Here is a 72089-nt window from a genome sequence, read left to right as displayed (position 1 = left end):
TATTTCTGTGGCTTTCCTTTGAGGCTTCATTTTCTCCCTGGGAGTCACAGTGTATGGAGGGGGACCAGGCTCATCCTCCTGGAGGCCCCCTGGGTGATGGGCTCATGGTTGCCCAGGCAGCCAACAGGGAACTGGAACAGCAGCTGAAGGGCTGACTCAGCTGTCTTCTGGCATCCTGAGCACAGGGCTCTGCCCTCCATCTCTGCTCCAGGCCTAAATGAGTATAGGCTTTGAAGTTAACCAAATTTGGGTCAAAATCTCAATTTAACATTCAGCTGAAGTGGGTAATTTTCTGGAGAAAAATAATTATTAAATTTAATGCAAAAAGTAATAAAAATGTGTATGAACCACTATTTTAGCCTATTCTGTATACTTTCCTGTATATTTGAAATATTTCATCATTAAATATATTTTAAAATGCTAATAATGATAAACAAATACACAGTCTTCATCCCATTCCTTTAGGGAAGATACTAGTCACTCTCATCCATAGTTCACACCACTACATAAATTGATGCAATCTTGTGAAAGGGTAATTTGAGAGTATCATCAAAATTTAAAATGTGCTAATTTGATCAAGCAATCGTTTTTTTTTTTTTTTTTTCCTTAAAGCCACCACCATTTAATCTCACAATTTTATGGACCATGAATTCAGACAGGGCTTGCCTAGGCAAATTATTTGTTCCACATCAACTGTGGTCATTTGCTAGTATTTAGATGGCAGAGGGGCTTATTAGGATGGTTTAAGATAACTTTCGGAGAAGGCAATGGCACCCCACTCCGGTACTCTTGCCTGGAAAATCCATGGACGGAGGAGCCTGGTACGCTGCAGTCCATGGGGTTGCTAAGAGTTGAACACGACTGAGCGACTTCACTTTCACTTTTTACTTTCATGCACTGGAGAAGGAAATGGCAACCCACTCCAGTGTTCTTGCCTGGAGAATCCCAGGGATGGGGGAGCCTGTTGGGCTGCCGACTGAAGTGACTTAGCAGCAGCAGCAGCAGCAGCAAGATAACTTTACGGAGTAGGAAAGGCTTGGCTCCACCGGCGTCATCAACCAGAAGGTCTATACAGGGTCTCTTCGGCATATGGATAGATCTTAGATTAGCTGGACTTTTATTTGATGGACTATTTACATGACCTGGCTGCTCAAACTACAGTCCATAGACCAGCACTACAGGTATCACCCGAAAGCTCCTTAGAGATGCAGAATCTGACTAGAATTTCCATTTTTAATAATCTGTAGGAAATATTACGTACTAATGAGTGTACAGATATCTCTACAAAGGTATTACCTGAAGCACTGTCTTTAACAGAAAAATTATGAAACAGAAATCTCCATAAACAGAAAAATAGTTAAATCTTAGAACATCCATAACCATGGAATATCACAGAGCCATTATAAAGGAGATAAATCTATGCATACTGGTCTGGAAAGATATCTATGATATACTCTTTGGTTAAGCTCCCTCCTCTCAAAGACTCAAACAAATAGCAGGGTAATTAATACATCTATGTATCAGTACTCCATTTTTGTTAAGAAAAAAAGTCAGGAAATATCTCTAGCACCCATCCATCCAAAAGTTCAGAAGGATGGACATCAAATGAACAATATTTACCTTTGGGGGTAGTGGAGAGATTTTTGCATTTTTATATGTTGTATGTTGATGCACAAAAAAAGTGAGTGTATAAAATAATTGTTTATTTTGTTTTGCTTTCTGTATATTTAAATGAAAAAAAAAAAAAAGCCTTAAAATAAAACCAAATCACTGTATTCTGGGAACATCTGTGCTGAACAATCAGGCTTAAAGGTCATGAAGATAAGGTTTCCTGGTCTCAGAAGTCCCGTCAGCACAAACTGGCTCACCCTTGCAATTTCCTCCATCGCCTCTGCCAAGTCCGTCACCTTGCTTTCCCATCTTTTTGTTGTGAGGAGTCACTTCATTGCTCCTCTTTAACTTTAGGTCCAATTATATTCCTTGAAGTGCTCGAGGAGTTGAATTTTGAAGTGAATCAGTTAAAGTGTTCCACTTTCCAGGTGGGTTCACAAGCTCAGATGACAAGTGCTTCCGGGTATGAAGGGCTGTGAAACTTCCTGGGTGAGACTGCTCTGCTGCTTGGTGCCTGGCCTTTTCTCCTAAGAACAAGGCAGGTGGTTTAGACTAGGGAGGGTTTCTATTCTCAGCCAGAGAAAAAACATTTAGCTCCACCACTACAAGGTATCTTTAAACACAGAAGGTGGATTTTGATCAAAAACTGAAATGCCTGATATTTAGGAATGCTCTTCTGGGTGCTTTTCCAGAGACCAAAGTCCAAGAAAAAAAATGAGATCCAGTCCTCAGTGCAGGTCTGCCCCCTATGGGCTAGATTCTCAATTTATTAGGGTCACTAAGTCAGCCTAAGAATTTTCCACAGCTTGTTGTGATCCACACAGTCAAAGGCTTTAGTCAATGAAGCAGATGCTTGTCTGGAATTCTCTTGCTTTTTCTATGATCCAACCGATGTTGGCAATTTGATTTCCAGTTCCTCTGCCTTTTCTAAATTCAGCTTGTACTGGTTCAATTTTTGGTTTCCCAAAATTGGGAAAGGAGTTCGTCAAGGTTGTATATTGTCTCCCTGTTTATTTAACTAATATACAGAGTACATCATATGAAATGTCGGGCTGGAATCAAGATTTACGGGAGAAATATCAATAACCTCAGACCTGCAGATGATACCACAGTAATGGCAGAAAGTGAAGACGAACTAAAGAGATTCTTGATGAAAGTGAAAGAGGAGAGTGAAAAGCTGGCTTAAAACTCAACATTCAAAAAACAAATATCATGACATCCGGTCCTATCACTTCATGGCAAATAGATGGGGAAACAATGGGAATAGTGACAGACTTTATCTTCTCTCCAAAATCACTGTGGATGGTGACTGCAGCCATGAAATTAAGATGCTTGTTCTTTGGAAGAAAAACTATGACAAACCTAGACAGCATATTAAAAAGCAGAGACATCACTTTGCAGGCAAAGGTGTATATAGTTAAAGTTATGGTTTTTCCAGTAGTCATGTACAGATGTGAGAGTTGGATCATAAAGAAGGCGGAATGCTAAAGAATTGACACTTTCAAACTATGGTGCTGGAGAAGACTCTTGAGAGTCCCTTGGACAGCAAGGATATCAAACCAGTCAATCCTAAAGGAAGTCAATCCTGAATATTCACTGGAAGGACTGATGCTAAAGCTGAAGGTGCAATACTTTGGCCACCTGATGCAAAGAGCTGACTCACTGTAAGAGACCCTGATGCTGGGAAAGATTGAGGGCAGGAGGAGAAGGGGACGACAGAGGATGAGATGCCTGGATGGCATTACTGACTCAATGTACATGAATTTGAGCAAACTCAAGAGATGGTGATGAACAGGGAAGCCTGGCGTGCTGCAGTCCACAGGGTCACAAAGAGTTGGACACAACTGAGTGACTGAACAACAACAAAGCGATGTTTAGTTTCTAAGTCGTGTCTGACTCCTTTGAGACCCCATGGACTGTAGCCCACCAGGTTCCTCTGTCCATGTGATTTCACAGGCAAGAATACTGGAGTGGGTTGCTATTTACTTTTCCAGGGGACCTTCCCCACCCAGGGATGGAACCTGTGTCCCTGGAATTGGCAGGTGGATTCTTTACTATCGAGCCACTGGGGAATCCCTACTCAGAAGATGGGTCTTTTAAAATCCCCCAAGTTCCTGGAATAAAAATTGCCCCTTTCTTGTCCACTGTGATGAGCTGTAGCCATGTGAAGGTTTCTTCAGGACTTCCTTCCTTTGCTGGTCCAGGTCTTGGGGATGGCTGGTGCTGGGCTCAGATTGTGGGTTGATGACTGGACAGCTGACCCGAAGTTGCAGCAGGAATTTTAGACTATGAAAGGGGAAGTTTAACCGAGTGTTTTCCTTTCTCCCTCCTGGGGAGCAGGGCGTGTTTCTAGCACAAGTACCAACACATGGGTTAGCAGTTTCCATTTTCATCACGTTAGAATCAATGAGGAGCAAACGGGGGGATGTCCAGCGGTGGGGAAATTTCACGCGGTGGGGAAATCATCGCCTTGCACCACCTCTGCCTGTAGATGTCCACACTTGGATGTCTGGTATTGGCCAGAAGGCAATGGCACCCCACGCCGGTACTCTTGCCTGGAAAATCCCATGGACGGAAGAGCCTGGTGGGCTGCAGTCCATGGGGTTGCTAAGAGTCAGACACGACTAAGCGACTTCACTTTCACTTTTCAGTTTCATGCATTGGAGAAGGAAATGGCAACCCACTCCAGTGTTCTTGCCTGGAGAATCCCAGGGTCAGTGGAGCCCGGTGGGCTGCCGTCTATGGGGTCGCACAGAGTTGGACACGACTGAAGCGACTTAGCAGCAGTAGCAGCAGAGTCCAAGACACGTAACGTAAAAGACCCGTTATCACGATTCCTTAGGAAGTGACCCATGTGCTACCAACTCAACTCCTGACTGAAAACTGGCACCTCTCTTACCACAAACCTGGCACGGTGCAGGAGGGCACTTTAGGTGAAAAGCGCCTGTGCTTTGATGCTCCCTTTACATGGGTTGCTTCGGGTCTCCTGCTATAAGGCAAGCTTGCGGGTACTAAGACATGTTTAAGGCAAAATGGAGAATGCTGGAGGGGGAGTTATCTTTAAGGTATGCATTCACATTTACTAAGCACTTACTAAGTGCCAGGCACCACATTAAATGTTTTACGTGGATCATCTTATTCACCTCCTCCCAGCAATTCTGCGATGTCAGCATTCGTATCATCCTGCACAAGCTGGGGAGAAGGGACTCGGGGTGGATAAGTGACCTGCAGATGACCACATTCCTTGTGAGCTCAGAGCCAGGATTCCAAGCCAGGCCATCTGCCTCCAGGTCTGCGCTCCTCACCTCACCCACTCCAGCCACTCGTTTATGGCACTAAAGGCTGATGAACAGGGCCAAGGCAAGGAGGGGCACGGAGCCCCTTCGCTGAGGACACGGTGCTGAGCCACAGGCACACCTGCATCATCTATGCCTTTACAGGTGGGCCATACACATTTTTCCCGTCTCATTTCTTGGGTTTATTATTGCACCGTGGATCTTTCAGAATAAAAGTGCTGGCGATTAAATGTGTAAACGTCTGCCATAGAAGCTGAGTGGAAAGAAGCCCAAGTGGTCTTCAGGGCGTAGCCCGCTGTGGGATGAAACCAAGAGAAGGGACTGGGAAGGTTCCAGATGCTGAGGCTGAAGACACTTATAAGAGGATATGCCTCCATCCGCTGGGAAAAGTCTTGTTCAAACCTCTACCCCTTAGAAAAATGTAAAAATAACACACGGTGTTCTTTGAGAGCAAATCTTTCATAATTTCCCCTACACATGTCAATTTAAAAATAAAAATCTTGAATGTGTATATGAATCTTTTAAAGAAAATTTGTAACGTATATTTAAAAAAATTATTTTAATTGGATGATAATTACTTTACAATATTGTGATGGTTCTTGCCATACATCGACACGAACTGACCACAGGTATACATATGCTTCCCCCTCCCACCTCCCCTCCCACCCCATCCCTCTGGGTTGTCCCGGAGCACTGGCTTTGGGTGCCCTGCTTCATGCGTAGAACTTGCCCTGGTCATCTATATTACATCGGTAATGAATATGTTTCAATGCTATTCTCTCAAATCATCCCACCCTCGCCTTCTCCCACTGAGTCCAAAAGTCTGGTTTTTTTTGCTGCCCTGCATGTAGGATCATCAGTACTGTCTTTCTAGACTCCATAGTATGTGTTAATATACAGTATTTGTCTTTCTCTTTCTGACTTACTTCACTCCGTATAATAGGCTCCAGGTTCATCCACCTCATTAGAACTGACTCAAATGTGTTCCTTTTTAGAGCTGAGTAATATTTCATTGTGTGTATGTACATCAACTTCCTTTTCCATTCATCGGCCAATGGACATGTCGGTTGTGTCCATGTCCTAGCTATTGTAAACAGTGCTGAGATGAACACTGGGGTGCATGTGTCTCCTTCAATTCTGGTTTCCTCAGGGTGTATGCCCAGCAGTGGGATTGCTGGATTGTATGGCAGTTCTATTTATTCCCAGTTTTTTAAGAATCTCCACACTGTTCTCCATAGTGGCTGTTGTATGTATGAATCCTGAAAGTATATCAAGTTTCTCTATTGACTTAAAATTGTCTTTCATGCACATTCTAGAGTCCTATTTTCTGCCTAATATTATTAGTGAGGGCTGCTGTTCGCAATGGAAGATGGTGCCAGTGACTCACTTTCTGGGGGGCTACATCTCTGAGATGCTTCTTCTAGTGGCGAAGGATGTGCACGGTCCAAATTTGGAGGTTGCTGTTCTTTTGTGTATTAAGGCGAATGAGTTGTTATGAGTCTCAAGCCTCAGACTCAGCACTGACCCCACGCTGTTTCTAGTGCTAATGGAAACACTGACGACAGTACACTCTGAACCCTAAATGAAATAAGTACTGTAAAATGCTCACATCATCAAGAGATTCATGAAGATTTAATCCTGGGACATTAAAAATCACTTAGTATAGCCTCATATAAAAATACTGGCAGTGAGAGCTTTTAGCAAATAATTTTTTTTTTTTAACAGGTGATGATACTAAAGACCAGAGAGGAATGTGATGTGCTGAAGGTCATTATCACTGCTAGTAGATTATCAACTCAGGCCTCACACTGAAATAACTGGGAGTTTTTTGTTTTAAATACTGATGCTTGGGCCTTAACTTCAAGACAAATTAATCAGTTTCTGGGCCTAGGGCCAGGCCCTGACACTTTTTAAAGCTCACCAGGCAACTCAACTGAAGCCAAAGTTGAGAACCACTGCACCAGATAAGAATCTGGGCCCTAATATTCCAGGGTTATCAAATTCAGGGCAGGCTCTCCTTCCTCACCCCCGAGCCCTTGGAAGACTTGACTAATAGAATCTGGAGCTCTTTCTCACTGCATCTAACCTGGCCTCCTCCTCATCAGAGTCTACCACCTGTCCTTCAGCACTGGGAGACAACCTGAAGCCTAGTGCACCTGGGCACTGTATCTTGCTTCCTCTAAACAAAGTCATGGAAATGTCGTCAAGTATTATTTTGGTAAAGCCGGGACTGTATATTTTTACAGTCCAGCGTATTTATCAGTTAAGTCTACCAGGGCTCTGCTGGGGAATACCAGGGTGAAAGCCCTGGGTTACACAACTGAGGTTGCAGCTCATCTTGCAGAAAGCAACTTCTCCCTTCCCTTACACACAGATGCAGAGTCGAGTGGACCAAAGTTCGGATCCTACTCTGCTATTTACAACCTAAGTGATTTGGGGCCAGTTCTTTGTGCCTCAGTTTCCTCATCTGTAAATAAGAATAATGATAAAACTATCTCTTAGAGTTCAGCCTTCTTGCCTCTCCTCTCGTATTGATCTCTAGCAAAACTGAAGCCTAGGCCAGCAGTCTTTTTCAGTCTTCTTTATCTGTTCGAATCTCAATCCTCTCAGGTCCCTGAAAACAACATGTTTGGATGAACAAATCCTTGAGAAGAAAGGCCTCGCTCACTAATATTCAGAGTTCCTCTAAACGGTCTTCTGAAGACAATGACTACATTACAAAACCTCTTTTCATGGGTACTTTGTATTCTTCTAGCCAGACATGACTCTTGCCTGGAAAATCCCATGGATAGAGGAGCCTGGTAGGCTGTAGTCCATGGGGTCGCAAAGAGTCAGATACGACTGAGTGACTTCACTTTCACTTTTCATTTTCATGCCCTGGAGAAGGAAATGGCAACCCACTCCAGAGTTCTTGCCTGGAGAATCCCAGGGAGCGGGGGAGCCTGGTGAGCTGCTGTCTATGGGGTCCCACAGAGTCGGACACAACTGAAGTGACTTAGCAGCAGCAGCAGCAGCAGCAGCCAGAAGACATGAACTCTGTAGTCTCCTAACAGTTTGGACTTTATCAGAATCAGTTCTATTCAAATCTAAGAGTAAAGGGTGTAGGCTGCTGACCAGATGCAAGAACAGCAGTCCAGCAGCCTGGGTCATCATCCGAGCCCTGAGCCTATGTCATGCACAGAAACCATCTTGCCTCTAGTTGGAACCAGTTGGTTAGATGTGTGAGGCCAGCCATCCCCCAGATCGTTTTTTTGGATGGAATATAAGTTCCTTCCAGGCTCTCATCTCAACACTGCTCAACATCTCTAGCCAACCCCTGCTGCCCCACCTCCGCTACTCTTGCCTCTTGGCCAGCTCCATTTCCCGTGCCTTCTGGAACGTCCATTTTGTGGTGAACTCCACATGCCCTCATACGCTCTTAACAAACATGGCTTTCTTGGGATGCCTCCCTGAGGTCCTTTCCTTCTACAAGTTTGAGATGCCGTTCTTCTCCGCCTGAGTTCAGATGAGGACGTGCAGTCTTCCTGGAGGGACAGGAAAGAGGAACTGTGAACAAAAGCACCACACACAAAGTGTGTGCCACCTGGAAAAAGCGTTTGTCATCTTCTCCCTCAACTGCTGCTTCCAGTTGGTTCCATCTCTGTCCCACGGGACTCCTGGGGCAGGTTCTGAATTCAATCCTACCTCCCCGGTGCGGCCTCAGTCTTACCACCATTCTCCCACACTTAGTATAAAGCAAGCCAAGGAAATTCACTTCTAGTTCTTTAAAGGCAACTTAAGAATCATCTACAAGAAGGAAGAGCCTCCTTCCCTCCCGCTTGGATTTCAACGCCTGTGCTCTGTAAGAACCCTGACTACTTTTCTCTGAGAGCACTCAAGGTCTCAGCGGTTGGTGGGTCACTTCTTTCCACCACTGGCTGAAAGCTCCAAGAGGATCAGATCCTGTGTTTTTGAAAACCCACATCCCTGACCCCAGAATGTGGGCTCTTCCCCACAACACAAACCGCATCTCCCAATGCATGGCTAGCACAGCACTGTATTCTGAGAGGAACAGGATTCAAGTATCTCAAGTTGGAAGGAAACCCATGTCAGTCAATGCAACTCTCATTTAAAATTTGAAGCCCAAGACACAGTGGCTTACCCACAGTGCTCCAGGAAGTCAGTGAAGCAACGGTGCAGACAGTTTCCCTGAACTGCTAGGAGATCATTCAAAACCATAAAGAGCTTGATGTCTAATCTCCAAGATGGATATACAACAAGCACACAAATAATTAAAATACAAGGCATTACATGAGGAATGAAAGCTTGAGAGCAGGTGGGAGGGGGAGCAATCACACCTGCAGCCTGGGGTGAGGTTCGGGGAGGGAGGTGATCGTGAGTGTGCAATAGCTCCAAACTTTTTTGGTCTCATGACCCTTTTCCTGCTTTAAATATTATTGCAAACCTTGAAAAGCTTGTTCTATTTGTGGTTATATTTACTGATATTTATAATATTAGAAGTTAAAACTGAGAACATGAAAAACTATTTAGTTAACTTAAATCCATTATAAATCACTTGTTCAAATCACTACTAGTTTCATCAGGAAACTCTCATGCTCAGAGTGGTAGATCCAAGTTTTCCAAAATTCTAATTTTTGCTTGAAGACTTACATTTTATCATTGGTAACAAATACTATCAGTTCTTTTCCTGGAGGTGGCTCACTTTGTTAATTTTTGAGAAAATGTACGCTAAATAAGTCTGAATACCTGTAGTTTGTCAGTTGTTCTTTCAGGCAAAAATGGATTCCATGAAAAAAGTGGTTTGTTCAGCTCACAACTCAACTGCACAAGTGCTTTCTGTGTACCCCCCTCCCACTTCAGTTTAGTTGCTCAGTCGTGTCTGACTCCCTGTGACACCATGGACTGCACCATGTCAGGCTTCCCTGTCCATCACCAAATCCCAGAGTTTGCTCAAATTGATGTCCATCGAGTCAGTGATGCCATCCAACCATCTCACCCTCGGTCGTCCCCTTCTCCTGTCTTCAATCTTTCCCAGCATCAGGGTCTTTTGTGTGTGTGTGTGTGTGTGTGTGTAATAAAGTTTTATTTAAGTATAAAGGAGATAGAGAAAGCTTCTGACATAGGCATCAGAAGGGGGCAGAAAGAGTACCCGCTTGCTAGTGTTAGCAATGAAATTATATATGAGTCAGTTCTTCCCATCACGTGGCCAAAGTATTGGAGCTTCAGCTTCAGCATCAGTCCTTCCAATGAATATTCAGGGTTGTTTTCATTTAGGACTGACTGGTTTGACTCCCTGCAGTCCAAGGGACTCTCAAGAGTCTTCTCCAACACCACAGTTCAAAAGCATCAATTCTTCGGTGCTCAGCTTTCTTTATGGTCCAACTCTCACTTCTATACATGACTACTGGAAAAACCATAGCCTTGACTAGACAGACCTTTGTTGGCAAAGTATTGTCTCTGCTTTTTAACATGCTGTCTAGCTTGGTCATAACTTTTCTTCCAAGGAACAAGTGTCTTTTTTAAATTTCATGGCTACAGTCACCATCTGCAGTGATTTTGGAGCCCAAGAAAAGAAAGTCTGTCACTGTTTCCCCATCTATTTGCCATGCAGTGATGGGACAGAATGCCATGATCTTGGTTTTTTGAATGTTGAGTTTTAAGTCAGCTTTTTTACTCTCCTCTTTTACTTTCATCAAGAGGCTCTTTAGTTCTTCTTTGCTTTCTGCCATAAGGGTGCATATCTGAGGTTATTAACATTTCTCCTGGCAATCATGATTCCAGCTTGTGCTTCATCCAGCCTGGCATTTCGCATGATGTACTCTGCACGTAAGTTAAACAAGCAGGGTGACAATATACAGCCTTGATGTACTCCTTTCCCAATTTGGAACCAGTCCGTTGTCCCATGTTGGGTTCTAACTGTTGCTTTTTGACCAGCATACAGGTTTCTCAGGAAGCAGGTAAGGTGGTCTGGTATTCCCATCTCTTCGAAGAATTTTCCACAGTTTGTTGTGATCCACAGTCAAAGGCTTTGGGATAGTCAATAAAGCAGAAGCAGATGTTTTTCTGCAACTCTCTTGCTTTTTCTATGATCCAACAAATGCTGGCAATTTGATCTCTGGTTCCTCTGCCTCTCCACCACAGTATTAAATGTCAACAAAGTGAAAACGTGAAAAAGCATTAACGTCTTCGTGTTACAAAAATAGGTTTGACCATGTGGACGCCCTGCAAGACTCCAGGGGACTTCTCTGAGAGTGGAAAACACCATGAAAACCACTGATGTACAAAATACAGACTTTAAGAAATGAGTCAAATTTTGATAGAATTAGATGAGGGTGAGCAAGAACATTAAGACAGCAAAACATGCAGTAGTCTAAGGAACAGTGGGTGCGCTGTAGGTCTAGTTGGAAGAGGAGGGAGGCAGAAGAAGCCAAAAAGATGCTGTGAAAGGCCTGGGAGGCCTTCATTATGCTCATTTGGTTTAAAGTGGACAGGAAGAGAAGGCTGGAGTGAGTGGGTGTTTTTGAAAGTTATTTCCACTTACATGAAAATAAAGCTAGACGTGTTTATATTTACTAGAAATAAGATAAAATGACAGCAGAGTAGGTTTTCACAGATTGAATGTTAGGGAATGAATAAACGTGATCAAATGCTTTACTGTAAGAAACATGTGGTAACAATTTAGATAGAAGGAAGAAGAGTGAGAGCATTTATTAAGCACTTTTTCTGAACTGAACACCATACTATGTCATATCATTTTCACACGTATATAATTTAATCTTCACAACAAGCTTACAAAAGGGATATCACCATTCACAAAGATGAGGCAAATAAAGCCCCAAGGTTAAGTAGCTTTCCAAGGGACATGACTTCCAACTCTGATCTTGTAACACTTCATATTGTCACCCATCTTGGGGAAAGTCTGAAAAAAAATTTAATTATCAACCATACCTATATATTCCATGCCACACTTTAAAATAGGGTACATCGGATGTCACAAACCCAAATAAATGTGATACAATGTAAAACCTCAAAAGAGACTGTATATTTTGAAATTTTTCGTTCCTTTCAGAATTACCTTAAACAATACATAAAGCTAGTATGGTGGCTGATAAGAGATTTCGTTTAAAACCTAACATCTGAAAAAAAAGTCAGCATTTGAGTTACTATTAAGCTTCATTACAATACTTATTAGATTTAAGACCCTTCCCTCCCACATTAAAAAATATCAGGTGAGTAAGAAAAGGAGGGAAAACCATTAAAAATCATAGTTTGATGCATTTCTTTGGCCCAAGAAAAGGAGGGTGTTAGGTGTACAGACATCATCGTATGGGTCTGGATGGACACCGGCCACTGTCAGCAGGCTCCTTCCTACGCTCAGACCTGTTCCTCTGGCTGCCACACTCTCTTACACGTGCACATACACACACATGCTTACACAGGCACTGAAACATGGCATGCTTCTCTTCCTCAATGCAGATAAATACATTCTCTGTTCGACTGGACGGCTCAAAACTTTTAATTGATATTTTAAAGGAAATTATCAAAATTATATCACATTAATCCCCATTTGAATATTTATTATAAAACAAAAAAAATACACCTAAATACAGAGTAAAGCTACTTATTATTTATTTACTTCTGGGCAAGATAAAGGTATGTGAGTACAACAGAGTTCAAATAAAGTAGCTACCTGGCTTGATAAGAAACAGACACTTGCTGGGACCTTCCTGGTGGTCCAGCAGTCAAGAATCCATGTGATGCAGGAGACTCAGGCTTGATCCCTGAGCCAGAAACGAAGAGCCCCCATGTTGCCAAGCACTGAGCCAGCACTAGGGCTCACAACTAGATGAACAAGTGGGTTTGTTACATACTGTGTTTCAATAAAACTTTAATTAAAAAAATAAGATACTTGAAGGTAGTAGAAAATTATTATAAATATTGAAAACAAATGGGCAAAACATCTTGAAAGTTTTATAGACTTTGCATTTAAAAATTATAATTGATTACAAGCTACACTCTTCTACATTGACAGTAAAGTAGCTGCGTTTTGGCTAATAAGATACAACTGGTACTAGTCTACTCATTTGTATATAAACATATACTTTCTACATTTTAGATTAAAGATTATACAATATTAAAAAGCTTATAAAATAAATTGCCAACAAAAATATGAACTCATTTACACAGTTCTGACATTGGGGAATTAATTATTATAACTATAATGTTACGGACTGCTAAACATGGGCAATATATCTAAGTTACAGAATAGTTATAATGAAATAATAAAAGCAAAAAATTAAAACCCATAATTTAGTAAATTTGCTCGTTTAAATTAAAAAAAAAATCACCATTATGACTAAAAGTGCCAAATTCCATGAGGTCCTGAATGTGGGGATCTTGGTGCTCTGCTATTTTTTGCAATAGGCAATTTAACCCAGATCCTCCTATGTTTCTGATAAAATTTTAGAGGATAAAACACTTTTATTGAAAGATAAGATCTGTAAACATATCCTTAATATAAGAATGTGAGCATCTGCCAGTGAGAGGTATCCTATCAGAATACTAGACTTACTAGAGCAAGTTATACACATATGCAAAAGTGTCACGGTTAGGAAAAGGATTTTAATGACCAGATCTTTCTTTGCTTGCGTAAAATGGTTGGAACAGATTCAGTATAAGACTAAACAGATCATAACTGTGTTTGGTTACTCCCTTTAAGGAAGCCTTGTGTCACATATCTGAACTGCATAATAGACACATGGGGTGAAGAGCGTCTGGCAAACTGGAATCTCCTGATGAGGCTGGGAGCTGGTAATTTTGAGGTAACCGCTTTTCCAAATGTGCTGCTTTGTAGGATTCCTCAGGTCTTAGTCATATTAAGGAGCCCAACAGGTTACCTGCTGGTTCAGCTATGCTTTATTTCTCTTTTCATGTAGTTATCTAATGAACAGCATGTCAACCTGATCCTACCAGAAAAATCAACAGGCTGCCTGAGAAAATATCTTACTTGCTGTTCTCATATCTTACTTGCTGTTCTCTTTACTTAATGGAGTTTTAGGGCATTAAAGGCAAGAAGGTACTTGGTAAATCCAGCAATGATCTGTATCAGGATTTTTCCTTGTAGTTTTAGGTGCATCAAAACAACTTTTTTTAATATAGAAATGAATATTTGCTAAAACACAAACTAGATACCTTTTGATATCTAAATGAACAAAAGGAGGAGAAATAAGTTAAAACTGGTAATATATACTAACTGTTGTGCATAGAATTGCTTTGAGTTTGTGAAGTAACATCAGACACAGGCAGTGTTTTCACCTACAGTTCGCCCACACTCTTGAAAACCCTTTCATCAGTCACTGACTATATGGATTCTGACATGCCTAAATTATTATTTTTGCTAACAGCAGATCTGACCAGAGCAGGTGATGTATACCCCTCTCAGTGACCTCTCTGCAGGGCCAAAGGTCTGCTTTATCCCCTGTAACTTCTGTAATGAGGAATACTCATGCTAAGTGTATTAGCAGTCAGGAGTATGGCAATTACTAGTGAATGGCTATATATCTGTATGAAACTCCAGGAGACAGCCTAGCAAAGAAGTATTTGGATAACCTGTTACCTTACTAAGTGAAATGCTCATATATCAAAAATGAATAATTCCAAAATGTTAAAGCACATTATCCTCCCAAGTCCATTTAGTCCTTGACAATTTGTACAGCCATTAAATGGAACTTTGTCTTTTCCCAAGGGCACGACACTATGTGCCTTTACCGAAACACCGTGGCGATGAATGGAGACTGCTCTCATGGGTGCAGCTGTCTGAATGTAGGACGTCTGGATCCTTAGTGTTTGCCACAAACCCAGCGAAGCTGATGGTCGGTCTGAAGGTCAGTCAGTTCTTCAACAGCTTTCCAGCTGCACTGGCAGGCGTATGCTCGTGTTCCTTTCTTCTTTACCAGCTTTGTTTTTAATTTGTGGAATTCTGGCATATTGTTCCTGTTGGTAAAACAAGAAGGTTTTAGTATAATAGTTTTGTTCAGTGCTTAATGACTTAAAAAAAAAAAAGAAATCCTCATTGCTTTATTTTCCAATCTTTACAACATCCAAACACTAAACTACTCCGTGTTTTCACATGCAAAACAGAAGATACACTTTGGTTTCTGAGGGTTGCAATATTTTACAATGGTAATCCTTTGTCTGTTTATTAGGCTGCTGTAGAACACAGCGACGTAAAGAGCTGAAGAATCACTGATTTGTCCTATCAGAGACCACATGATGTAAGAACAGTGGAAAAGACGGTGGTTCATCTCCAACCTCAAATGCTCACCCGGGCCATATTTTAAAAGCTTGCACATGGAGGGCATGTAAGAGGCATAAAGGAACAGGCTTCTGATATGTTAACTATGGAAATTTTTCATTAATAGAGAAAAAGTGCTTGTTATTTCTATGTGTTGAATTCATATTGTATCTCATTTGTTTCAATTTGTTCTTATTCACTTATAGTATCAGGAAAAAAAAAAGCCTATCCTGAAATAAATGTCAATAATTTTAACATAATTGAGTCAATGGGCAGAACTCATGAAAAATGATAACCATCTGACTTGGTGCTATTATAAAAAAGACTACAGAAGTTAAATTTAATTCATAGAAATTAACAGAAAATCAACTATGATTTTCATAGTTCATGTACTGAGTTTATGTAATGTAACTATTCCATGGCAAAAGAAGATGAAAAAATTCAAAGTGGAATGATGAAAAAATACACAGTAAAAATGATGAAATACAGTACAAATTAAAAGAAAAAAGATAGTGCTATTATTTCATGTTTGCAAAGGAAAGCAGGATGTAAAGTGCCCTCTGGCGGCCAACGGGCACCACACGCAGTATCGCACAAAATTCAGGCACAAGTTTGACGCTGACAAAAACCTGAGAGGCTTTCCAAGGCCAAGGGTCTGACTTCAGGAAACTGAGACTTTGACCAGCTGAACGACTCAGCTAAGGTTACAGTGAGATAGGGGAGGAATGAGTAAGTTTTATGGGAAAGAGAACAGCTGAACAAAGCTAAATATGTTTGATTAAAACTAAATGGCTATGTGAAGAAGTGTCCTTTATTCAATCTATAACATATTTTGACAGACTTAACATCTGACACTTGATTGGATTGAATCCTTACAGAGTTCAGGAACAGGAATCACGGAAGCCAAGGAACTAATTAATACATTTCAAGTAGTGCATTATTTTAAAAGCTTCGAAAGAAAATATCATTATTTTCCATAAAGGAAATACAATTTAATAGAAAAATAAGAGCATTTTATTTAGCTATTACGGCAGGATGGTCAAGTATAGCTTACACTTCTTTTAGACAGTTCTAGAACTTGTCAAAGCTACACTTACTTACTTACTTACTTACACTTATTGCCCTCACTTGTAAGATAAGGACAATGAAACAACTAAATGGGTTTTTACTGTATAACCAACATACAGATTGGTACCACTAAAAACGAATGGCTCCCAATGTCCTGCTGGGCATTCTGGGATACTCTTAGAACTTTTACATTGCCTTCAGTCATCACCTACTTCTGGTTTCCCCAGTGAACATTTCCCATCCTCCTCAAGTGTTTCATCTCCCCTCTACTTCTCTACTTTCAAGCAGATCACATCTTCATTCACAAAACCAGGCAATGAGATGTGAAAAGGCTTCCGTTTCCTAGCTTTCCCCCCGAAAGCATCAGCATATGACCACCTTCTACCCAGGCACAGAGCAGGCCTCTTCCTACCCACAGCTCACTTCCATCAGCACTCTGCACCAAAGCCTCCAGGACCTTGCTACTCACATAACCTCCCCTTCCAATGTCTTCTCTCCCCTCCACAATAAAAACACCAAAGCATCTCCTATCTTAACTAAATAAGCCTTTAACTCTGCACTCACTGACAGGTTTCCAAATCACCTTTCTGGGTAACATCTTCCAGTCTCATGGTTCTGACTACCACTGTACAGACATTTCTTATCTGAGCTTCAGAGCCACAGGTTCATCAGCTCCCATAATGAACGTATAGACACCTCCTTCAAAACTGTTCTTAAATTCTATCAATGGACTGTATCGTGGCCCATGTTAGTAAACCAAGACAGAAATCCAGGACCCATCCTGAGTGACATTTGTCTCTCATCTTCCAGTAAGGATTACCTCTAAAATAGCTCTTGAATCCATCTCTAGTCTATCCTCCCCACTGTCATAACTCAGATCCTCATTTCCTTCCCACTGGATTACCACAATATCCACAATCAGTTCAGTTCAGTCGCTCAGTCGTGTCCAACTCTTTGTGACCCCATGAACCGCAGCACACCAGGCCTCCCTGTCCATCACCAACTCCTGGCGTTCACCCAAACTCATGTCCATCGAGTCGGTGATGCCATCCAGCCATCTCATCCTCTGTCGTCCCCTTCTCCTCCTGCCCCCAATCCTTCCCAGCATCAGGGTCTTTTCCAATGAGTCAACTCTTCGCATGAGGTGGCCAAAGTATTGGAGTTTCAGCTTCAGCATCAGTCCTTCCAATGAACACTCAGGACTGATCTCCTTTAGGATGGACTGGTTGGATCTCCTTGCAGTCCCAGGGACTCTCAAGAGTCTTCTCTAACACCACACTTCAAAAGCATCAATTCTTTGGCGCTCAGCTTTCTTTATAGTCCAACTCTCACATCCCTACACGACCACTGGAAAAACCATAGCCTTGACTAGACGGATCTTTGTTGGCAAAGTAATGTCTCTGCTTTTTAATACGCTATCTAGGTTGTTCATAACTTTCCTTCCAAGGAGTAAGTGTCTTTTAATTTCATGGCTGCAATCATCATCTGCAGTGATTTTGGAGCCCAGAAAAATAGAGTCTGACACTGTTTCCACTGTTTCCCCATCTATTTCCCATGAAGTGATGGGACCAGATGCCATGGTCTTAGGAATCGCTAATTCCTGTGATTCTAAACTGATCTGGTTCCCATAAATAGTGAGCAATCTTTTGTAAACTCAAATATTCAGATCTATCCCCTGATTAAAAACCTTCAGTGGTTATCCACTGCCTAAAAAAATTAAGTCCAAATTCCTCAGCACTTCTTCTATGCCTCTGCTCTTTTTGATCTCTTGCTCCTACTTCACCTCTTGCCAAGTTCTGCTCTTATATTCAAAACTCCACACAGTCCAAACTGCTTGGAAGTTGCCAAACACACCATGCGGTTTCACCTGTGTCTTTAAAAATATCCCCTAAAAGACCACCAGTGTCCACATGGCTTGCCAGGCAAACTCCTGGTTATCCTTCAAGGCTCTGAGGCTTTTTCTGATACCTCAGGGTGGAATGCATCCACCTTGCCCTGTGAAAGTCCTCTTTCACATTTATCACGTGATGTAACAGTCTGTCTCTCCTCAAAACTGAGCACTGCTTGAGAGCAGGCACTGTGTCCTATTCATCTTGTGAGCCTGGTATTTAACAACGCTACAGACTAGGTCCTAAAGAAAGCCTGATGAAAAGAAATGCTAGTAAGCTCTACGGAGAAGGCAATGGCACCCCACTCCAGTGCTCTTGCCTGGGAAGTCCCATGGACAGAGGAGCCTGGTGGGCTACAGTCCATGGGGTCGCGAAGAGTCGGACACGACTGATGCGACTTCCCTTTCACTTTCATGCACTGGAGAAGGAAATGGCAACCCACTCCAGTATTCTTGCCTGGAGAATCCCAGGGACGGGAGCCTGGTGGGCTGCCCTCTATGGGGTCACACAGATCTGACACGACTGATGTGACCTAGCAGCAGCAGCAGCAGCAGTTAAGCTCTATAGAATATCATATCGATGATCTATATCCTGATGGGGATTCACAGCCTCTCCTTTATTTGTTCCATTCATCTATTTTTAATAGTGTAATGAATCTTCTAGCTCTATCTAGAAGTCTGTAGTTTTTAAAAACCAGGCTGCTCATAGCTATGGGCTTCCTAGGTGGCGCTTGTGGCAAAGAACCTGCCTGTTGATGCAGGAGATGCAAGAAATGTGGGTCCGATCCCTGGCTTGGGATGATCTCCTGGAGTAAGAAATGGCAACCTGCTGCAGCATTCTTGCCTGGAAAATTCTGTGGACAGAGGAGCCTGGCGGGCTACAGTCTATGGGGTCACAAAGAGTAGGACATGACTGAGCGAGTAAGCACAACCACCACCAGATCTACAGTACACCAACTGCGACTGCTCTTGATAACTCGGAGACACTGAAAGCTCCTCAAGTACAACTACATCACCAACAAGCTTCCTTTATGCCTGTGCTCATTGACATTTTGATGGTATACACATTCTATTATACTAGTTTTATAAAAATTGGCGGTTCATCTTAGTGAAATATGTGGACTATTCCCCATGCATTGTATCAACTAGAAGAAAGCCTATAGCAGAGGGCTTAGATAAGTCAGAAAAGATGAAATGAATCTGAAATTAAAAGCTAACTTTTCCAACAATGGGATTAAAAAGTGGACTAACACAAATCCAGGTCAGGAATAAGGGCTCCTGACCTGGATTTGGGGATTACACTAGGCTTTTTTGGGGTTGGGGACCATGAAATCTCTCAAATTGTAATTTTTCTATGTATTTACATATTTGAGTTTTTCTTTGCATATATAGAGAGGATTCAAAGTTTTCACAAGATTTTCAGAACACTTTTTAATGTGAAAAGTTTAAAAACTCTTACATTAACACTAGAGGAGACTCCTATAGATCTACATGAGAACAGCTACCAGAAAAGTGTGAAGAAAGCCATTCACCCGTTTCCCATGCTACAGAAGAGTGCTCTAATAATTCTGATTACTTGTATCTGAAAATATAGTCTTTGTTTAGGCACAGGTCTGGGGGCCCCCAAATGCATGATGTATGTACTTTACTAATTTTTAGCCCTTAATTTTTACTTGAAAACGTGAAGGTATAGCTCAAATATATATATATATATTTTTTTTTTCAAATATATTTTTATAACTTAAAAATATTAGGCATTCATGGAACTTCCCTGGTAGTCCTGTGGTTAAGACTCTGAGCTCCTAATTCAGGGGGCTCAGGTTTGATCCCTGGTCAGGGAACTAGATCCCACATGTCACAAGGTATAGCCAAAAAAAAAAAAATTAGGCATTCAGTAAGTATTACAAAAACATGAGTAAAACATTATCTCAACCACAAGGAGGGAGTCAGACATATACCAACCTAAGAGTTTTTTAACCTTTTATTACAGTTAAGTACTGTAACAGGTACAAAGTGCTGTGGCCACATGAAAAAGGATGAGTTTAATTCCAAGTTGAGAGAGTGGTAAGGGAATCATGGAAAATGAGCAATGAATTGTACCGAGGGACATGTAGGGTTTAGGTAGATAAAATGGTGGGAAGATACCCCAAGAGGCGGAGAGTTTACACCAAGTCACAGGGAATGGGAGCACTGAGTGCTCTGACGTAGCTATAATAATCTTGTGAAGGTGAAGACTGTATGGTGGAAAGACAAACAAAGCTGGGTGACAGACAGATGGGGACTGACTCGTGGAGGGTCTCATATGCCATGCTAAGGAATTTAGACATTATTCTGTAAGCAGAGGGGTTTGGGGCAAGAGAATGGCATACTCAGAGTTATGCTTTAATTCTCAGCAAGTGAAGGGTGGTCTGGAAGAAGAGACTATACTCAGGAAAAATAGTGAGGAGGCTACGTCTGAGCTCTTGTCCAGAACTAACATGTCCTTAATTAGGCTGATAGCACAGATGGAAAGGAGATGATGCGAAAAATATCAAAGAGCACAGGTCACAGAGTCTGGCCAAAGGCACCAAGAGGCATCACAGCACAATAAGAAATATAAAATTGCATTAAGTACATTTTCACAGAGTGAAGTTTTTAGGAACATACCTGAAAAACAGGTAATCACATGATTTGTCCCACCTATAGTCATCGTAGCTTTCTACCCAGAAATCACAGGCTGTACAACGCAGATGGTCACATGCTCTGTTCAGAGAAAAAGAACTGTACATTAGAAATGATTGGTAAGTTTAAATTTGAAAAGTTTAAATCTGGGACCTCCCTGGTGGTCCAGCGGCTAAGACTCCATGATCCCACATGCTGCAGCTAAGACCTGGTGCAGCCGAATAAATAAATAAAATATTTTAAAAATGTGAAAATCTGCTGATTAATTCATAGACTATACCATACATTACAGATTACTGAGTAAACAACAGAAATACAAAAATGAATCTAAGTTTTTATACTAATGGACTGATTACCTATTTGAATTTTTAGGTTAAATTTCTGCATAAACCTACTATTTTACTAAGATCTAACACACTGATATATATATATATATATATGTACACATATATATTTACAGATTTAAAGAAAAAAACTGATGTGTAGACCTTTTAGTTTTTAAATTGCACCTGAGTAGATCTTCACTTAAGATAACTTTTTAAGTGTTTCCCTTCCTAATGAAATTTCAGGATGCCTCTATCACAGAACTGCCACACTGTATTGAAATGAATCTGTTTCTCCTGTAAGTGCTGGGACAATATCTTATTTGCTTCTGTTTCCCCACTACTTTGTATTAATGTATTCATTCACTCACTTAAAAAATATTTACTGAAAGCCTACTATGTGCTGGTGAGATTCTGTCCTCATATAGCTTAGATTCTAATTTGAGAATAAACAATACTTATAATAACTAATATACTATATTAGATGATAAAAACGCTTTAAATAAAATAAAAAGTAGAGTCGAGTCAATAAAACTGGAAGCACTGGGAGGAACTGTACTATAATTTTAAATACAGTGGTCTGCATAGGTTTCACTGGGAAGGTATGTCTATATAAGCAGTTTCTTTAGATGAAGTGGTAGTTGTAAAGGAAGTGGGATTAAGAAATGCTTATATTTAAAAAAGATGGAAAAAGAACAGGTTTGTATGTTGATGGCAGAGATGCAGTAAAGAGCCAAATGCTGCTGAGACAGGACAGAACTGCTAAAGCGATACTTAGCACATAACAGGTAGTCAGCGACAACCTGAGGAACTGAAATGCCAAGCAGATCTCAAAATTCATGTACTATACGGTAACGACAGGAGTAAAACGATAACATACAGTAAGAATTAGTAATTGCTGCTGCAAACAATTTGACTTGTATAGTAACTGTGATTTACTTTAAAGAAATCTCCATTGTTTGAAGTATTTTAAAACTAGAATCAATATAGATACATTTGATCACCTAAAAATTATAAGGAAATAAGGGTTTTCTAAGATACCAAAAACAAAGTGAAAAGACCAGTAACAGAGTGAAAGAAAACATCTTTAACACATAATCAAATACTTATACTGACAAACAGTGCTTACAAACTACAAAAATGAAAAAAAACCTAAAATATACTCTCACTAATATAGGTAGCATAGATGAGTGGTTAAGAGTGCAGACAGGATTGCCTAGGTTCAAATGCTGATTCCCCAGCTGTGTAATTATAGTCAAGTAACTTCTCTGTGACTCAGTTTCCTTATCTCTTAAATGGTGATAATACTTACACGCTCAGAATTAGTAGGAGCTAACCAAGCTAATACTGATAGTGCTTGTAACAGTGCTTGGCACACAGCATTTGTTAAAGTTAAAACACTATATAAAGAATTAAAATTTAAAGCAACTATGGAATATATATTTAAACCAATTATGTTAGCCAAAATTAGCACTCTCAGACATTTCTGGTGGGTATGTGAACTTATAACCTTTTGGGGAAAATCTTAGTATAATTTAAAATTAAAATTATACCTAGCTGTTGTGACAGCAATCCCGTTTGGGGGACTCTACAAATAAAAGTACCAGAATATAGGCATATATCTCAAGAATTTCTACTGCAATATTGTTGAAATGGCAGAAAAACAGGATATCACCTGTATAGCTATCCAAGAGGGAAAAGATTGAATAACATTTATACCATGGAATATCAGGTAGTTGATAAAGAGAGATAATTACATTTACTTATTGACCTAAAGGTGCACAAAGCTAGGTGCACAATAACATATATAGCATGATCCTGTTTTTGTAAAAACTACTGCCCAGATTTTCCTGTACAGGTGTTTATAAGTTTATAAAAACATTTTGCTGTTGTTCAGTCACTCAGTCCTGTCTGACTCTTTGTGACCCCATGGACTGCAGCACGCCAGGTCCCCCCGTCCTTCACCATCTCCAAGACTTTGTTCAAACTCATGTCCATAGAGTCGGTGATGCTATCCAACCATCTCCTCCTCTGTTGTCCCCTTCTCCTCCTGCCTTCAATCTTTCCCAGCATCAGGGTCTTTTCTTTTTAATTTTTTTATTTTATTTTTTAACTTTACAATATTGTATTGGTTTTGCCAAATATCAACATGAATTGAAAAAGACACATGTACCCCAATGTTCATGGCAGCACTGTTTTAATAGCCAAGACATGGAAGCAATCTAGATGTCCATCAGCAGATGAATGGATAAGAAAGCTGTGGTACATAATACACAATGGAGTATTACTCTGCCATTAAAAATAATACATTTGAATCAGGGTCTTTTCTAATGAGTCAGCTCTTTGTATCAGGTTGCCAAAGTAGTAAAGCTTCAGTTTCAGAATCAGTCCTTCCAATGAATAGTTAGGGCTGATTTCCTTTAGGATTGACTGGTTTGATCTCCTTGCTGTCCAAGGGACTCTCAAGAGTCTTCTCCAGCACTTCAGTTGGAAAGCGTCAATTATTCTGCACTCAGCCTTCTTTATGGTTCAATTTTCCCATCTGTACGTGACTACTGGAAAAAACATAGCTTTGACTATATGAACTTTTGTTGGCAAAGGGATGGCTCTGCTTTTTAGTATCCTGTCTAGGTTTGGAAGGAGATTGTTATCTTTCTCCTTATACACTTTGACCTTTGTTTTTTTTTTCAATAAACATATAATACTTCTACAATTAAAAAATAAAGTCCATCATTATATTATTTTCATTTTTGTTTTTTTTCAATAAACATATAATACTTCTACAATTATAAAGTCCATCATTATATTATTTTCATTTTTGTTTTTTTTCAATAAACATATAATACTTCTACAATTATAAAGTCCATCATTATATTATTTTCATTTATTTCCCTCTAAAATTCAGATATGTCAACTTCAAAATTACAAATATATTCTGGCCTGAAAGTTTGATAATGCTTTATATTTCTAAAAATATTAATTATAACAATAACTAAACATTTAAAATCTATACAAGCTTGAAAAACAATTCTATATTTTCTCTTGAACTGTTAGAAATCTATGAAATTGAATTTGTACATATGGAAATTCAACACACTTATATTTGTACACATTTGAACTTGGATTTTGAATGTACAGGTTAGGAAAATGCAAAATGATGGTTCCCAAAGCTGCTATAACTGGCTTTCTTATGCATATGTAGTTTATTACATGACTGCACAGAGTGTTAACTTTAATGCCTTAATACATATGTGCAATTTGGCTGAATTACTGCTGTTGTGGGAACTATAATTTAGAATTTCCTGACATTTTGTATGTGTAAAATTTCAACCATAATGTTAAATACAGCTTTTTAATTTAAAATTTAGTAGTTTATTCAAATCTATTCACACTACCACATTTTCCTACAAACACTGTCCTCTGAGAAACATAAAACCAACTTGCAGCTAAGAAATCATTCTGCTGCTACGATTCACTCTATTAGATCATAATTAGTACCAGTCTATGGAATACTCCAGTCTTGCAAGTAGTTTAAAAAATGAGCAGGGTAAAATTCAGTTTGGCTTGAAAATGACGCCTTGGTTTTATCTATACCTTATCAATGGCACCACGCTTTGCTATTACTCTTCCTCCTTTCCACCAGCTGGGTAAAAGACTCAAATCTTTACACTCTAAAATCATTCAGGATTACTCTCAAACCTGAGCTTTATCCCAAATTAAACAGATTCAACAGGTAGAGCAGACCTTCCTTTATACCCTCGGCATGTACATCAGGGCTTGTCTTCAGAGCTTAAATATATTTTTCTTTCCTAACTACATATAAAAGAATATCTAACATAAAGTCATGGTTCCAATTAAAGATACCTGTCAGGTCTTTCCTCTAAAATGTGAGGAAATACAAACATGAAGGTGTCACCAATGGCTTTGTCCTTTTATCTGGCTAGTAAGTAAAAAGATGTTAGCTGTGGGAATGTCCAAAACACAGCCCAATACAGTCTTCTGCACAGACTCTGAGGTTCTCAGTCAGAGCCACACAGTGCACTGGGGAGTCTTGCTGTTTGGGCAGTTGGAAAACAAGAACAGAGCTTCCTTCTTGCATACATTATATAATCAACTGGTATACTAGAAAACATAATGGACTAGGAATCAAGTTACACAGGTGAGTCCTTGCCTTGGGCAAGGAACAGCACTTGGGAGTCATTTTTGACAACCTTCTCTCTGACCTCCAATAGCCATTTAATCACTGAATTCTGTCATTTATATATTTTAAGTATCTCAAGTGACACCCCTTTTCCCTACAGCCACTGCCAGTACGTAGGTCACCGCGGCTACCGCTGTCTCTCTCCTGGACCACTGCTAACTACTGCTTGTTGACTGGTCTTCCAGCGTTCCCTCCTGTCTTGTCCTTCCAAGTTCCAATCCATTTTCTATTCTAGAACCAAAATTTCTTTAGAAACACAAATATGATTATGTCACTTTTATTTGCTTAAAACAAAACAAAAAACAAATCTAACAACCCAACGGCTTCCACTGCCCTAGGACTTATGTTTCTAAAATCCTCCTCAGGGACCCAAACCAAACATCCCTTGACTACCTCTCCAGCTCCTTCCGGAGCCACCCTTTCCCCCACTCGCCACACTCCAGCTCACCTGGCTGCTCCCTTCCTCCAGAACCTCCAGCTTCTCCAGCTCAGGATCGCCTAGTGTGGTATGCCCGTCTAATGTGGTGCGTCCTCATTTAACACGGTGGTGCCAATGCTCCCCTCTCTTTGCTTAATTCCTACTTACCACATCACAGTCTGATTAAATATTATTAGCTTAGGAAAGCATTCCCTAACCTTTCATATTAGTTAGAATGCCCATTATCCATGTGTATAGTATCCTGTACTTATCTTTTACATTACATATTATGTGGAAATTAAATAGTTATTTGTAGAATTAAAGTCTCTTTCCTTATCTAGACTGAAAGCTCACTGAGGGAAGGGAAGTGTCCACTTATTTGTTTGTCACAAGGTGTTCACTTAAAACCTGGGACTCAGCAAGCACACGATGAATTAATATATGTGTAATGAAAATAACACCAGTGCTTCAATGTCCTCATTTACAACAAGGGGTTAAAAATTCTTGTTCTATCTGCATCTTGGTTTTTTCCTGTGAGCAGATGAACCAATACACATACACAAAAAAAGTACTCTGGACAGTATAAAGTACTTCGCACATATAATGTTTTACATGCACAGGAATAGGTACGTGCTTATCTTTCAGTGGGTGCTGATTTGGGTCATGAAGAGGGTGGTCAATGATTGATATCTTTATGATGGGTGAAGAAGATCTGTGAATATAAACATTTACCTGGCATATAAATGCAAATTCTATGTGTGTTTTCCATTCTAGACAGGGAAAAAAGGTAAAAATACTCAAAGGCAGAAAAATGTTAAGTGGAAAGTATTAATAGAAGCAATTACAAGTGTTCTACTGGAAGTAGAGTATCTGACCTAAGCTTCAACTGGAGGTAAAACAACTGAAAAAAGAAGAGGAAGAACAAAGACACCAGTTTGGTAAGGCAAACAATGAGTTTAGAGTTAATATGAGACAGATTTCAGCTCTCATTTTCCTTCTGAACAGGGGAGAGGTGCTCAAGGCTGTATGTGAGGGATCTTTTCTTTGATGCTCTATGTGGCTGAGACTACAGGAGACATAAGTGGATGGTAACTAGGAGACCTTCGCTGTACAGTTCATGGGTGAGTTGAGAGAAGCCTGGATCCACGGCAGAGTGGTCTGGCAATGGCTGAGACAAGTCCAGCTGGGCTGACACAGGTAAGTCGGGACTGACAGCAACCAGACGGAATTCTTCTCTAAGGGCAGTCTGTGTCTCTAATTCTTTGTACAGACAGTCCTCAATGCAGGATGAGTCAGGTGCTATCAACACTTATTTACAGCCCTCACAGCAAGCATCTTTCCTGTGGGCTGCTGCAGCCTGTCCACGGCCTGGTGTTCCTGGTCTAGATCCCCAGTTTCCCTCCCACAGCCCTTTTTTCTGAGCCTCCAAGGTCTAGGCCAGCTGCACCCTCCAACAATGTCTTTTTGGATCCCACTTTTATTATTCAGTACAATGATTATCTCTCCTGAAGTGTGATTGTGTTGTCATATAGCACAGTCTTTCATTTCTTAAAAAATTACCAGAAAATGAAAAAGTGTTTTAGAAATAATTAGACAAAACATAATAATTTAGTTAAGTAGGCTTCTGTAAAAGTAGAACCAAATTTATCAGGAGAGTAAAATGATTTGCTGAACTATTTAATAATAAACAACACATGGAAACAACCTAAATGTCTACTGAGAGATGAATGGATAAAGATGTGGCACATAAACACAATGGACTTCCCTGGTGGCTCAGATGGTAAAGCATCTGCCTACAATGCGGGAGACCTGGGTTCCATCCATGGGTCAGGAAGATCCCCTGGAGAAGGAAACGGCAACCCACTCCAGTACTCTTGCCTGGAAAATAACATGGATGGAGGAGCCTGGTAGGCCAGAGTCCACAGGGTTGCAAAGAGTTGGACACGACTGAGCAACTTCATTTCACTTCACATATACATAATGGAATACTACTCAGCCATGACAAAGAACAAAATAATACCATTTGCAGTAGCATGGATGGGCCCAGAGATAATCATACTAAATGAAGTTAGAAAGAGAAAAACAAATACCGTATGATGTCACTTATATGTGGACTCTAAAATGTGACACAAATGAACTCATCTTCATAACAGAAATAGACTCAGACAAGAGGACAGACTTACGGGCGTCAAGGAGAAGGGGTGGGGGAAACGGCTTGGGAATCTGGGACTAGCAGACAAAAACTGTTATATATAAATGGATAAACAACAAGGTACTCCTGCTGTATAGCATAGGGAAATATATTCAGTATTCTGTGATAAACCATAATAGAAAAGAGTATGAAAAAGAAGGCATATATATGTATAATTGAATCACTTTGCTGGACGGGAGAAATTAACAACATTGTAAACAACTATACTTAAATAAAAAAAGATTCACTAAAGATCAGTCTGTTTCCCCACTTTATGACAAATGACAGCGGAGTGGGAGTCTGAGGCTGCGGGGGCTTGGGACAGGCAGCACCGTGACTGTAAGACCACCCCGAACCAGGTCCTGAGTGAGACACTGGGTAAAAGGTGGGCTGGGGAAGAGACGCCAAAAGGAGGGCTTCTGCTTTTGAAATATGTAGAATCAAGAGACTCTGCTTCAGAACTCTGGGTACTCCAGACCCACAGCTTCTCACGCTGCTTGGCCAAGGCAGGGTGCACGGCACATCATACAGCACATGGCTGACTGTCCTCCTGTCCACGCACTGGCTTCCAGTGCCTGGAGGAAACAGGGCGGAGCAGAAGCTCAGCTCCTGGTGTCCTGTGGAAACCAAGCTGGGATGGAAGTGAGCCAGGCACTTCAAGTGATCTTAGAGAAGGTGTCAACACAATGAACAACACATACCCAACATCAAGCTTTCACACTATCCCCTACGAATAATACACATTTCAGTAAAGTGTCCTTGGACTGGCTAACAAAACATACCTCTTACGATGAAACAGACTCATGCCAAGATGATAAGAACTATGTTTCAACAGGGTATCAATTTGGAAAGACCTAATTAACGTTAATGTATTTCTGACATCTTACCTTGGTGAAGCATTTGTCCCAATCCCACACGGAACGGTGCTTCCGCCAATGTACACTGGACTGCAGCTAGACATGTTCAACAGAGGGGAGAAAACCAAACCAAACCATAAAAGAAGCATGAGAAGTCAATTTGGCCTCATTGACTCTACATTCTTGAAATCAAATTGTATATTTTCCTGAGCAAGTCAACTATTACAACGAAGAGGTATTCATTCCAGGGTCAGTGCTTTATTGGATAAAACCTGCACATTCAGAACCACTCAAAGAGTTAAAATGAGTCAGAGGAAAATGTGTTTGCCAAATAATGTAGGGGACAAAGTAAATACTGAAGAGTATAACAGCACATTAATTCTGAGAAACTGTTCACACTTTTTTTTACACAGCAGAAAATTATTTACAACAGCAATAACCTCCCATTTAAGTTCCTTTGCACTAAGGAGTCATAGACCAGAAGAGCACGGAAAATGCTGCTATTGGGTCTTTCCCCTGAAAACTAACCAGTGCTTTGTTGCTCAATGTTGGTAAATGGTAACAAAATCTACTAGACCATGCTTAGCAGTGGGTGTAATTCACTGAAGCAATCCCGACTTACCTTTTACCAAGGCCTTGAATGGAAGCTCTGACAGATGTGTTACCTGAAGATTTAGATTTTAATTTCTGTTAAAAAAACCAAAATAATAAAAGACCACAGGTAACTTGGATAATTGTAACATGAAAACTAATATTCGTTATTTTGTAACAAAAGTATTTTAAAATGGCTTAAATAAAAATTTCCTATGATGTTAAAGTTTCAGAAATAAAAACAATGATCAAAACCTTTTAAAAGCAAAAGGGAAGTAGACCTCCCTGAGGAATTTACAAATTACTACGCTAACATTTAGTCTAGAAAATTGACATACTGCCATTATTAGCAAGCTAAGATTTAGAGTCACTTTATAACTCTTCAGTTAATACTAGAGTTCAATGATTTAATATGAAGGATCTGCTATTTAAAACTTCATCCTGGAAAAATGCAATTGAGGAAAAAAACCTCAGACTCATTTTAAAGGCTGTAAACGGTACTCACCTGAACTAAAAATAAATTAACCAAACTCCTGGGTAACTTCAGGAATATTAGTTTTGATCAAACGGAATGGTATCAACCATTAGATATTCAATGAAAATGTAGAGCTACCTAGTCACAGCCATACAGTAGTTCCTATATGGTTACATAACGTCATCATTAGCAAGCATTTATTAAGTGTTAACTGGTATAAGGTACCAAACAACATAAGCCAACCACATCCTAGGACCACCGCCAAGGAGAGGAAATGAGAAGGAGAAAAGGCGATTTAAACTATGCGGAGACATGCTATCATTTACCTAGTAGGTGAGGAAATTTAATGGAGGCAAAATACTTTGTTTTACTATTTTCCCTTAACTCTTTTGTTAAACAGAACTGGAAACATTTTTGGTGCATATCTGACAAATACTAATGTGCCTGAGTCTCTTTTTGTCTTTGGAAGCATGCTCCATGTGCCATCCTGGCTCGCGTTTATGACTCAAAGCTGGCACACTGGGACAGCTGCAGCTGTTGCCGGGCTTTCTTGGGTGAGTCTGAAAATAGTTAATGAACAAAATAACTGGCAAATAACATAATACTGTAAGTCAACTATACTTTAACTAAAAAAAAAAAAGAAAGAAAAACAACGCAATGGGTGAGCAATGGGGGAGGGAGTATTGTTCTCAGGAGCATAATCTGGCCTCTTAGGACAAGCTGGGCATGGACTGGCAATTCACACACTTCTTTTCTCATCCAATCAATGTTTGACATCAACCTGCTTTTTTCCAGAAGTTTACTTGGGTTGCTTTCTCTCCTGCAGGTTGGAAAACTGAATATAATCACTAACTTCAAAAAGGGAGCATACAAGGACTTCCCTGGTGGTCCAGTGGTTAAGATTTCAAGCTCTGAAAGCAAGGGGTATGGGTTCAGCCCCTCGTCGGGGCACTAAGATTCTGCATGCTGCAACGTGCAGCCAAATAGCTAAATAAAATCTGTTTCCTTATCCTCAAAAAAAAGGGAGCACACAGAAGAAATGTGTAAAAGTGTATTTCTTCATGATTATAAAACCTACTTTTGTTTCAAATTATCTTCTCTAATACTTCTTTAGAAAAGTACTTCCTTCTCTTTCTGAAATGCCTTGATCTGAAGATACATAGCTTCTGGTAGTTCAGTGGCACCTTCACTACTTTGGCCCGGGTTCAATTCCCAGAGGGGGAACTAAAATCCCGCAAGCCACGCAGCGTGGCCAAAAAAAAAAACAACAAAGAAGTAAATCTGGGAAAATGTTAGAGTATGTTCAGTATGAGTAGTAAATATACAGGTGGCTGTTACATTATTTTACAAGCTTTTAAAAAGTTGTCATAGATACACAAGTATTTAAAAAATTAAAATATTACCAACTAACTCATTAGTTCAGGGATGAGAGCAATGGCAAAGCATCTGAGATGCTAAGCACATTCCTATAATGCAAGCTGATTTTAATCTTTTAGCAGAGTGCTCTTAGAGTCTACAAATAAATGCAAGTAATCAACTTCATCTGTAAGTTGCATTTTGTTCAACGCCTTTTCTAATTTATCATTCTTGATGAGAAATAAACAGCAAAACACACACAGTTTCTAATACTTTTTTCCTGTATAAATCTAAGTGGAATAATTTCTTTAAACAATTTTACTTCTCATAATTCAGGACTATAGATACTTGTAAATTCTATAAGCTTTTAGATTATTCTAAACATGTCTTGAGATAATGAAAGAATTGCTGTTACCTTTATGACACTTTACTTACAAAGTGTTTTTTGTCAAAGTGGGGCTCTTCAAATATTTCATTAATGAGACTGTCAAGATCATCTTCTTTTTCAAATGTTTCTGCTGATCTGAAAAAACAAACAACAACAACAACAAAAAAAAAAACCAAGAAAACATTTGAAGCTTAAGTGCAGATAAAGTCAGCCAAGTATCTGAAGAGTTTTGTTTCAATAAAGTCTATTGTTAGAGTTGATAACAAAAGAATTGTGATGCAATTTTTTTTTGTACTATGGGCATAGCCCAAGTTTCTTGAGAAAAAGATGTAGTTTATTGAGTACAAATTCACATGTGTACTTTTACATACTTAAAATATAACATTTAAAGCCATATGATATATAAGAGAAAGGTAGGTATGTACTTTTCTAAATTATATCAACCACTTATTTAAGAATAAAAAATATGTACAATTGTAAGTAGAACCTGAGAATTATACACAAAGATAATTTTCATATGTCTAATTTTCCCCTAAGAGTTCCATTGTAAGTCAAATAATAGTCTCTTTACTACAGGAGCCAAAGGTTATATAACCAAATGATCAATTACAAACCCACACAGAACAGTGTTAGTTGCTTGATGGAGTACCTCAACTACCTCTTTATCTTCTGCAGGTAAAGCCATCATAGGATTACTGACAAACTGTTACTGCATGGGACTTCTATTTAACAGCTAACATTTACTAGATGTTGGAGAAGGAAATGGCAACCCACTCCAGTATTCTTGTCTGGAGAATCCCAGGGATGGTGGAGTCTGGTGGGCTGCCGTCTATGGGGCTGCACAGAGTCGGACACGACTGAAGCGACTTAGCAGCAGCAGTAACATTACTGAATGTTACGGAATTCAGTAACATTTACTGAATACACAGATGTGAAGAGATTAAAAAACGTGCCCAAGGTCATATAAATAGTGGGAGAGGCTTGGAATTGAATCTAGGGCAGTTCAAGATACCTAACAGTAAAGGAGACTAACTCTCTTCAGAGTTGCTATTGTACAGATGCTATACATCGTTAGTACTTTATAACTTCACTGGATCATGAAATTATTTATTTTAAAAGACAGGCTTTTCAGTCTATTTCTAGAAACGTATTTGCTCTGAAATTTTTAACATCAGGACTACAGTCCTGATAGTCTCTGATACTATTTGTGCTGTGCTGTGCTGTGCTTAGTCGCTCAGTAGTGACTCCGCAGAGTCCGACTCTTTGTGACCCCATGGATTGTAGCCCACCAGGCTCCTCTGTCCATGGGGCTTCTCCAGGCAAGAATACTGGAGCGGGTTGCCATGCCCTCCTCCAGGGGATCTTCCCAACCCAGGGAGGGAACCCAGGTCTCCCGAATTGCAGGTGGATTCTTTTACCAGCTGAGCCACCAGGGAAGCTCCTGATACTGGTTAGCGTGTGATACTTACCTGACTTAAGAGAATGCAGAGGCTGCTAACACTGAATGACTGACTCCATTTCTGTATAGACTCTGCCTTTTCAGTTTTTCCCTTTCTAACTTTTACCTTTATTATTTTCCACTCTACATTTCCTTCATAGCTCAGTTGGTAAAGAATCTGCCTGCAATGCAGGAGACCTGGGTTCAATTCCTGGGTTGGGAAGATCCCCTGGAGAAGGAAATGGCAACCCACTCCAGTATCCTTGCCTGGAGAATTCCATGGACTGAGGAGCCTGGCGGGCTACAGTCCATCGGGTCACAAGAGTCAGACATGACTTAGCGACTAAACCACCACCATACTGGTTTCTTGCCAAGGATGCTTTCCTCTTCACAGAAGCACTCCAAAAACCTTCTGGCAGCTGCCACCCTCTCTTATCACTACTGAAGAGTAGTTTTTATCCATTATTCTACCTCCTTACAAGTATTAATATACTGGATTTAGCATCAGCTGATGACCTGGCTGAGGGTTTCTCAACCTTAGCAATACTGACATTTGGACCAGATCATTCTTTGATGTGTGTGTCACAGTGGTAGGCTTGTGCACTGTAGGATGTTTTATAGTATTTTTGACTTCTACCAGCTAAATGCCAGTAGCACACCCTTCCTCAATTGTGACAATCAAAAAATGCTGTTGTCAAATGCCCCTTGAGTGGTAAAGTCATCAACAGTTGAGAACTATCCACCTAGTTTAAATTAAGCTTATGGAATTTAAGCTTAAATTAAATTTCCATAAGCTGTTGTGGAAAAACCCAAATGAACTTTTTGGCCAACCCAATATTTAATCTCTCTGAATCGCCTGCAATGCAGGAGACCATGGTTCGATTCCTGGGTTGGGAATTTCCCCTGGAGAAGGGATAGACTACCCATGCCACTATTCTTGGCTTCCCTGGTGGCTCAGAGGGTAAAGTGTTTGTTTCTTGGGCTCCCCTGGCGGCTCAGATGGTAAAGAATCTGCCTGCAATGTGGGAGACCTGGGTTCCATCCCTGGGTTGGGAAGATGCCCTGGAAGAGGGCATGGCAACCTATTCCAGTATTCTTGCCTGGAGAATCTTCGTGGACAGAGGAGCCTGGTGGGCTGCAGTCCATGGGGTCTCAAAGAGTCAGACACGATTAAGTGACTAAGCACACAGAACCTCAGACATTTTGTACGTAACAAGCAGATCTAGACAACTACTTAAAACTTCCTCCAGGTGTAATATGCTGCCTCTGGCCTCTATATCCCTCAGCTACAATGAAACTCCTTTTTTGCCCCCAAAGTCTCTACTGCCCAAATCATTACATTCAATGGCCTTGCTCAGTAACAATCCTTTTAATCTTTCAGAAGCACCTGACACCAATTCCTTCAATTTCTATTGTGACAGCAGGTTGCTAAAATGTCCCTGAGAAATTCTCTCCTTTGGTTTTCAGGATGTTCTCTCTGGATTCCCTTCTCCCCTGCAGTTTCACAATTTCAAGAATCAGATGCATTCAGATGTTACCAGTCTACTCAGTACTGTTAGGGGTTTGAGCTACCAGCTTACATTAAGACTGGTCTGTTATTAGAGCACACAATTTTATGACGTCTATGCTTACCTATGTTTTCCTATAGAAGTGGGAAAAAAATGCCATCATTTCACTGAGAAAGCATATACATTTTAAAGGACAATATAATGTTGTTTGGTTTTTTGATGCTACAATACAATAATCTTTATCAAAGGTTAATAAATAGCTATTGGTTCTCTGATTTTGCTTCTTATATTGAATCTTGATTTAAAATATAGTTTCTGTCAAAAATAAAATACATATTCTACATAATACAGACAATTGGGGTTTAACACTTGAACCACAATTAAATGTGAAAGGTATACAAAAAAGCTTATATCTAGGTGTACAATGTCCTAGTAGACTTGGAAACATGAACTTGGGCAAGTAACTATTTTTCTAAGTCTTGATTTGGTCAGTTAAATGAGTGTAATAATAGCATTCACTTCATAAGGATTTGGAAATTAAATGAAAAAACACACATAAGGCTCTTAGTATACAGAAAGGATTCAATAAATGTTGGTTATTATTATACCTATTATCTAGGAGGTTATGATATTATCTGTAAATATTCCCCATCTGTATCATCCTGAACCACATTATTCTTATTGCAGTTCAACTCACATCAGTCTTTTTAAAAAAAAAAACAACTAATCATATATTTCTCTTTATCATTTTGAAGTCTTCATCAAATTGCTATGTTCTGACTGTTTATATTAGCAGCTGTTCCTGATATCCAGATGTGGCATAGTCATGTATTAGTTGCAGAACTGTCATTTTAAAGACACAGTTCCAGTATTTTAACTCTTTTAAGAAAAAGAGATACAGGCTAAATCACTGTACAATTGGCAGATAGTCTCCTATTAATAAATTCATAATATAAGTAGGTTCCTAACTTTCTGGTATCAATCTTGGCTCAGGATAAAATTTTAATGTTTGACATTATATATTGCATTTATATTTAAGTTTAGGGTCTTTGTTGGTGCTTTCTGTGCAGTTTACCTTTATAAATATACTGCCAAGTGAAAAGTTTTAACATGTGAATAACAGTAGCACTGGCTTGCTACAGCTTCTGTAAATGTATTATTGAAGAATTTGATTTAGTATGGTGGGATGGGGTACTAGGATTACGGATGGATTTTACAGACAGAGGCATAAAAGGACCTGTGCTTGGAAAGGATCTGTCCACCTTACTAATCCTTACCATTTTCAGCAGCTAGCTCCAAGTCGTCCTATCCCTCTGTGCTAGTTCTCCTAAGATGAATAGGCTCTTGGAAGGCTCTTTGATAAATTCTTTCCACGCTCAAAGGAGTGAATAAAAAGAACAAAGAAACTGCAAGCTAACACTGCTGTAGGACAGGAATGGTAGATCTGCTGGAAATCAGTATAGAAGGATGTCCAGCCTTCAAGATAACAATATACAAATTAATGAGAGTGATATTTGCATATACAGTCAAGTGAGCCTTAGCCCATTCAAAGCAGTCATTTTAGTTGGCTCAACATTTATTTCTTAGAATGCTGCCCAGCACTCAACTAATTTTTAGAGCTTCTGTTTCTGAACTTTAGACTCTTTGGAATGTTTTTATTGTGAAGGCGAGTTTTTAAACAAACATCTGTCATTGGAGGTAAAGCTAGTAAATTGGGTAGCAATGGTGCCGGGCTCTGGGAAATCACATAGAGGTGCACAAAAACAAAACAGAATCCACAGACGCAACCATAAATGAACAAGACTGACTCTCTTGGTTTGTTCCAAAGCTGCCTCCGTGTAATTCCACAAGGGTTTCTAAGAGATTCAAGCAAGAGTTGTTGCAGAGCCTCCCAAGTTATCACTTTGAAGGCCTATACTCACTCTGGCAAAAATGGAATTGAGGGGAAGTGGAGATAAGAAAGTCATTGCTATTTAATAATTACATAGGAAAAAAAAAAGACTGACAAATATGAAAGATACTTTTTTAGATCAAAAACCAAAACTTTAAGAAATTTCCCCAAATTTCAATTTGGATGCCTGAGATCCTCTGCGACCCTTAGTTGGGGCCCTGGGTAGAAGGATGGTGGTGGGATTAATAGAGTGTGACCAATAACTAAATCTTTTTTCCTAAATCCAACCTCATTCAATTCTGAGCTTCAAAGGGAAAAACAACAACAACAACAATAACTAATGATGGACCAGAATGCAAACGTTTTCTCCAGCAACTGGCCCAAGGATTGTTCTGCCTGGGGAATGGGGTCCCCGCACCTGAAAAGGGGACGAGAATCATTCACGCACACGGAGGCCCGGGTCACCGTGACTCCCTCAGGGTTCGAGAGCAGGGGCCTAAGATGCACCCCCTCTGACCCCCTGGAAGCCGCGGGGATGTGTCCGGGTGGAACAGACCTGGGGAAGCCGCGGGTTCTCAGAGGCGGGGCCTGCTCGGGGGGCGGAGTCGGGCCTCGGGGAGAGATGCTAAGATCCTCGAGGACGAGGCGTGGGAGTACGTGCGGCCCCGGGGAGTGAGGGAGTGAGGGTCTGAGCCGGAACACGGAGAGGAGCTGGAGGTCGTGGGAGGGGCGGGTGGGAGTACGGTTTTTTCGGTCTGGAGGCGGAGGGGTGGCCTTAGGGCCTGGAGCAGGCTTCACCACAACAGTCCACCCCTCCCGCCTGTTAACCTGAGATTCTCTTTCGCCTCGGCTCGGTTCTGGTCGTGGCCGAAGAAGCCGCCTCCGCCGCCTCTGGGCCGCTCGACCGTACCCAGTCTCAGTGGGTCTGGTCGGCAAAACTTGGACTCCACCTCATCCAAGAGCTCGTCTAGGTCCTCCGCCATCTTGTATTCTCACGTCTTGCTCCCGGGTTGTTCTGGCAACCGGTGGTTTCCAGGAGCAACGCGAGGACCGCCCCCCCACCATCCCTTCCCGGGGCGCGCGCCCCGTCGCCCCGCGCATGCGCGCCCCGTTTCCGAGCCTCGCGAGGCTTGGTTGCTGACGAGCTCGCGCGAAAAGACGCGGTGGGGTCGCGAGGCCCCCAGGCGGGCGAAAGTTCCGGCTGCGGGGCGGGAGGTCGGCGTTGTCCGTTTCTGCGCTACTGGCTTTCCTGTTCCCGATTGTTTGAAGTGTTTTGTCCCGTCTCCCTCTCCTCCTGGACTCAGGTTGTAACCACAATCGCCCGACTCCCTAGCTCTGTCATCTCCTCCTCGTCTAGCCCCCTTGGGGTCTCAGTCGTATCCCAGCCGTTCATAAATTATTTAAATGGTCTGCGGAGAAGCCTGGAAAAGAGAAATAAGCACCTGTGTCAAAATGTTGATTTTCCGTAGTCGGCAGGATTCGAACCTGCGCGGGGAGACCCCAATGGATTTCTAGTCCATCGCCTTAACCACTCGGCCACGACTACTGCTGGTGGTTCCTTTGGCAGTGAGATCTATGTAGAGCTTGCACACAAGTGTCTAGTTACAGGTATGTTTGCATCTCTACAAAGGTTTTCTGTTAGTTTAAGCGCACATTTGAATGTTTTAGTTATTAATAATTTTAGCTTCTCGGAGGGGATCTTGAGAGTATCGCCAATCATAAAAAACTGAATTTTAGTAAAATCGCTAGTTAGAAAACAAGAGAGAGGGAAGAAAGGTTGGTGCTGCTGTACACTGGCTTGCCGACGTGTGCATTTTTCCGGCGATAACTGGGAATCGTAGGGCCCCGGATCAGCCTCCCGGCCTCCTTGCGTGATCAGCTCGACTTCCCCGCCGCTGTCTAAGCACAAACAGCTCCAGGACTCTTTTTACCCACTACGCACTAAAGTAGTGCTCCCCACTGATTTAAATTCATTATGCAGGGCTAGAATGTGCCACAGTGTCTTAAAGACACTGCTCGGAAAAGTATGATGTGTGATACACCTGCAAGGTATTGTCTGTCCTGTAAATACTACGTATGCACACTGAAACCTGAACTTTTGAGTATTTCTGAAGGGGAATTGCAAAGAGGTTGGCAACCTTGGAAACTCTGGAGATACTATGATCGAAATGAATTAGTAGCTTCATTTAGTTGGGTTTTTTGTTGTCTGTTCAGAATATCTATTAAAGATATTTTTTTAATTGTAATTTTTTTATATTTGTTTTCCAATAAAAAAATTACAGTTAAAAAAAAAAGATATTCTGATAGATATTCTGAACAGACAACATATGATGGCGCAAATGTAGAGCCAACCTTTAAATATTCATGACTTTTGGGAGCCAGTTGTTAAATGCAGCCACTGTGAAAAAATTAAATTATGTAGACTTACAGTTAATTATATTAAAAAACAAAAACAATAGTCAAAATTCACCACGGTCTGGTTATTATCCTATATTTTATTATAATTTATGTTTGAGGTTATTTACATCTGTTGTATCTGCAATAGTTTACAGTGGTCTATTGTTGTGAACCTCTTCCTAACTTCCCATTCGTGATGTCACTTGGGTAGCTTGAAATTAGGCTTCCTGGGTGTATTTACACCAGGATATTGCAAATGGTACAAAATACTTTTCTTGCTAGAGCTAGTTGTCAGGCACTTATCAGCATGTCACTAATGTTTCAGTTCAGTTCAGTCGCTCAGTCGTGTCCGACTCTTTGCGATCCCATGAATCGCAGCCCGCCAGGCCTCCCTGTCCATCACCAACTCCCGGAGTTCACTCAAATTCATGTCCATCGAGTTGGTGATGCCATCCAGCCATCTCATCCTCTGTCTTCCCCTTCTCCTCCTGCCCCCAATCCCTCCCAGCATCAGAGTCTTTTCCAGTGAGTCAACTCTTCGCATGAGGTGGCCAAAGTACTGGAGTTTCAGCTTTAGCGTCATTTCTTCCAAAGAACACCCAGGGCTGATCTCCACCACCAGGCAAATCTTGAATATTCCCAGCAAGGCAGCATTCCCCTTACCTGTCAGGCTTCCCTGGTTGTTATTTTAACTATCAGAATCTTGTCGTATAGTATGACATCCCACTCAGTATATTGATATTTTATTTTGTTTTTCTCCTGTTTACCTTGCTGGGTGATTTCTACTCAGAACTGACCTCCAGCAGAAAGACAGGAATAAACCACTTGATACTGAAATTACCCTTGCAGTATGGTTCCAGGGGGAGTTATGCATAATTGGCATACAGTTTAATACACTTAATAATTTGATTTTTCTTTAGAAAAGATGAAATCTGAGGTATACCATCAGTAGTTGAAAGACTTAGCATGTAGATTTGCATGAAGGACTATGAAAGATAAAAGAGGAAGGTTTCTAATTTTGTGTTTTGTTTATATGAATATTAGAAAAAATGAAGCTTATTTCCTTCTTCCTCCACTCCCACCCCCATTTTAATGTGTAGATATCATGTGTAGATCATCCAGAGGTAGGTATTTTGAGAAATTCACTTACAGCGTATCAACTCTTCTTTGGAACTTCTGACTTCAGTTGTGTTGTCTTTCTGGCTTTAGAGAAAGTCAAGTTCAATGTCTACAGTGAGAAATGCCATATAGGCATATGTGGATGGCTGTGTGATAACCTGGAAAATGAAAGCACACTACTAAAAATCTCCAGGGACGTCCCTGGTGGCCTAGTGGTTAACATTCCAGACTTCACTGTCGTGGCCCAAGTTCAAGCCCTGTTGGAGGAACTGAAATCCTGCAAGCCACACAGCGTGGCCAAAAAAAAAAGAAAAACTCCGGATGTCAGGAGCAACACCAGGTGCACTTCAATGGACTCGAAGCAATGGAGGTGGTTGTACATGGTGAATGTATACATGGCTTTGGAAAATTCATGCAAATCATATTAGAAAACAATTAAAAAAACATATTTTTTCATTTTTTTTCCAAAATAAAGAGTCTTGTTTATTATCTCTATAATTGTTAATATGTGTTGACAGTGGTGTGAATACTTGTCCCCTAACTCTTTCCCAGTCTTGGAAAGCATGCCAAGCGTCAGATGTTTCATAAAGGAATATAGCCAAGAGTCTTCAGACAATACAGTTATTAAATATGGTAAAAGTGGCTTGCTGTGTATTATTACATTTACTTAGCATTCCAAGGAAGTATTTTAGGGAAAAGGTGTCCAAAATAAGAAAACAAAGCCCTGCTGACTTTGCCAAGTAACTGAAGACTGCTTGGAACCTGCCTTCTTGCTAGCACTGATCTAAATGAGTTAGAGGTGGTAATACAACTGGTTCTGTTCTCACACACGATCCAGGCCAACCTGTTAAGTTGCAAGATGTTCTATAGTCGTCCTAGCTGTTCACATCATGAATTGCAAGGCCTCTTTGGATTCCCATATATTAATAGGGTATTCCCTGGTGGCTCAGACGGCAAAGAGTCTGCCTGCAATGCAGGAGACCCAGGTTCAATCCCTGGGTTGGGAAGATGCCCTGGAGAAGGAAATGGCAAGCCACTCCAGTATTCTTGCCTGGAAAATCCCATGGACCGAGGAACCTGGCAGGCTACAGTCCATTGGGTTGATGTATTAATGCTTTTTCTCCCCCTACACCAAAAATAGATACTGCTGGGCAGTGACAGCGTCGTGGGTGTGAGGGGAGGCATCTTTGCAGAACAGTCACCAGCCTTCCAGCTGCTAATGCTGGAGACGGAATAGCACTGGGGCAGCTCTGATTCTTGCAAGTGGTCCCCGAGTTAGGCCTCAGTGCCCCGTAGGTAAATTCAGTCCAGAACACGCAGAATCTTTATTGGAATTTGTACACTCGTCTCTCACAGCTGTGGAGAGTTTAGACTAATCACAACTCTCGCTGGGATCCTATCATCTTTGTAATTTGAAAAAGGATCAGGAGCCTGCAGACTTGGAACATCTTGAGAAAACTCTGGCTCTGAAATACATCATCACACGTGGGGGACACCACTTGCGGCATCATCGCGGAGAGCTGAAGAATGCTGAAATCGAGTATTTCTCTGGCATGATTTCAAATGGCCTGCGAAATCCGAGAACTTTTTTTTTTTTTTTTTAACTGCAAAACAGATTCTTTCCTCTTCCATCAACCCTGTTGCTGTCAAAGTGTCTCATGTTAGGTGCCAGAAATGAGCATAGCCTTTTAATGATAGCAATGCCAAGGTTAACACGGCTCCCGGCTCTCTCTCAGGAATCTCTTAGGGTGTTATTTTGATCCACAGACATGTTCCAAAGGTGTGCATCTCCTTCGTCTTTCTAGTTTCAGTACATTTCTCTTCAGCAGCAGTGACAAACCCTGTCACTTTTTGTCAGAACTTCTCATGCTTTCTGGCCCCTCGAACACTATTTTTCACAGACCTCCATGAGTCCATATGATAGGGCTAGGCTCAAAGTTGGTATTTGGGAAGCAGCCTCTGACGGCACAGAGATCTGGTGAACTACAGTCATTTGTTCAAAAGGAGTATTCGCAGATGTGCTCTAAGAGGGTAATACAATTTTTGATCCCACCCAAATGGATATTTTATCACCAATCCACATAGCAACCAACAAACAGATCAACCCGAAGAGGCAAGTGCTAATTCCTGTGGCTCAAACCCATCAACCCCCTGAGGAGTCAGTAGTCCAGCCTTTGTTTGAGGTTTTGACATGAAAACAATTTTTTTTTCACTTCTATAGTTCTGTGAGTCCAGCTCCCTCTTCCCTCCTTGTTTCAAATAAATTTTTGCTTCATGATTTTCAGCCTTCAGAAAGTTAAACCTGATTCAAGGAAAAAAAAGGATCAGTTGGGGAACTATGTGGGGAAGTAAAAGTTTGAGCTAGATGTTACAATGAAGGCAAAGAAAGAAAGTGAAGTAGCTCAGTCATGTCTGACTCTTTGTGACCCCATGGACTGTAGCCTATCAGGTTACTCCACCTATGGGATTTTCCAGGCAAAATACTGGAGTGGATTGCCATTTCCTTCTCCAGGAGATCTTCCCCACCCAGGGATTGAACCCAGATCTCCTGCATTGTAGGCAGACGCTTTACGGTCTGAGCCACCAGGCAAACTGAGAACCAGCTGGATGGAGGCCATTAGAAATGTCTTGCAGGCCAGGGCTTAGGTTTAGTGCCTAGTGGTCTTCCTGGTTTCCAGTTGGCCATAGTGCCTCTTAGGGAGGAACCCAGCGTTTTAGGCAGGCCACTTTGCTCTATTTCCTCAGCCATACTTCCACATATCAACCAACCTTTATAGCTTAAAGATTCTTTTTTTTTTTTTTAATTAATTTTATTTTATTTTTAAACTTTAAATAATTGTATTAGTTTTGCCAAATATCAAAATGAATCCACCACAGGTATACATGTGTTCCCCATCCTGAACCCTCCTCCCTCCTCCCTCCCCATACCATCCCTCTGGGTCGTCCCAGTGCACTAGCCCCAAGTATCCAGTATCGTGCATTGAACCTGGACTGGCATCTCGTTTCATACATGATATTTTACATGTTTCAATGCCATTCTCCCAAATCTTCCCACCCTCTCCCTCTCCCACAAAGTCCATAAGACTGTTCTATACGTCAGTGTCTCTTTTGCTGTCTCGTATACAGGGTTATCGTTACCATCTTTCTAAATTCCATATATATGCGTTAGTATACTGTATTGGTGTTTTTCCTTCTGGCTTACTTCACTCTGTATAATAGGCTCCGGTTTCATCCACCTCATTAGAACTGATTCAAATGTATTCTTTTTAATGGCTGAGTAATACTCCATTGTGTATATGTACCACTGCTTTCTTATCCATTCATCTGCTGATGGACATCTAGGTTGCTTCCATGTCCTGGCTATTATAAACAGTGCTGCGATGAACATTGGGGTACACGTGTCTCTTTCCCTTCTGGTTTCCTCAGTGTGTATGCCCAGCAGTGGGATTGCTGGATCATAAGGCAGTTCTATTTCCAGTTTTTTAAGGAATCTCCACACTGTTCTCCATAGTGGCTGTACTAGTTTGCATTCCCACCAACAGTGTAAGAGGGTTCCCTTTTCTCCACACCCTCTCCAGCATTTATTATTTGTAGACTTCTGGATCGCAGCCACTCTGACTGGTGTGAAATGGTGCCTCATAGTGGTTTTGATTTGCATTTCTCTGATAATGAGTGATGTTGAGCATCTTTTCATGTGTTTGTTAGCCACCTGTATGTCTTCTTTGGAGAAATGTCTATTTAGATCTTTGGCCCATTTTTTGATTGGGTCATTTATTTTTCTGGAGTTGAGCTGTAGGAGTTGCTTGTATATTTTTGAGATTAGTTGTTTGTCAGTTGCTTCATTTGCTATTATTTTCTCCCATTCTGAAGGCTGTCTTTTCACCTTGCTAATAGTTTCCTTTGATGTGCAGAAGCTTTTAAGTTTAATTAGGTCCCATTTGTTTATTTTTGCTTTTATTTCCAATATTCTGGGAGGTGGGTCATAGAGGATCCTGCTGTGATGTATGTCAGAGAGTGTTTTGCCTATGTTCTCCTCTAGGAGTTTTATAGTTTCTGGTCTTACGTTGAGATCTTTAATCCATTTTGAGTTTATTTTTGTATATGGTGTTAGAAAGTGTTCTAGTTTCATTCTTTTACAAGTGGTTGACCAGTTTTCCCAGCACCACTTGTTAAAGAGATTGTCTTTAATCCATTGTATATTCTTGCCTCCTTTGTCAAAGATAAGGTGTCCATATGTGCGTGGATTTATCTCTGGGCTTTCTATTTTGTTCCATTGATCTATATTTCTGTCTTTGTGCCAGTACCATACTGTCTTGATAACTGTGGCTTTGTAGTAGAGCCTGAAGTCAGGTAGGTTGATTCCTCCAGTTCCATTTTTCTTTCTCAAGATCGCTTTGGCTATTCAAGGTTTTTTGTATTTCCATACAAATTGTGAAATTATTTGTTCTAGCTCTGTGAAGAATACTGTTGGTAGCTTGATAGGGATTGCATTGAATCTATAAATTGCTTTGGGTAGTATACTCATTTTCACTATATTGGTTCTTCCAATCCATGAACATGGTATATTTCTCCATCTATTAGTGTCCTCTTTGATTTCTTTCACCAGTGTTTTATAGTTTTCTATATATAGGTCTTTAGTTTCTTTAGGTAGATATATTCCTAAGTATTTTATTCTTTCCGTTGCAATGGTGAATGGAATTGTTTCCTTAATTTCTCTTTCTGTTTTCTCATTATTAGTGTATAGGAATGCAAGGGATTTCTGTGTGTTGATTTTATATCCTGCAACTTTACTATAATCATTGATTAGTTCTAGTAGTTTTCTGGTGGAGTCTTTAGGGTTTTCTATGTAGAGGATCATGTCATCTGCAAATAGTGAGAGTTTTACTTCTTCTTTTCCAATTTGGATTCCTTTTATTTCTTTTTCTGCTCTGATTGCTGTGGCCAAAACTTCCAAAACTATGTTAAATAGTAATGGTGAAAGTGGGCACCCTTGTCTTGTTCCTGACTTTAGAGGAAATGCTTTCAATTTTTCACCATTGAGGATAATGTTCGCTGTGGGTTTGTCATATATAGCTTTTATTATGTTGAGGTATGTTCCTTCTATTCCTGCTTTCTGGAGAGTTTTTATCATAAATGGGTGTTGAATTTTGTCAAAGGCTTTCTCTGCATCTATTGAGATAATCACATGGTTTTTGTTTTTCAATTTGTTAATGTGGTGTATTACATTGATTGATTTGCGGATATTGAAGAATCCTTGCATCCCTGGGATAAAGCCCACTTGGTCATGGTGTATGATCTTTTTAATGTGTTGTTGGATTCTGATTGCTAGAATTTTGTTTAGGATTTTTGCATCTATGTTCATCAGTGATATTGGCCTGTAGTTTTCTTTTTTTGTGGGATCTTTGTCAGGTTTTGGTATTAGGGTGATGGTGGCCTCATAGAATGAGTTTGGAAGTTTACCTTCCTCTGCAATTTTCTGGAAGAGTTTGAGCAGGATAGGTGTTAGCTCTTCTCTAAATTTTTGGTAGAATTCAGCTGTGAAGCCATCTGGACCTGGGCTTTTGTTTGCTGGAAGATTTTTGATTACAGTTTCAATTTCCGTGCTTGTGATGGGTCTGTTAAGGTTTTCTATTTCTTCCTGGTCGAGTTTTGGAAAGTTGTACTTTTCTAAGAATTTGTCCATTTCTTCCTCGTTGTCCATTTTATTGGCATATAATTGTTGATAATAGTCTCTTATGATCCTTTGTATTTCTGTGTTGTCTGTTGTGATCTCTCCATTTTCGTTTCTAATTTTATTGATTTGATTTTTCTCCCTTTGTTTCTTGATGAGTCTGGCTAATGGTTTGTCAATTTTATTTATCCTTTCAAAGAACCAGCTTTTGGCTTTGTTGATTTTTGCTATGGTCTCTTTTGTTTCTTTTGCATTTATTTCTGCTCTAATTTTTAAGATTTCTTTCCTTCTACTAACCCTGGGGTTCTTCATTTCTTCCTTTTCTAGTTGCTTTAGGTGTAGAGTTAGGTTATTTATTTGATTTTTTTCTTGTTTCTTGAGGTGTGCCTGTATTGCTATGAACTTTCCCCTTAGGACTGCTTTTACTGTGTCCCACAGGTTTTGGGTTGTTGTGTTTTCATTTTCATTCATTTCTATGCAAATTTTGATTTCTTTTTTGATTTCTTCTGTGATTTGTTGGTTATTCAGCAGCGTGTTGTTCAGCCTCCATATGTTGGAATTTTTAATAGTTTTTCTCCTGTAATTGAGATCTAATCTTACTGCATTGTGGTCAGAAAAGATGCTTGGAATGATTTCTATTTTTTTGAATTTACCAAGGCTAGCTTTATGGCCCAGGATGTGATCTATCCTGGAGAAGGTTCCATGTGCGCTTGAGAAAAAGGTGAAATTCATTGTTTTGGGATGAAATGTCCTATAGATATCAATTAGGTCTAACTGGTCTATTGTTTCGTTTAAAGTTTGTGTTTCCTTGTTAATTTTCTGTTTAGTTGATCTATCCATAGGTGTGAGTGGGGTATTAAAGTCTCCCACTATTATTGTGTTATTGTTAATTTCTCCTTTCATACTTGTTAGCATTTGTCTTACATACTGCGGTGCTCCTGTGTTGGGTGCATATATATTTATAATTGTTATATCTTCTTCTTGGATTGATCCTTTGATCATTATGTAGTGACCTTCTTTGTCTCTTTTCACAACCTTTGTTTTAAAGTCTATTTTATCTGATATGAGTATTGCTACTCCTGCTTTCTTTTGGTCCCTATTTGCATGGAAAATCTTTTTCCAGCCCTTCACTTTCAGTCTGTATGTGTCCCCTGTTTTGAGGTGGGTCTCCTGTAGACAACATATGTAGGGGTCTTGTTTTTGTATCCATTCAGCCAGTCTTTGTCTTTTGGTTGGGGCATTCAACCCATTTACGTTTAAGGTAATTACTGATAAGTATGATCCCGTTGCCATTTACTTTATTGTTTTGGGTTCTAATTTATACACCATTTTTGTGTTTCCTGTCTAGAGAATATCCTTTAGTATTAGTTGGAGAGCTGGTTTGGTGGTGCAGAATTCTCTCAGCTTTTGCTTGTCTGAGAAGCTTTTGGTTTCTCCTTCATACTTGAATGAAATCCTTGCTGGGTACAATAATCTGGGCTGTAGGTTATTTTCTTTCATCATTTTAAGTATGTCTTGCCATTCCCTCCTGGCTTGAAGAGTTTCTATTGAAAGATCAGCTGTTATCCTTATGGGAATTCCCTTGTGTGTTATTTGTTGTTTTTCCCTTGCTGCTTTTAATATTTGTTCTTTGTGTTTGATCTTTGTTAATTTGATTAATATGTGTCTTGGGGTGTTTCACCTTGGGTTTATCCTGTTTGGGACTCTCTGGGTTTCTTGGACTTGGGTGATTATTTCCTTCCCCAGTTTAGGGAAGTTTTCAACTATTATCTCCTCAAGTATTTTCTCCTGGTCTTTCTTTTTGTCTTCTTCTTCTGGAACCCCTATGATTCGAATGTTGTAGCGTTTAATATTGTCCTGGAGGTCTCTGAGATTGTCCTCATTTCTTTTAATTCATTTTTCTTTTATTCTCTCTGATTCATTTATTTCTACCATTCTATCTTCTAATTCACTAATCCTATCTTCTGCCTCTGTTATTCTACTATTTGTTGCCTCCAGAGTGTTTTTAATTTCATTTATTGCATTATTCATTATATATTGACTCTTTTTTATTTCTTCTAGGTCCTTGTTAAACCTTTCTTGCATCTTCTCAATCCTTGTCTCCATGCTATTTATCTGTGATTCCATTTTAATTTCAAGATTTTGGATCAATTTCACTATCATTATTCGGAATTCTTTATCAGGTAGATTCCCTTCTTTTCCTCTTTTGTTTGGTTTGGTGGGCATTTATCCTGTTCCTTTATCTGCTGGCTATTCCTCTGTCTCTTCATCTTGTTTAAATTGCTGAGTTTGGGGTGTCCTTTCTGTATTCTGGCAGTTTGTGGAGTTCTCTTTATTGTGGCGTTTCCTCACTGTGTGTGGGTTTGTACAGGTGGCTTGTCAAGGTTTCCTGGTTAGGGAAGCTTGTGTCGGTGTTCTGATGGGTGGAGCTGTATTTCTTCTCTTTGTTCAGTCGCGCTCCTTTCGAAGAGTTGGATTGCTTTTCTGGGTGCCTGATGTCCTCTGCCGGTATTCAGAAGTTGTTTTGTGGAATTTACTCGACGTTTAAATGCTCTTTTGATGAATTCGTGGGGGAGAAAGTGTTCTCCCCGTCCTACTCCTCCGCCATCTTGGCTCCTCCCTCCACATTCTGCGTTTTTAATAGTTAATCCACAGGAATGCGAGGTTCACCACAGAGAACTGACTCCACCTTGTTCAATAACTTCATTTCACTCCAGTCAGAATGGCTGCGATCCAGAAGTCCACAAGCAATAAATGCTGGAGCAGCTTAAAGATTCTTACAGCTTTCTGAAAAATCCTAAAGCTCCCCCTACTTGAAGACCTCACAGAAGTCCCTAAGGATAAAGCCAACAAAAGTATCTCTCTTACAATAATTGCCCAAGGAATATAAGGGGACTGGAAAAGACTTTAGTGATTGTGTATAAAATTCATTTTACAGATGAAGCAATTGAGGCCAGAGAAGTGAATCAATTTAGAAATTAATTATTAGATTTTCATTGCAACTGTTACATTATCTTATTTCATTATCAGGCTGGTTATTCTGGATAAGACTTTCTAGTGGTTATAAGATTAAAGATTACGTTTTCACATTTTGGAATCCTTTCATACCTGGATTGATGTATCAATAAAACCTGTTGTATCCCCCCTAGTTCTTTGTCTCTGATTGTCAGTGTTATTTGAAGGTACCCACTGTAGGAGACCCAGAATCTTCCTGGGTCAGAAAGATCCCCTGGAGAAGGAAATGGCAACTCACCCTAGTATTCTTGCCTGGATAATCCCATGGACAGAGGAGCTTGGCAGGCTACAGTCTGTAGGGTCGCAAGAGTCGGACACGACTCAGTGATAGATACCACTGCTCTATAGTTTTAGTGATTATGGCTGCTGCTGCTGCTATGTTGTGTGTCCGACTTCAGTTGTGTCCGACTCTGTGTGACCCCATAGACGGCAGCCCACCAGGCTCCGCCATCCCTGGGATTCTCCAGGCAAGAATACTGGAGTGGGTTGCCATTTCCTTCTCCAATGCATGAAAGTGGACAGTGAAAAGTGAAAGTGAAGTCTCTCAGTCATGCCCGACTCTTAGCGACCCCATGGACTGCAGCCTACCAGGCTCCTCCTTCCATGGGATTTTCCAGGCCAGAGTACCGGAGTGGGGTGCCATTGCCTTCTCCGGATTATGGCTAGTCCTCATATTATGTGTGAGGACACAAATTCTTGAGGGACAGACTGGAACGGATGCATAGTTGTTTGTCCTATATTGCCTAGGAAGGTGGGGAAGAAGAGTGCATTTTGAGAGCATCTAAATTTAAATCCTCTTACGTGACTTTTAGGGACTAGGAAATCCCTATTGTATGTTAACAGTAAGGCTGGTTCTCTGACTTGTGAGTTAGAAGCCTGTAGAGATCGTTAGGTCTTCCTTTCCCTGATGCCTGCTAACACAGGTGCGGAATGGTCTGTTCAAGCCTCAGAAGCTCTCGGCTGAAGGAGAATGAATCTTCTGAGCCTTCAGGGAGGTCTCAGCTCCAGGAGGGGCTGTGAGGGCTATCGAGGAGGGTCAGAGCAGACCTCGTGCTTACCTCCACACTCCCGTGCTGGCATATGCCTAGCCCTTGAATGAAGGGACAGATTCCTTCCATAGAAGGAGCAGCATATTTTCTGGTCTTTCTTTTTTTTTTTTTTTCCTGAAAACGGATATCATCTCATATTGCATGCAGCCAGATTCAACCAGATATTTATGACTGGCAGAACATCTCTGATTGCTCTGTCAGTTCCTGCTTGCCCTGCTTGGTACTGAAAAGTCCTACCTGCATGATGAACCCCACCCTGTCCCTTCCCCTCCCCCACCCCCCCCAGTCCCTGAGTCACTCCAGGACCTACTCACTCTTCTCCATCATGGCTAGATTTGGAATTGGTCTGGGATGGCCTATGTCTAATGGGGCTTCCCAGCTGGCGCTGGTGGTAAAGAACCTCCCTGCCAATGCAGGACATGTAAGAGGCATCACTTTAATCCCTAGGTTGGGAAGATCCCTTGGAGGAGGCCAGGGAAACCCACTTCAGTATTCTTTCCTGGAGAATCCCACGGACAGAGGAGCCTGTTGGGCTACGGTCCACAGGGTCTCAAAGAGCAGGTTATGACTAAAATGACTTGGCATGCCTGGCTGCCCTATGAACCAGTGTGTGATGGATTTCTTTTACTTCTTTAAAGTTTATTTTAAATTTTTCTGTATTTGTTTTGGGCTGTGCTAGGTCTTCATTGCTGATCGTGGACTTCCTCTATTGTGGTGAGCAGGGGCTGCTCTTTGTTGCGGTGCTCGGCCTTCTCACTGTGGTAGCTTCTCTTGTTGCAGAGCACGACCTCTAGAGCACAGACTTCAGTAGTTGTGACCTATGGGCTTAATTGCCCTGCGGCATGTGGGATCTTCCCCGACCAATCCCCCTGCATTGGCAGTCCCTCTATTCTACTTTTAGATTGAAATCCCATTTGTATTCTGAGGCTGAAGTTTTGTCCAAAGCCCAAACCCTCGTCCAGGGCTGTAGTCGTTTCCTAGGGCTTCCAAAGATACATCACCACAAACTTGGCACCTTAAAACAACAGAAATCTGTTCTCAGTGCTGAAGGCCAGAAGTCTGAAATCAAGATGTGGCAGGACCACACTCTCTCTGATGGTTTCAAGGGACAATCAGTTCCTTGCCTCTTCCATCTTCTGGTGGCTATTAGCATTCCCTGATGTGTAGACTCATCACTCTAGTCTCTGCCTCTGTCTTCACATTGCCTTCCATGTGTCTTATTTTATGAGGATCCATCTAATTGCCTTTAAGACTCACCCAAATTACCCAGGGTAAGCTCTTCCTTTCAAGATTCTTAAGTTAATCACATCGGTAAAGCTCCCTTTTCAGATATTTCTGGACAATTTGGGTGAGTCCTAAAGAGAATTAGACTCTAGGGATTTGACATGGATATCTTTTTTTAGGGAGGAAGAAGTCATTACTTAGTTTACAAAGGTTCTAATATCTCTGGGCCCGTGTTGGCTCTTCTTCCTGAGGGATGAGCCCCTTGTCTTTCTTATTTCTAGCTATGAATATGTTCATGTATACACAACTCAGTATAAACATCTCTTTGCTATCTATCTCTCTATTCATCCATCTAATCTACCTCTTTATGTTATCTATCTAAAATGAGACAAAAATTTTATGAAATTATATTTTAATCAATGTGAGATGTATTCTGATATTTCCTATACTATCATTTTATTCAGAAAAAAGTGCTAGTCAAAACCTACTTTAATTGATTCATAATAAGTAGTGACCTACAGTTTGCTGTATTCTGTTCTTAGAGCACTGCTCTGATTATATCCTGTTTCTTACTCTCTTTTTAAATATGTTTTTTTTTTTTTTTTGTATTTATTTATAGCTGTGCTGGGTCTCCACTGCTGCAAGAGGGCTTTCTCCAGTTGCTGAGAGCAGTGACTGCTTTGTGGGCTCTAGGACACATGGGTAGTGCAGGCCCAGCTGCCTTATGGCATGAGGGATCTTCCAGGACCAGAGATTGAACCACAGTTCCCTGAATTGGCAGGCAGATTCTTAACCACTGGACCACCAGGGAAGCCCCTTTGACTAACTCTCTGATGGTCTTATATTGCTTTCCATCTGAAGTCCAAGGTCCTCATTCTGGAAGGCTCCTAGTTCCCCCTCAGATCCATTACCCCTGGCAGGAGGCAGCAGACTGGGGGCTTTGGACCTGAAGGCTGGTCTGTGGTACTTGGAAGTGCTGTGGCCCTAGACAAGTTAACTTTTTTATGTCCCTGTCTCTTCACTTGTAAAAGAGGATCAGGGTGCCTTCCTTCCTGGGCCGCTGTGAGGGTCAGATGAGAGAACACGCACTTGGTGCTCAGTAAACATTAGTGGGGAGGGTTTCTGCCCAGGACATGCCCTGGTTCCCAACATACTCCACTTTTGGCAGTTTTCCAGAAGAATTTGGTGCCCTCCTGCATCTGTCCATTTGTTCATTCTATTACCCCTTCCTGACCCAGCTGCCCTTTTTGGAGAAATCTTATCAGTCTTGACTCAGTCAAAATGTCACCATTTTAATCTCCTCTGGTCGATGAGTGGGAAGTGGTCTGGTCACCCTTGTGAGTCTGTAGTCTTATAACCATGTTTTGGTGCTTCTTGTCTGTCATAGTTCTCTCTAGTGTCCTTTACAAGAACATAAGAGCCTTTTCAGATGGGGAATGTGTTCACCCCATGTATACTTTCCCCATGCATCCCCCCAAAACACTTAGAACAAATAATATAATATATTGGGTAATTTAGTGTGTAAAACTACCACTTGCTGTAGGAAGCTGGGATAAGTATGACCCTTAAGTTTTCCAGTTAATATAGAATGTTTGATAACTGTGTATGTAACTGAGGATGTCTTGCCTATCTTATGTTTTAAATTCCATTTTTTTAAATAAAAAAAAAATCCTTGGTTTATCTGAACTTTTCATATATACACAGCTTGTATATATGAAAGTGACCAGCTTGTATATAAGTAATAAGTAGTAATATATAAGTAGTAACATGTACAAGTAATAATGCTTATGTATAAATAAGTGACCAGCTTATAGCTGGTTTTATATCAATGATGTCAAAGAAGTTATCGATCATTCCTAGGGTTATCTTATATGCATGTGTATGTGTGTGCTTTAATCATTGTATCAGTGCATGGTAAAGGAAAATTAGTTAGCAAAATAAAAGAATGGTATAGTTCTAGAAGATATCTCAGCTTAACAGTATAGATTGAAGGTTATGAGCTCAGGCTCTGGACCTAAAACTCTTGAATTTAAACCCTATTTATTATAAATAAAATTCTTTCATTTATTGGTTGTGCTATTTAATCTCTCTATGTCTTTGTGTCCTCATCTGTATCAGATCAGATCAGTCGCTCAGTCGTGTCCGACTCTTTGCAACCCCATGAATCGCAGCACGCCAGGCCTCCCTGTCCATCACCAACTCCCAGAGTTCACTGAGACTCACGTCCATCGAGTCAGTGATGTCATCCAGCCATCTCATCCTCTGTCGTCCCCTTCTCCTCCTGCCCCCAATCCCTCCCAGCATCAGAATCTTTTCCAATGAGTCAACTCTTCGCATGAGGTAGCCAAAGTACTGGAGTTTCAGCTTTAGCATCATTCCTTCCAAAGAAATCCCAGGACTGATCTTCAGAATGGACTGGTTGGATCTCCTTGCAGTCCAAGGGACTCTCAAGAGTCTTCTCCAACACCACAGTTCAAAAGCATCAAGTCTTCGGTGCTCAGCCTTCTTCACAGTCCAACTCTCACATCCATACACGACCACAGGAAAAACCATAGCCTTGACTAGACGAACCTTTGTTGGCAAAGTAATGTCTCTGCTTTTCAATATGCTATCTAGGTTGGTCATAACTTTCCTTCCAAGGAGTAAGCATCTTTTAATTTCATGGCCGCAGTCACCATCTGCCGTGATTTTGGAGCCCAGAAAAATAAAGTCTGACACTGTTTCCCCACTCCTATGAAGTGGTGGGACCAGATGCCATGATCTTAGTTTTCTGAATGTTGAGCTTTAAGCCAACTTTTTCACTCTCCGCTTTCACTTTCATCAAGAGGCTTTTGAGTTCCTCTTCACTTTCTGCCATAAGGATGGTGTCATCTGCATATCTGAGGTTATTAATATTTCTCCTGGCAATCTTGATTCCAGCTTGTGTTTCTTCCAGTCCAGCGTTTCTCATGATGTACTCTGCATATAAGTTAAATAAACAGGGTGACAATATACAGACTTGATGAACTCCTTTTCCTATTTGGAACCAGTCTGTTGTTCCATGTCCAGTTCTAACTGTTGCTTCCTGACCTGCATACAAATTTCTCAAGAGGCAGATCAGGTGGTCTGGTATTCCCATCTCTTTCAGAATTTTCCACAGTTGATTGTGATCCACACAGTCAAAGGCTTTGGCATAGTCAATAAAGCAGAAATAGATGCTTTTCTGAAACTCTCTTGCTTTTTCTATTGGGGCTAATAATAGTATCTACATTTTGGGGACTATTATGAGGATTAAAATAGTTAATACCTGTGAAGCACTTATATAGTATCTGGACAGCTTCTACCAGTAGAACACTATGCATACACGATGTTCCACTTCTGGGTACATATCCAATAGACATGAGTACAGATATTTACCAAGGGACATTTACTGGAATGTTCATAGAAGCATGGTTTATAATAGCCCCAACTAGAAGCTACCCAAATGCCCATCAATAGTACAATGGATAAATAAATTCCATTTTTTGTATATAATAGAATATTATAACATGTAACAACATGGATGAATCTCACAAATGTAGTAAAGAGTGAAAGTAACCAGATGTGAAAAGGGAAATATTGTATGATTCCATTCATGTAAAGATCAAAACCAGGCAAAACTAGAAAATAGGATAACGATTGCGCTCGTTGGGGAGAACTGACCAGAAAGTAGCATGAGGAGAGTATCTGGGGGTGCTGATATGCTGGCTTTTACGTTGTGGGAACAGACTATGTGGATGTACTCAGTTTGTGAAAATTCACCAAGCTGTGCACCTGTGATTTCTGTACTTTCCTGTATGTAAATTATTTTTAAAAAGTTTTTAAAAACAGTGTTGACCTGAATAGACTGTTAGATATTTTTCCAGCAAAGATGGGTTTAATCAAGATTGGCAGAGAGTTGCAGTTTCGGCACTGCAACCATGACAAGCCATGCAGATCTCTACATGACAAGAGAAGGAGAATGCTTTTAGACGGGGAAGAAGGAAGCTGGGAGGGCTATGATAAACAAAGTCCATGGCTTCTCATTGACTGAGTCTTGTCAGGAAAAAAGAAAAGTCATTCTTGTTCCTGTTGAGCTCTGCTATCATTGCAGGACCTGGGAGCTCCCTCTTCTGATCTCCTTCATCTATTTAACTGAGGTTTCTGTTTATTAAGTTTTTGTATTTTCCCCTTTTGATCAAGATCTTTCTCTGAAGGCATCCCTGATCAAGAGTCAAATTTTCAAGTTTTAGTGGCTTTTTGTCTCTCAGTGTTAAGAAAGATGTGTCAAGTTAGAGGGAAAGTGAACAGACTGGAAACTTATTAAGGTCACATTTAATTAACAGGAAGGTAGGAGGGTGAATGCTCAGGCACTTTTTATATAAAGTTCATATGTTATCAAGAGGAGCTTTCCAGGTGGCACTAGGGGCAAAGAACTCACCTGTCAATGACATGAGACATGGGTTCAATCCCTGGGTTGGGAAGATCCCCTGGTTGCATGGCAACCCACTCCAGTATTCTTGCCTGGAGAAACCCATGGACAGAGAGCCTGGGGGGCTCCATAGGGTCTTACAGAGTTGGACATGACTGAAGTGATTTAGCACACACAGAGGCGTGTTATCAAGATTGTAGACATTAGAGATCATCTGAAGTGTTGCAGCATCATCAAAGTTTGGCAACAAACTTCCAGCAGGCCATCTGAAAGTCTTGGGGAAGCTGTGCCATCAGTCGTCTTCTGCTTCAATTCAAGGAAATCTTTACTTTCAGGTCACCAGATGACGTGCAGTTCCAGCCACAGTTCATTGCTTTCTTTATGTATTTCACGCGAATCCAAGAGTTTATTTCCTGGAATTTGGTGACATGTGGGTCACTTAGCAGTACCTGATAGGAGCCTTTGCAGCAAGATTGAAGAAAGTTCTTCTGGAAATATCTTTGCTAATACACAAAACCTCCAGGTTGCAAGGTGTGATGCTTAACATCTTTATCTCCTGACAAATTTAATAGAAGTAGTTAGGCCTTTGCAATATTAGACTATCTCTTATCAGTTGTGGGTTAAAAGAAGCAGGAGTCAGGTGCATTGGGCACCATGTGACTATCTCAGGAGAGACTTTATGAGTTCCAAAAGGTGTGGATCTGAGATTTAGAAACATTAATAGTAATGTGATAAAGGACAGAAATGGTAAGGACCTAACAGAAGCAGAAGAGATTAAGAAGAGGTAGCAACTCTGTGACAACCTAGAGGGGTTGGATGGTGTGGGAGGTAGGAGGGAGTTTCTAGAGGGAGGTGACATATGTATACCTGTGGCTGATTCATGTTGATATGTAGCAGAAACCAACACAATATTGTAAAGCAATTATCCTTTAACTAGAAATAGATTAAAAAATAAAAAAAGAAGAAATGGAAAGAATATACAGAAGAACTGTATCAAAAACAAAACCTTAGCAAACAGATAACCACGATGGTGTGGTCACTCACCTAGAGCCAGACATTCTGGAGTGTGAAGTCAAGTGGGTCTTAGGAAGCATCACTATGAACAAAGCTAGTGGAGCTGATAGAATTCCAGCTGAGCTATTTCAAATCCTAAGACATAATGCTGTAGAAGTGCTGCACTCAATATGTCAGCAAATTTGGAAAACTCAGCAGTGGCCACAGGACTGGAAAAGGTTGGTTTTCGTTCCAATCCCAAAGAAGTAGAAAGTGAAAGTCACTCAGTTGGGTCTGACTCTTTGTGACCCAAGCCAGAATACTGAAGTGGGTAGCCTTTCCCTTCTCCAGGGGATCTTCCCAACCCAGGAATCAAGCCAGGGTCTCCTGCTTTGCAGGCAGAGTTTTTACCAACTGAGTTATCAGGGAATTTCTAGAAAGGCAATGCCAAAGAATCCTCATACTACTGTACAATTGTGCTCATTTCACATGTCGGCATGGTTATGCTCAAAATCCTTCAAGCTAGGCTTCAGCAGTACATGAACTGAGAACTTCCAGATGTACAAGCTGAGTTTAGAAAAGACAGAGGAACCAGAGATCAAATTGCCAACATTCATTGGATCATAGAGAAAGCAAGAGAATTCAGAAAACACCTGCTTCATTGACTATGTGAAAGCCTTTGACTGTGTGGATCACAACAAACTGGAAAATTCTTAAAGAGATGGGAATACCAGATCACCTTACCTGCCTCCTAAGAAACCTGTATGCGGATCAAGAAGCAGCAGTTAGAACTGAAGAGGTACCAACTGACCAATTCAAAATTGGGAAAGGAGTATGACAAGGCTCTATATTGTCACCCTGCTTATTTAACTTCTATGCAGTGTACATCATGCAAAATGCCAGGCTGGATAAATCACAAGCTGGAATCAAGATTACCAGGAGAAATATCAATAAACTCAGATATGCAGATGACACCACCCTTATGGCAGAAAGCGAAGAACTAAACAGCCTCTTGATGAAAGGGAAAGAGGAGAGTGAAAAGGTTGGCTTAAAGCTCAACATTCAGAAACTAAAGATCATGGCATCCAGTCCCATCACTTCATGGCAAATAGATGGAGAAACAGTGGAAACAGTGACAGACTTTATTTTCTTGGGCTCAAAAAGCACTGCAGATGGTGACTGCAGCCATGAAAGTAAAAGATGCTTGCTCCTTGGAAGAAAAGTTATGACCAACCTAGATTACATATTAAAAAGCAGAGACATTACTTTGCCAACAAAGGTCCATCTAGTCAAGGCTATGGTTTGTCCAGTAGTCATGTATGGATGTGAGAGTTGGACTATAAAGAAGGCTGAGTGCCAAAGAATTGATGCTTTTGAACTGTGGTGTTGGAGAAGACTCTTGAGAGTTCCTTGGACTGCAAGGAGATCCAACCAGTCTGTCCTAAAGGAAATCAGTCCCGAATATTCATTGAAAGGACTGATGCTGATACTGAAACTTCATACTTTGGCCACCTGATGTGAAGAGCTGACTCATTGGAAAAGACCCTGATGCTGGGAAAGATTGAAGGTGGGAGGAGAAGGGTTCGACAGAGGATGAGATAGCTGGATGGCATCACCGACTCAGTGGACATGAGTTTGGGTAAACTATGGGAGTGGGTGATGGACAGAGAGGCCTGGAGTGCTGCAGTCCATGGGGTCGCAAAGAGTCGGACAGGACTGAGTGACTGAACTGATGATATTAATTAGGTGATGGAAGTCAGAGAAACCAGGCGGTTAAGTTTGAATGACTCTGCTGCATTTAGCAGCAAATCTGTGATCTTTGGTTACTTTGAGAAAGTCTGACTATGGCTTGCAGTTCAGCTTTAGTCCAGGTAGTATAAAGGCTTAGCCTCTAGACCCCTAGGAGGCTTAATTTTAAGGGGACAGTTTCTGATTGGTTCAGCGGAAAAGGGAGTGAAGAGAATTTCAGAGAAAGGGGGTTTGGTGAGAGAATTAATACGGCAGAACTGAAGTAGAAAAGAAGGTGTTGGCAGTGTAGATGGGAAGAAGGAAGATGGCGCTGGAGGCAGAGTCTGGATGTGAACAGCAGAAAGAAGACAGACAAGGTGGCTCTGGAAGCAGAGCCTGTGCCATCAGGAACCATTTTATTTCTCTTAAATCAATTGTTTGCCTCAGTTAATCTTAAAATTTCATTTTGCAGAGAGGCAATTTTTAGATTCCTGATTACATTGGGAAACCTTAAAATACCAATTGAAATAAGCATTCCACTCAATTCTGGAAAATTTTGAGTTGTTGTAGTCCAATTTGGCTTTAAGGAAATTAAATTTGAGGATTTGAAAAAGCTCCCCATGATGGCCTTTGATACTCTAGATTGCCTTTGGTCAGATTGGCCCTTTTAGTTAGAAATGTGCAGGAGGAAAGGACATATTGGCTGCATTTATCGTGTAGGGGGGCACTCTCAAAATATTTCGATAACTGGGAACCCATTTCTCAGAGGTTTTTCTCTAATGTAAAAAGACAGTTTTCAAATGGTTCAAATAGCTTACAGGTCAAGTCAAACAGCTTGCAAGTCTGAATATCAGCCAATTCAAAAGAAACAGCATGGTCCTGGAGAAGTGGCCAGGCCAGAGGCTTTTCAGCCAGTTTCCAGAAGATAGCCCCTTACTGAGGAATAGGCTGAAGGCTGAATGGCCACAGTTTTATTTGAAGCAGCTTTCTCCTGAAGGATGAGCCAAAAGCATTTTCAACCACCTTGGCTGAAATATCAATAGTTTGACCTCAAGATGAGACCAAAGTGCTAAATGAGTTCAGTTCAGTTCATTTCAGTCGCTCAGCCGTGTCTGACTCTTGGCAACCCCATGGACTGCAGCACGCCAGGCCTTCCTGTCCATCACCAAATCCCAGAGTCAACTCAAACTCATGTCTGTTGAGTTGGTGATGCCATCCAACCATCCTATCCTCTGTTGAACCCTTCTCCTGCCTTCAATCTTTCCGAGCATCAGGGTCTTTTCAAATGAGTCAGTTCTTCACATCAGGTGGCCAAAGAATTGGAGCTTCTGCTTCAGCATCAGCCCTTCCACTGAATATTCAGGACTGATTTCCTTTAGGATGGACTGGTTGGATCTCCTTGCAGTCCAAGGGACTCTCAAGAGTCTCCTCCAACACCACAGTTCAAAAGCATCAATTCATTGGCACTCAGCTTTCTTTATAGTCCAACTCTCATGTATAGTCCAACATCTGTACATGACTACTGGAAAAACCATAGTTTTGACAAAATGGACATTTGTTGGTAAAGTAATGTCTGCTTTTTAATAAGCTGTCTAAGTTGGTCACAACTTTTATTCCAAGGAGCAAGTGTCTTTTAATTTCATGGTTGCAGTCACCATCTGCAGTGATTTTGGAGCCCCCAAAATAAAGTCTCTCACTGTTTCCATTGTTTCCCCATCTATTTGCCATGAAGTGATGGGACTGGATGCCATGATCTTAGTTTTCTGAATGTTGAGTTTTAAGCCAACTTTTTCCACTCTCTTATTTCCCTTCCATCAGGAGGCTTTTTAGTTTCTCTTCACTTTCTGCCATAAGGGTGGTGTCATCTGCACATCTGAGGTTATTGATATTTCTCCCGGCAATCTTGATTCCAGCTCATGCTTCTTCCAGCCCAGCATTTCTCATGATGTACTCTGCATATAAGTTAAATAAGCAGGGTGACAATATACAGCCTTGATGTACTCCTTTCCTGATTTGGAACCAGTCTGTTGTTCCATGTCCAGCTTTAACTGCTGCTTGTACACCTGCATACATACAGATTTCTCAGGAGGCAGGTCAGGTGGTCTGGTATTCCCATCTCATGAAGAATTTCCCACAGCTTGTGGTGATCCACACAGTCAAAGGCTTTGGCATAGTCTGTAAAGCAGGAGTAGATATTTTTCTGGAACTCTCTTGCTTTTTTGATGATCCAATAGATGTTGACAAGCTGATCTCTGGTTCCTCTGCCTTTTCTAAAACCAACTTGAACATCTGGAAGTTCACGGTTCATGTACTGTTGAAGCCTGGCTTGGAGAATTTTGAGCATTACTTTGCTAGCATATGAGATGAGTACAATTGTGCGGTAGTTTGAGCATTCTTTGGCATTGCCTTTCTTTGGGATTGGAATGAAAACTGACCTTTTCCAGTCCTGAGGCCACTGCTGAGTTTTCCAAATGTGCTGGAATACTGAGTGCAGCACTTTCACAGCATCATCTTTTAGGATTTGAAATAGCTCAACTGGAATTCCATCACCTCCACTAACTTTTTTCATAATGATGCTTTCTAAGGCCCACTTGACTTCGCATTCCAGGATGTCTGGCTCTAAGTGAGTGATCACACTATTGTGATTATCTGGGTCATGAAGATCTTTTTTGTACAGTTTTTCTGCGTTTTCTTGACACCTCTTATTAATGTCTTCTGCTTCTGGTAGGTCCATAGTGTTTCTGTCCTTTATTTTGCCCATCTTTGGCATGATAATTTCCTTTGGTATCTCTAATTTTCTTGAAGAGATCTCTAATCTTTCCCATTCTATTGTTTTTGCCTGTTTCTTTACATTGATCACTGAGGAAGGCTTTCTTATCTCTCCTTGCTATTCTTTGGAACTCTGCATTCAAATGCATTTATCTTTCCTTTTTTCCTTTGCCTTTTGCTCCTTTCATTTTCTCAGCTGTTTGTAAGGCCTCCTCAGAGAAGCATTTTGCCTTTTTGCATTTCTTTTTCTTAGGGATGGTCTTGATCCCTGCCTCCTTCCTGTACAATGTCACGAACCTCTATCCATAGTTCTTCAGGCACCGTGTATCAGATCTAATCCACTGAATCTATTTCTCACTTCCAGTGTAATCGTAAAGGATTTGATTTAGGTCACACCTGAATGGTTTTGAGGTTTTCCTTACTTTCTTCAATTTTAGTCTGAGTTTGGCAATAGGAGTTCATCATGATCTGAGCCACAGTCAGCTCCCTGTCTTGTTTTATCTGACTGTATAGAGCTTCTCCATCTTTGGCTGCAAAGAATATAATCAATCTGGTTTCTGTGTTGACAGTCTGGTGATGTCCATATGTAGAGTGGTTTCTTGTGTTGTTGGAAGAGGGTGTTTGCTATGACCAGAGCATTCTCTTGGCAAAACTCTATTAGCCTTTGCCCTGCTTCATTCTGTACTCCAAGGCCAAATTTGCCTGTTACCCCAGGTGTTTCTTGACTTCCTACTTTTGCACCCAGTCCCCATATAATGAAAAGGACATCTTTTTGGGGTGTTAGTTCTAGAGGGTCTTGTAGGTCTTCATAGAACCATTCAACTTCAGTTTCTTCAGTATTAATGGCCGTGGCATAGACTTGGATTACCGTGATATTGAATGGTTTGCCTTGGAAACAAACAAAGATCATTCTGTCGTTTTTGAGATTGCATCCAAGTACTGCATTTTGGACTCTTTTGTTTACTATGATGGCTATTCTATTTTTTCCAAGGGATTCTTGCCTACAGTAGTAGATATAATGGTCATCTGAGTTAAATTCACCCATTCCAGTCCATTTTAGTTCCCTGATTCCTAAAATGTCGATGTTCAGTCTTGCCATCTCCTTTTTGACCACTTCCAATTCACCTCGATTCATGGACCCTCACATTCCAGGTTCCTATGCAATATTGCTCTTTACAGTAATGGACTTTGCTTCCATCACCAGTCACATCCACAGCTGGGTGTTGTTTTTGCTTTGGCTCTGCCTCTTCATTCTTTCTGGAGTTAGTTCTCCACTGATCTCCAGTAGCATATTGGGCACTTATCTGCCTGGGGAGTTCATCTTTCAGTGTCCTATCTCTTTGCCTTTTCATACTGTTCATGGGGTTCTCAAGGCAAGAATACTGAAGTGGTTTGCCATTCCCTTCTCCAGTGGACTGCGTTTTGTCAGACCTCTCCACCATGACCTGTCCGTCTGTGGTGGCCCTACATGCCATGGCTCATAGTTTCATTGAGTTAGACAAGGCTGTGGTCCATGTGATCAGATTTGTTAGTTTTCTGTGATTGTTGTTTTCATCTGTCTGCCCTCTGATGGAGAAGGATAAGTGGCTTATGGAAGCTTCCTGATGAGAGAGACTGACTAAATGAATACTCATATACAAAACAGGGCCTTAACCAGAAAGATGAAACTTTAAAATAGATCCCAAGTAAAACCTGGAAATCTTTAAATGCAGAAAGGGAAAGCGTTTGCACTGAGGATCAAGGAATACTTCAAACTGCAGGGTTGCTGAGAAAAATAGTGACAATGGATTCAATTTTGAGTATTACACCTGTTTGCTCATGAGACCCAGAGCTGTCAGGGGTCTTCTCCGGTTCCCATATGGGCCACTAAAATACTGACCTGAAATAGACTGCCAGATATTTCTCTAGAAAGGAGTTTTATTCAGAATCAGCAAAGAATTGCAATTTGGGGACTACAAATGATGATGAGCAACACGCAGGTCCCTGCACAGCAAGGAAAGGAGAACACTTTTATGGAGGGGAAAAGGAAGTTGGGAGGGCTAGAGAAAATGAAGAGTCGATGGCTTTTCATTGTCTGAGTCCTTGCCAGGAAAGCAGATGAGTTGTTCTTGCTCCTGTTGGGTTCTGCTCTGGTTGCTGGGTATTGGAGCAGTCGCTTCTGGTCTTTTAGCTCTGTTTAATCGAGGTTTCTGTTTATTAATTATTTACAGTACACAGTGAATAAAAAGTGCTTAATAAAAGTTAGTTACTATTATTAGTCAGAAAGACCAGGTTTTGAATACTGGCTCTGTGGTCACTGAGACTAGGGGTTTCTTAAACTCTGTACTTCTAAAATTATAGATCAAGATAATGATAATGATACTTGCCTTGAAGAGATACTAGATATTATTGAAAACTGCTGAAATGAGATGTTTAAAATGGTGTCAGCCTCTTTAATATCCAGCAGTAGCCTTGGAGCAGATTTTTTGTGCTAGTAGGAAAAAATCACTTGAGTGCTTTGCTTAGTTATATAAAAATGTAAGGCCAGTAGATATGTGTTATCCTTGGGATAATATTTTTAAGAGATTTCTGTTCATGATCTGAAAAAGATAGCCCCCTTACTATAGTCCTTGGTATACAGAGCTAGTTTTGAGCAGGAGTTGTTAGTTTTTCCAAGTAGCCAAGGAACCCTCTGGAAGGAAAGGAATAAAGTCCTTGGTCTTTCTCTTTTAAGGGTTAATGTCATTAGACATTGATGTACTAGACTGATATTTATTGGAAAGAAAGAACGCCAAGGGTCCTAGAGTGGAATTCACCATGGGCATGTCTAGCTTGGATTCAGGGTCAGGGTTTCGTGGGGCCCTGGGACTATAAGAAAGGGTGTTCTACAGCACTTGGGTGAGGCAGGCATCGTTTTATCCTTAGAGATGATGACTGAGAAGATGCATTTGACTTAAAATGATGAGTGGAGTGGAGGCTTGATTATGGCCTGTGTGAAAAAAACACATCTGCATGGCAGGGAAAATCAGCCACTGGACTGGGTGTGACCAGGTCTGGTATGACCATGAGGTAGTCTCCAAAGCAGTGGTACTGGTGAGCTAGTTGAACTTTCTAGTTGTTTCTCTCACCTGGGATTCTCAGTTCTCTTTAGAACTGAGAAAGGCCCTAGGGATGAAAGAATGGAAAAGGCCTCAAGGAAGGAATTCCATGTTTCCTGCTGGTAAGGTCTTTGGGTCTCAAGGAATTTACTAGAAGGATAGAATAGATGAAACAGTGTTTGTATTCTAAGCTTGAGGAGCATACATCCTTGTTATAATAATAGCTCTAACAATAGCCATCATCTGGCACAGAGACTGATCTTTGTTCTTTCCTTCTTTGATGGGACAAATATCAATAACCTCAGATAATCGGATGACACCGCCCTTATGGCAGAAAGTGAAGAGGAACTAAAGAGCCTCCTGATGAAAGTGAAAGAGAAGAGTTAAAAAGCTGGCTTAAAACTCAACATTCAAAAAACTAAGATCATGGCATCCGGTCCCATCACTTCATGGCATAGATGGGGAAACAATGGAAACAGTGAGAGACTTTATTTTTTGGGGCTCCAAAATCACTTCAGATGGTGACTGCAACTATGAAATTAAAAGATACTTGCCTCTTGGAAGAAAAGTTATGACCAACCTAGACAGCATATTAAAAAGCAGACATTACTTTGCTGACAAAGGTCCGTCTAGTCAAAGCTATAGTTTTTCCAGTAGTCATGTATGGATATGAGAGTTGGGCCTTAAAGAAAGCTGAGCACTGAAGAATTGATGCTTTTGAACTGTGGTGCTAGAGAAGAGTCTTGAGAGTCCCTTGGACGGCGAGGAGATCAAACCAGTCCATCCTAAAGGAAATCAATCCTGAATATTCATTGGAAGGACTGATGCCAAAGCTGAAGCTCCAATACTTAGGCCACTTGATATGAAGAGCTGACTTCTTGGAAAAGACCCTGATGTTGGGAAAGACTGAAGGCAGGAGGAGAAGGGGACAACAGAGGATGAGACAGTTGGATGGCATCACTGACTTGATGGACATGCGTTTGAGTAAGCTCTGGGAGTTGGTGATGGACAGGGAGGCCTGGCGTGCTGTGGTTCATGGGGTCACAAAGAATTGGACACGACTGAGCAACTGAACTGAACTACCATGTGTCTGGCATGGAAACTGATCTTTGTCCTTTTCTTCTTCCCAGACTAGACAAAACTAGATATCCCAACATCCTTTGAATTAGATGTGGTCCTGTGGCTAAATTCAGAAAAGAAACACTGTGTAGGACTTCTGGCCTTAGGCCTCAGGATAATAGGTTTTCTTCCAGTTCTCTCTCCCTGCTGCAGGTTGCAAACCGAAGTGGCCCAGCTTTGACCAGGTAGGTGTTAATGTCCTAGGGGGCCACAGAGCAACAGAAAGGAAGGAACCTGGATCCCAGTTGACTGTGTGGAGTCGTCTTCCCTGCTATCCTGGACTTTTAGCCTTGTAACTGTTCTGGGAGGAAAAATAAGCTTTTTTGTCATCTAAGCTTATATTTCTCAAACTTCAGTAGTCCTTGAATGGGGGCTTGAGTGGGGTTTGAGAATCTGCATTTCTAACAAATTTATGCTGCTGCTAAGTCACTTCTGCTGCTGCTGCTGCTAAGTTGCTTCAGTCGTGTCTGACTCTGTGCGACCCCATAGATGGCAGCCCACCAGGCTTCCCCATCCCTGGGATTCTCCAGGCAAGAATACTGGAGTGGGTTGCCATTTCCTTCTCCAATGCATGAAAGTGAAAAGTCAAAGCGAGTCGCTCAGTCGTGTCTGACTCTTAGCGACCTCATGGACTGCAGCCTTCCGGGGTCCTCCGCCCATGGGATTTTCCAGGTAAGAGTACTGGAGTGGGGTGCCATTGACTTCAGTCGTGTCCAACTCTGTGTGACCCCATAGACGGCAGCCCACCAGGCTCCCCCATCCTTGGGATTCTCCAAGTGACATTAATGATGTTGGTTCAGGATCTCTAATTTAAGTCCTTCCCCAGGAATTTTGATTTAATTGCTTGCAGTGGAGTTCTGGGACAGCTGGAAGAAACAAAACAAAACAGACAAACAAACAAAAAACAACCCTACTCAGGTGATTCCAATACACAGCTAGGGTTGAGATTCACTGCACGGGAGGAACATTTTCTGGGAATGCAGGAATCCTTCCCTGGTGCCCTTCAGCAGAGGAGACAATTCCTTCTAGCTGTTCTAAACAGACTTGTCATCCTATCTTATTATTTATTAACCACTTATGGATAATGCTTCTGGTTGCTTGTCTGCACTGCTGGGAGTACTTGTCTTCCTAAACTTCATTTCAACCAGAAACTTCTTTTTTTGACTTCTTCTTGTTTGACATCTTATTTTGGATGCTGAGCTTTGTCTTTGAACAAAATAATTCAAGATGATGATGTATAGAGAAGCTGATTGTTGGTTTTCCCCAAAATCTGCCTTTAGGGACCACATATCGAACATTTGATCTTCAGCACTGCAGCAGTGGTCTCACTTGAGCTTTCAGTCCTGAGACAGACAGACGCTCGCCATTACTGAGATGGATGATGTAATAATTAAACTACTATTTTGTGCAATCAGTTTCACTTGAAGGTTCCAAAGTCTTAAGAACATCTGGTGGCAATTTGTAGTTAACACAACATTATTTTGCATTTATTAAGTGTTGATAATGCAATAGGAGTTGTACAGAATACAATCTCTGTTCAGAGGTCAAGAGAGGGCAAATATGTCCCTAAAGAGCATTATGGATTTTTCCTAAAAACTCCACCTGTCTAGGTTAGTTGAAATTTTATAATTTTGGAAAAAACTGTCATTTATATAAATTTTCTGCAGTTTATGAAGTCTTTTTACATAGATTGATCTTTAGCATTGTTGCATTGTCATCTAGTCAGTAGCAAGCAACTGAAAACCTGACTCAAACTGCATCAAACAATAAGAAAAGTTATGATTGGCTAAAGTCCAAATCCAGAGGTATCATGGTTTTGGTTTTTTAATCCAGTAGGTTGATGAGGACTTAGGTACTGTTAGGGGAAGCACACTGACTGAAACTGCCCACCCTGGCCAGGCACCATAGTAACCATTCGCACGAGTTTTTTTTAGGACAGGAGGTCCTGGTAAGGAACACAGAACTAATAAGTCACCACCAACTGGAAGAGTGTGGGAAAGTTCAAAAGGAGATGCCCCGTGTTCTTCTACCTCCCAGAATCTTTCTCGTTGGCATCCATCTTGCCTGAGCACTGTGTGTACGACCAGGAAGGACCCTGAGTCAGAATGATTGACCAAGGACAACCTGGAAACTAATCCCATCACCATAAAACCTGAGACTTTGAGCCACGTGGGTTTTCTTACCCTCGTGCTCTCTGCCTGGGCACTCCTTCCCAATAAAGTCTTTTGCTTAGTCAGCATGTTTGTCTCCTCAGACAATTCATTTCTAAGTGTTAGACCAGAGCCTCCTTTTGGGCCCTGAAAGGGGTCCCCCTTTCTGCAACAGTTCTCCTCTCTCTCTTTCATGCTGTTAGCCAGGGCATCATCAGCTCAAGACCACTTTCCCTTATGGTAGTTAAGAACTACCTCAGTAGCAGCTGGGGCTACCCATCTCATTATTCTAGCTCAAAAGAAGAAAAAGCTCTCACCCAAGCACGGAAGAGAAATGCTTCTCTTATCCTGAATAGTCAAATTAGACAATGTGTCTATCCCATGGTTGGGGGGTCAATGAGGTGGGGTGGTGACCTACAATGACTGCTTTGGGTTCCTGGACCAATTATTGGCAAGGAATTGTGTCCGACTCTTGTGACCCCATGGACTGTAGTCTGCCAGGCTCCTCTGTCCATGGGATTCTCCAGGCAAGAATACTGGAGTGGGTGGCCATTTCCTTCTCCAGGGGATCTTCCCAACCCAGGGATTGAACCCCGGTCTCCTGCATTGCAGGTGGATTCTTGACCATCTGAGCCACCTGGGAAGCCCTACTGCCAAGGAAGGGTGGGGTTACTGTGATTGGCATAGACCAGTCAGGATTCTTCCCTGGAGCTGGACAGGGAGTCTGTTTCCCTTGAGTCACATGGGAGGGGTGGATGAACAGACAAAGTCTAGTCTCTCTTAGGAAATAAGCAGAAGGGAATGGATACTGGTAGCACTCAACAGGATTTACTGCCAGTATTTGGTGCTAATTTACAGAGGAAAGGGCTTCCCTGGTCGCTCAGATGGTAAAGCAATGCCTGCAATGCGAGAGACCTGGGTTTGATCCCTGGGTCAGGAAGATCCCCTGGAAAAGGAAATGGCAACTCACTCCAGTACTCTTGCCTGGAAAATTCCATGGACGGAGGAGCCTGGTAGGCTACAGTCCATGTGGTTGCAAAGAATTGGACACAACTGAGTGGCTTCACTTACAGAGGAAAAAACAGGGTTATGGAAGTTGAAGGACGCCCAAGATCTCACAGTTCAGCAGTGGCGGAATTGACACTTCCAGTTGTCGAACTGTTGTGCACTTCAACAGTGAAACCAACCCAAGACAATACTCCAAGCAGACGTTTGTCTGCAGCACCTCCCACTCCTCCACCCTTCCTCTGCCCCACCCCTCTTCCTTGCTTATCCTCTTTCCTTCACAGTTTAGAAAACAGTACTCACTGGTCTTGTTGTGGGGTTCCAGCTTATTGACGGTGATGCTGTCTGCTGGAATGCCTGAGGCACTTGGCAGGCCTGGCCAGCATTACTTGTAGGGAACTCCCCTTGCCCCAACCCCAGACATTCCCCGACTCCAGGCCAGTGCTGTGGCTGGAGCAACCCTTGAGGTTCTTTCTGTCCTTGCAGGATGCACTTCAGCCAAGGCACCAGGGAACTTTGCTGAACAAGACTTATTACTTAGGGGTCCTGGAGGGTCCATGGCATGCCTGAAGGCTACACAGCCCAGAAGAGGGGAAGAGAGGGAGAAAGAGGGAACCTGGGGCTCCGCCTTCATTAGGGCCCAAGGGTGGGAAGTCTAGGCTCACTACTGACCACTTTAAAGGGTAACAGGGAGAACTGGGGCACAAGAAGGGAGAAGTGAAGTCACTCAAGCTGTCAGTTATCTAGGTGACCTGGGGCTTTCTGAAAGAGGGACCTGCATAGGTGAGGTCAGTCTAACTTACCTGATTTTTTGCTAGTAGCTGTGTCAGACAACCGGTAATATATTTATTACAGATGGATGTCTTTGAAATGGATGCCTCAGCAATCAAAAGCTTAATGTCAGGCATTTTGACCTAACAGTAATGAAGATACCATTTCTGCACTGTCCTGAACCCTAGAGCCTTGGGCACCTTATTTTGTTTCTTTGGGCTTCTGTTCTTCAAGGAAGGCATTAGAACTCTCATGGAATTTGCTAAGAACTCCAATTTTCATGAATTTTACAACTCTTTCTCCCTCGTCCTCTATTTCTCCTGCAGCTTCTGCTTATCAATGGTTTCAAACTTTTTTGGTAAATATACACGGTAAGATGTGGGTTTTATAAAACAACTCGGTGTACAAACACAAATACATACACACCATGAATTAAAAGTTTCATTGAATAGGGACTTCCCTGGTGGTCCAGTGGCTAATCCTCTGGGCTCCCAATGCAGGGTTTGATCCCTGGTTGGGGAACTAGATCCCACATGCTGCAACTGCAATTTTGAATGCTGCAACTAGAGATAACAGAGATCAAAGATCCCCCCTTCCCGTGCTGTAACTACAACCTGGCGCAGGCAAAATAAGTAAATAAAATAATAAATAATACTAAAAAAGTTTAATTGAATATTTATCCTAGTACAGAAGGTGATGCCCTTGTCTAGTATAATCTGCTGTAGTCTATATCCTGTGCTGTGCTCAGTCGCTTCAGTTGTGTCCGACTCTGTGCAACCCTTTGGACTGCAGCCCTTCAGGCTCCTCTGTCCATGGGACTCTCCTGGCAAGAATACTGGAGCAGGTTGCCATGCCCTCCTCCAGAGCATCTTCCTGACCTAGGAATTGAACTCACGTCTCTTCTGTCTCCTGCATTGGCAGCTGGTTTCTTTACCATTAGTGCCACTTGGGAAGCCGTCCGTGGACCTGAACCCTTAGTGAAGCTTAAGGGTCAGCCTTCAGCTGACTCCTTGGGCCTTAACTTGGCAAGTCTTCATTCTCCCAATCTCCCTATCCACTCCCCAACTCCCAGTAAGATTTCTGTATTTTACATTTCATCTCCCTGGGATCCTGGCTCCTATCGTTACTTAGATATTCTGACATTTAGCTCAGCTGTGTGCTAACAGTGTATTCTGCCCAGCCTTCTCTGGTTCAAGCAGTTATGAAATCCCCTGGTTAGATCTGATGACCTGTACAATCTGATTTCTGTACAATCAGATTCTCTTCTCTTTCTCCCTCTCTCCCTCCCTTCCATATTTTCTTCTCCTCAGTGTGAGGTGCTCAAGTCAAGACTTAGGTTATACACTAACCCTGTTTATCACAACTGTTTGATGTTAGCTCAGCCTGTAGAACTGTAGCTCTGCCCAGAGTCCCTGAAGAAATGCTGGATTCGTGCAGGTTCACCAGCAACTTTCACCCCCAGAAATCAAGTCCAGTCTAGCTATTCATAAGTACATAAATCATTTTAGGGAAGGTGAAAGTTCATCTGGCCCAATATTTCTCCTCTGTTTTTGGTTTATCTTAATCCCGTTTTGCTGTTTTTTCACCACGCCCTCAATCTTCTCTGTCTCCAAAAGAAGCATAGCTGCCCCTCCTCAACTTTTAAAAATTCTGTAAGAGCCACTTTCTTCAATAACTTATTCCATATGTTGCAGACACAAGCTCCGTCAGGATCCTTCCTCCCCTCGCCGCTTCCTCATTTTTGTCTGGCATCCCTCAGTGTTTGAATCATTACAAGTAAAAGGAGAGAATACTCTCCAACCCCAGCCCAGTGGGGCCTTTCTTGGTGCGTCCTGTGTGTTGCATCATTTCAAAGGTTTTATGGGAGTTTAACCTAGTGAGAAATGGCTGCTCTGCCTTTATGGTTCCATCTTCTCTTGAAAGCCCCTCATGGCTTCTCTGCTCAGGACACCAGGCTTCCTGGGATAAAGGCACAAAAAAGCCCTCCATCTTCCTTGTGTGTGTGCTAAGTCGCTTCAGTCGTGCCCGACTCTTTGCAATCCCATGGACTGTAGCCCGCCAGTCTCCTCTGTCCATGGGAGTTTCCAGGCAAAGATACTGGAGTGGGTTGACATTTCTTTCTTCAGGGGATCTTTCCACCCCAGGGTTGAACCCGTGTGCTCTATATCTTGCATTGGTGGGCAAGTTCTTTATTGCTAGCACCACTTGGGAAGCCCTCCATCTTCCTTAGTGGGGTCCAATAAGAACTCTGAGCAAACAGAGGACACTTCTCTGGTTTTCCAGATAAAGAAAAAAAAATATATTTAAAAAAATCAAAGGCCCTATGCCCACCTGCAGTTAAAAACAGCTGAAATCTGAGAGTATGTTTGCAAAGGAAATTGACTGGCACCCACTGTTGGAGCCAAAGGGGATTTGATAGAGTCCTTTGTCTCTTGTTTGACCCCATAGTGCATTATTTAAGGGGATTCTTTGGCCTTGAATATAATTCAAGCAAATATATATATATATATATATATATATATATTCAGGAAAATAAGTGAATATATAGTCAGTCAAATAAATGCTGATGCCATACTGCCCAGATAGAATATTCTAGCTTTGCTACCTAATTGCTGTGCATCTTGAGGAAGTTACATAATCTTCCTGTGCCTCGGTTTCCTCATCTGTAAAATGGAGCTGATAACACTGCTCTCCTGTGACTGAGATGCGTTATGCATGGGAATGCTTAAGAAGAGTGCCTAGCACACTGTGAGCACCCAGACCATACTGGCTTTTATGATTTGACACTTTCATGTTCTGGCTCCATTCTCCAAACCACCTCCCTTAGGAGCACTTCTGTGAATGGACATTGGTCCTTGGAACTGTATTCTTTTTTGAAAAATCTCTGGTTTTGTTTTGCTAACTTCTGAGATCCTAGACCTGTGCATAGTATGGGCATAGGATTTTTGCGTCTGGAGCTCTTCTGATGGGCACGGTGACTCCCCACAGGGAAAACAAAAGAGGTTTCCAGCCTTGTCTATGTCTTTTCAGGGAAACAGCTGTATCACTTCCCTGGTTGCCTTGAGGGAATCAGTAGGAACCAGCTCCATCCAGTTGTCCCTTCCCAATTGCCTGGATT

General features: G+C 41.3%; 1 protein-coding gene, 1 long non-coding RNA gene and 1 other non-coding gene across 3 annotated transcripts; 1 reads left to right on the top strand and 2 right to left on the bottom strand.

Moving 5' to 3' along the window:
* Positions 1–12469: 12469 nt before the first annotated feature.
* CFAP418 (cilia and flagella associated protein 418) lies at positions 12470–37542 on the bottom strand. The gene is made up of 6 exons (XM_002692813.7): positions 37284–37542; positions 31666–31753; positions 29431–29495; positions 28839–28904; positions 20804–20899; positions 12470–14900 (listed from the first exon to the last, which is right to left on the bottom strand). The coding sequence occupies exons 1-6, from the start codon at positions 37436–37438 to the stop codon at positions 14747–14749; spliced, it is 624 nt and encodes a 207-aa protein (XP_002692859.1). The 5' UTR covers positions 37439–37542; the 3' UTR covers positions 12470–14746.
* A 58-nt stretch (positions 37543–37600) lies between these two features.
* On the top strand, positions 37601–40460 carry LOC100335729 (uncharacterized). Its single transcript, XR_237411.5, has 2 exons — positions 37601–38063; positions 40062–40460. It is a non-coding gene; the product is annotated as an uncharacterized lncRNA (long non-coding RNA).
* On the bottom strand, positions 37920–38001 carry TRNAS-AGA (transfer RNA serine (anticodon AGA)). The gene has a single exon. It is a non-coding gene; the product is annotated as a tRNA-Ser (tRNA).
* Positions 40461–72089: the final 31629 nt, after the last annotated feature.

The sequence above is a fragment of the Bos taurus genome, chromosome 14 (assembly GCF_002263795.3).
Source record: "Bos taurus isolate L1 Dominette 01449 registration number 42190680 breed Hereford chromosome 14, ARS-UCD2.0, whole genome shotgun sequence".
Taxonomy (NCBI): Eukaryota; Metazoa; Chordata; class Mammalia; order Artiodactyla; family Bovidae; genus Bos; species Bos taurus.
The sequence above is the reverse complement of the archived record's forward strand: the minus strand, read 5'-3'. Positions and strand labels throughout refer to the sequence as shown.

Excerpts from the sequence above, each read along its gene's own strand:
- CFAP418 (XM_002692813.7), bottom strand. The coding sequence starts at position 37,438 with ATGGCGGAGGACCTAGACGAGCTCTTGGATGAGGTGGAGTCCAAGTTT. Across the intron at positions 31,754-37,283 it reads GAGGCGAAAGAGAATCTCAG|ATCAGCAGAAACATTTGAAA; the intron begins GTTAACAGGCGG and ends TTGTTTTTTCAG. Across the intron at positions 20,900-28,838 it reads GGGACAAATGCTTCACCAAG|AGCATGTGACCATCTGCGTT; the intron begins GTAAGATGTCAG and ends TTCTCTGAACAG.